General features: G+C 34.0%; 4 protein-coding genes across 4 annotated transcripts; all 4 read right to left on the reverse strand.

The window, feature by feature from the left end:
• Window positions 1–5022: 5022 nt before the first annotated feature.
• On the reverse strand, window positions 5023–10364 carry LOC132284668 (ABC transporter G family member 1-like). The gene is made up of 8 exons (XM_059786792.1): window positions 9423–10364; window positions 8311–8390; window positions 7200–7664; window positions 6767–6853; window positions 6538–6663; window positions 6224–6418; window positions 6026–6112; window positions 5023–5929 (listed from the first exon to the last, which is right to left on the reverse strand). Exons 1-8 carry the CDS (start codon window positions 10075–10077, stop codon window positions 5264–5266), a joined length of 2361 nt encoding a protein of 786 aa, XP_059642775.1. The 5' UTR covers window positions 10078–10364; the 3' UTR covers window positions 5023–5263.
• A 7036-nt stretch (window positions 10365–17400) lies between these two features.
• LOC132282008 (uncharacterized) lies at window positions 17401–18423 on the reverse strand. Its single transcript, XM_059783650.1, has 3 exons — window positions 18226–18423; window positions 18028–18100; window positions 17401–17768 (listed from the first exon to the last, which is right to left on the reverse strand). The coding sequence occupies exons 1-3, from the start codon at window positions 18421–18423 to the stop codon at window positions 17401–17403; spliced, it is 639 nt and encodes a 212-aa protein (XP_059639633.1).
• A 791-nt stretch (window positions 18424–19214) lies between these two features.
• Window positions 19215–20193, reverse strand: LOC132282009 (L10-interacting MYB domain-containing protein-like). The gene is made up of 3 exons (XM_059783651.1): window positions 20107–20193; window positions 19863–19961; window positions 19215–19775 (listed from the first exon to the last, which is right to left on the reverse strand). The coding sequence occupies exons 1-3, from the start codon at window positions 20191–20193 to the stop codon at window positions 19215–19217; spliced, it is 747 nt and encodes a 248-aa protein (XP_059639634.1).
• Window positions 20194–54284: 34091 nt separating this feature from the next.
• Window positions 54285–59559, reverse strand: LOC132285471 (ABC transporter G family member 1-like). The gene is made up of 8 exons (XM_059787663.1): window positions 58487–59559; window positions 57373–57452; window positions 56257–56721; window positions 55894–55980; window positions 55665–55790; window positions 55354–55548; window positions 55154–55240; window positions 54285–55061 (listed from the first exon to the last, which is right to left on the reverse strand). The coding sequence occupies exons 1-8, from the start codon at window positions 59223–59225 to the stop codon at window positions 54396–54398; spliced, it is 2445 nt and encodes an 814-aa protein (XP_059643646.1). The 5' UTR covers window positions 59226–59559; the 3' UTR covers window positions 54285–54395.
• Window positions 59560–67432: the final 7873 nt, after the last annotated feature.

Genomic DNA, 67432 nt, shown 5'->3' on the forward strand with positions numbered 1-67432 from the left:
CAAGAAAGAAAAATACCACTCAAGGTAGTGCTTCCACAAGCCGTTCCCTTCAATCTTCCACGAGACGGCCCACTCTTGGAGATACCATAGATGAGAGGTGGCATGAGCGCAAACTTAATTATGAAGTGGGTTTTGACATCGAATTTCTTAATGCATGCGTTCCAGAAACTCAGTTGCCCATTGCAGATTTACGACGCCGGCAAGCTGAATGCCTTTTTGAGCCGGCTGGTAAACTCATGTATCCCAGACTAGTCAAGGTGTTTTACCAAAATCTTCATTCCAATCCAGAAGAACAGGGAGCACTAGTGTCATTTGTTGATGGTACTATAATTCGCATTACTCCTTCGATGATTGCCATGGCTTTGGGATGTCCACATCAATGCCCGGCTGATTTGGAGTTAATTTTCCCTCCGATGCCTGAAGTTCCCACTAGATTGATGATTAGTTGCCTTGCTACTAGTTGTTTCTCAGGCTCCAAATATAATTCTACTGCCAAATCGTCTCTGCCATTACACCTATGGTTCGTCGATGCCATAGTTTTGCATAATATGTGCCCTCTTAGTCATCAATCTGAGCGTCATCAAGATTTTCTGCGTGCTTTATATGCCATCCATGGGCAGCCTAGAAAATTTTATGATTTGGTGATCAAGCAAACACCGGAAAAAGAAAAAGATTGGGAGTTTCCTTTGCCACTCTTTGTTATTCGACTGCTAACTTCTCAGGGCTATACTATTGCTACAGATGAGTTCTTTTCTAAGCACAATGATCGCTATGGTAAGGTTAAATGGAATCGTAGCCAATCTCACATGAAATTAAAGGTGGTTGCTGCACCTGGAGAAACGGCTCGCAAAATTATGGAGGGTGAACAAGTCTTGCCTGTTTATCTAAGTCAATTGGCTACTAGACAGGTCGTAGAAGATGAGTCTGCTGATGAACCCCATGATGAGCCTATGACAGAGGCAGCCAGTGATGACGAGGATGACGTTGATGATCATCCCTATGACTATTTGGTGGGTGAAGTGACCCACCAAATAGTCATAGGGATGATCCCGATGCTCCACTGCCTCCATTTTAGCTATCCTGTTAAGTGCTTTCGTTCTTTGTTTTTATTTTCTTTTTAGTTATTATTTTTCTTGCTTTTGATTTTTTCCCAGTGAGGACACTGTCCAATTCAAGTTTAGGGGCATAGAGTCTACTCTAGTTGTTAAAAAAAAAAAAATCAATTCTTTTTCTTTGGCATATTGACTTTAATTCAAGTATTTGAGAATTGTTGGGAGGAATAAGACACTTAAGTACTTTTTTTAAAATTCTTTTATGAGATCGTCTTGAATCCCTAATTTAATTTCATGCTTTATTTTACGTGGGTTCCACTATCTAGTATGATAGGAATTTTAGTAATTGTCGGTCCCTGATAGATTTCACATACACACTAGAATTTTATCTATGTGTATTTGTATTTTTTGTTGAATTCGGATGACTATGGATGTATATGAATTGGTGAACTTTGAAGGTTATTACTATGGTATAAATATATATATATATATATATTCGCAACCTTTTCATAGAGTAATCGGGACTCATGTCTCATATGCATAGAGTGTCGCATGAAGAAGTGGGGCTAAAAAAAAAAAAAAAAAAAATAATATTTTGCTATAGAAAAAAACTTGAGAAGGGATTTAAGGAATTGAAGTTATAGAAGTTGGGTTCAATTGAAAAGACATTACTATATAGGTAACTTGCTAGTTCACAAATTTCACAACATTGGGGAATGATTTTGCTATTTTTCTTGTTATATAAGTGTGTGGGAAATATTGGGATGAAGTATGAAATTAGGGACAAAGGAGTATAGCCAGATGACAAATTTTAAAGTACTTTTTTGTAGTTTTCCCCTTGATTATTGTGATGATATAAGAATAAGTTGATTGCCAAATGATTGAATTGTGTTGTATGTTTGTGGGTATCATCTCTGAAAACCCGCACGAGACTTCACTCGTCCACTAAGGGTAACCTAGGGGTTTAAAATACTTGTTGCATACGCTAAATGCAATAGTGATTCTCACGAAAGTGGCATTTATGTTTTCTTTAATTTTATTGCTATGAGACTAGCAATATGTAAGTTTGGGGGTGTGTTAAGCGCTGAATGCTATACATTTTAACCCATTTACTTGCATGTTTTATTCTCTTAATAATAGTTTATTTGTGATTTTACATTGTTTTATTGTTTCTATTTATTTCAGGGCTTTAATTGTAAAATTAGCCAAGACCGGTGATTCTGAGCTTTAAAAGATGACATTCCGTGGGACCGAGCAATGTTGAAGATTCAAGTCTAATTATATTTAGAAAATAGTCCAAAAGAAGCCACAAGTTGATGAGAATGGAAAGAAGAAAAGGAAAAATCTTTCTCCAAAAAGGAAGCTTTCGCCAAAGTTGGTAACTTGAACCCGTTTTGGTAATCTGGCTGTATCTCTCTCCTCGAGGGTTAAAACAGCTAAATTCCCGCAATAATTGAAAAGAAATTTGAAGAGTTACAATTTTTTATTTCACAAGGATTCCCTAAAACAGCTATTTACCTTGTCAAAATTAGGCTAGAAGTCTGTACGAATTTTGGAGTCCTTATTTGACAGAATTTCTATGTATGTCTTCTATATGGAAAAGGGAACTTTAGGGTGATCTTTTATTATTTAAAGGGAGTCATCTACAGCATTAAATCATCATACAGAGGAGCTTGAGGCTAAAATCAGAGAGGAGCATTCAGAAGAAAGAAGAGATCGATCCATGGCGGTGAAGATGTCTTCCTCAACCATGATGAATTCCACCCCAGTCATGCTTAGTTAAACACTTTGCTAGGGTTGTGATGTAGCCCTAACTTAGCACACTGGTTTGATTGTATTTAATTATTGGAGAACAATTTTTATCATGCATGATTGTGTAATCTATAGGGTTTTTAATTGAATTTTCAATAAGAATCGGTTTTAAAGTTTCAATTCAATTACAAATATTTTTCTATCTTGTCTTAGATATTTTAATCTTATGATTGAACATAACTCATTCACTTCTTGTAATTGTGAATGAGATGATTACACAATGGTATTTATCTGAATATAATGTTAGAGATTTGATGGATTATGCCTAGAAAAGATTGACCATGCTATACCCTAGAGTAAAGTAGATAGGTAGATGGTTTATACCAATCGAAGGTAGTCCGTACTTAGCTGTAAATTATATTATTTTCTAACTGAATTAATATGTGTTTGTAACCATGATTAATTCCCTGTGCATGTTATATGAAATAACTCCAATAAATTGATACAAGTAACTGGTGGTGCAACGTTGGTGGTGAAGTTATTCCCCTAAATCTCTCTCTATATTTTCTATATCCTATTTAATCATTGTTCTTTAGTTTATTTTATTTTTTTTCGACTTAGTTAATTTAGAATTAATCATCACAATTCGATTATCCTACTTTCAAGTTAATTTAGAATTTAAGAAATCTGTTGGCAAACTTATTTTACACAAGTCCATTGGGTACGACACCCTTACAAGTAAACCCTATCTGCAAAGATTCGTACACTTGCGAGTGGTACATATAAATCTCACAACAAGTTTTTGGCACCATTGCTGGGGACTTATTTTAGTTCTTGACAGATAATATTAAATTCTACAATTAATTTCAACTAGGATCTAAGTTTAGGATTTTAATTTTATTTAATTAATTAATTAATTATTTATTTTGATACTGTTTTATTTTATTTTATTTCATTCTATTCACAATTTCAGGTGGAAGACGTTCTTTGTCACTCCCTCAACTTCCGTTAGACCCAGAAATCGAAAGAACTCTCAGAAACTTGGAGAAAGATTTTGGAGGCCTTAAAAAGGAAAAATATGGTGGATGATCCACCAGCTGCGGAAGCAGTTCACTATTTAAAGGATCACTACGAACCAGGTGCATACAACTCTTCGATCATCTGCAGTTTGGTATCCTTAAGTGAGGGCCCCTCACTACGAAATTAAGGCCAGTATTCTTCAGTTACTACCTTCTTTTTATGACCTATCAAAAGAGGATCCATACCGGCACTTGGATGACTTTGCAGAGGTGTGCAGAACAATAAAGATCCAGAGTTTTGATGATGATGTGCTCAAGCTGCACCTTTTCTCCTTTTCATTGAAGGATAAGGCGAAGGATTGGTCTAATTCAATGCCAGCAGACTCCATCACTATATGGGCTGAATTGCAACAAAAGTTTTTGAACAAGTACTTCCCCATGGTGAGAACTCCATCCCTGCTTGATTTGTCACTCGAAAAATAATTTTTTATTTTCAGACTGAAAATCAGAACATTGTACAAAAACTTCAATTTTATGAAAAACTCAATTACAAAAAATATAGCAAAAAAAATGTTTTCAAATAACTCTTTTTTTATAATTATTTGAAAATAACTTTTTTTTTAAAAAAATTATTGAGAATTGTTTTCTAAGCGACAAGCCTAACAGGCCTTTTAAATTGGATAATGGGTTCGCAAGAATTATTTGTTTACACAATGAAATCACGAGTAGGCCGAAAAAACCCTTCACTATCATTTTACATTCCTCTAATAAAGAAAACACTTTACGTTGGAATCCATCTAAACTAATATTCACATACTGGTGTGGTATGTTCTCGACTATTTGTGAGTATCAATTTGAGCAGATTTTAGCTCAAACAATAAAACTCCATCAATAAAGTCTTGACTTGAGTGATATGTTCTCCACCTCTCTGAAAACTAGAATCTCCAGTTTTAAAAAACAAGTACGAGTTTACTTGCCATGAGAATGTAAAATGCATTAGAAAGACTCTTTGGAATTATTAGACAGTGGTCAAGGTTGAAATTTGAAGTGAAAATTTGTCTATTACAAGGAAATTGTAATGCTGTTGAACTTGTGGCATCTCTTGAGGGAAAAACCTAGGGAATATATTGATAAAGTTCATTGAGGGAATATAATGAAAAAAAAGGATTCATTTTCACTTAACCATATAGTCGAAGAAATTGAAACTCAACATCAAATACTTTTCATTCTGGAACTCTAATCACTCCTAATTATTTCACAAACAATTCCATATATCTCACACCAGTAGACCAACAAGTCATTGGTCTTCATCACCAACCTTGGTTACACTTGAACCAAAAAAAAAAAAAATGGACCTTGGTTACACTTGGAAGTAACACTTTACACTGCAAACTTACAAAAAAAATTAATTGGAAAGGCATTCTTGATTCTTGATTCATGTCAAGGTGATGAAGTGGGATCTTCCATGTGAGTTGAGTTCTTAGGAGAAGGGGTCATAAGAGCTCTGATCATTGGCTTAACCTTCTCAACAGTCTTCAAAATTGCCACAAACATGAACCTATAAAGGAGGACCATTCCTATCAATATGGCAAAATCTACCCACTTAGAGTAACCCATCTCGACTTGCCAAACGTTTCTCAATATTTGGTCCCCTGTAATGGTGGATGGCCCTCCTATGTGCTCGTTAGGGAATGACAGTCCTATGAACTCATTCTTGTAGAACCCTTGATTCGCGTACTTGTGGAAGGCGACGTAGTACATTGGGTACCTCCAGAATGGCTTGGGGAGATCATCTGGCAGTCGGAAAAAGCCTCCATTCAACATCATCACGCCTTGGATTCCTGCCCCGGTGATGATGCCCATGAGAAAATCTGGCACGATACTAGCCACGATCATCATGAGGCTTTCGACCAGCATCATGCAGCCGAAGAGCAGCAGAGCAAAGAAGATAAAATGGTCAATTCCCTTTTGAAGCCCAACAAGGTAATAAGCCATTGCTCCAGGTACCACGGAGATCAATAGCAAATAAGGAATGGAAGAAAATGTGTTCCCCACAACAAATGGAACCACTCCATAGTGCCCATTTAATCTTTCCCGCGTAAAAATCTGATTTTCAATCATAAGAAACACACATGTATCAGACACAGTTTACACAAAGTTGTAATTATAGCAAAATTAATTATGGTTGCTTATAGAGTATACCTTCATGTCCTCCACAAAAGAAGGAAATCCACCAATGGCCATAAAAGTCAAGAATGCTCCAACAAACATGAGCATTGAGCCTCTAGCCTGTAAATTTACATGTGAAATGTGTGTTTAGTTATATATATATATATATATAGCTGATATATATAAAACAATCATATTATACTGGTTTAGTCATATAGTATTCAAAGTTACCTGAATTGAACCATAAGTTGATCCAATGTCATAGAAAATAGTCCCCACACACAAGCACAAGGCCATGTAAATTGCAAGACGAAGCCAATAATAGCCAAGATCGCGATACATATTCACGAAAGATCTCCTAGTAAGAACAAGGCATTGATTGATGAAGCCGGCTTGGCTTCCCTTCTTCTCCAATGTTCCTCCATTCTACAGATGAATCAAAAAGCTGTTTCAGTAACTTCATTTCGCGTACATGGGACATTTAGATATATTATTCTAAATTCTATGTTAAGATTGCAAATAACTTTAATGACTTGATTAGTTACCTGTTGGCATATCTGGTGTACTCGGTGTTGAACTTGCTGGCAAGCTTCTGATAACTTGTATGACTTGACAAGAATGTTTATAGCTTCCACTGTGCTTGTTTTCCCGCCAAATCCTTGTTCAATGTCCTAAGATAATTAAAATGGCAACAATTAATTTCACAAATCTATCAAGAGCAAGTAATTTAATGATTTATCAATAACAAAGAGTGATGATGAAATAAGTGCTTACAGCATCAAAGTCCTTGTTGACTGTTCTGAGGTAGTGATCAGATGGATTCCTCATAGATGGACATGGGAAGCCATTTATAGCAAAAAACTGCACCAAAATCACAAAAAAATAATTCAATAAAATCTTCACTAAAATTAGATTTTTTTTGACAACCATCTAGGTTACTCGAATAGATTGGTATAAAACCATTAATTCAATCCCAAGTCCAACTCGACAATTCTAACCCGAGTTAGTTCTTTTGAATTCGAGTTAAGTTTGTCAGTCGAGTTGGGTTATGAGTGATCGCATAAAGTTTCAATTAGTCATGTTAATTAGGTTATCTGATGCAGTGCTGTACTGCATCGGAAGGCCCACAAGCATGCCACGTCATAACTTGTGAGCATTTCATTGCGGTACTGCAAAGGTTCTGGACTCTCGGATTAGTAATAATTACCTCATTTGCTGCTGAAGTGGAACCAAAATAGACAGTCCTGCCAGAGGAGAGAAGGCAGAGATTGTGGAAGAGTTCAAAGACTTCACTGCTAGGCTGATGGATAGAAGCAATGACTGTCCTTCCGTCTTGTTTGGCAAGTTTGATAATACGGTTCATGACGTGGAAAGAGGCTGCACTGTCTAGCCCACTGGTGGGCTCATCCAGGAAGAGGAGCTTTGGGCGGGTCAAGATTTCAATGCAAATGCTGACTCTTCGCTTTTGTCCACCACTCAGACCCTTTTTCGTCCACCCTCCAATTCTTGTGTTCATGGAATCTTGCAGGCCCATGTCTCTTATTGTGGCCTCTGCTCTTTCCTTCTTCTCTGATCTTGACATGGTGTCTGGAAGTTGAAGCTGAGCTGAGTAATACACTGCTTCTTTTACTGTTAATGTCGTCATTAATGTATCATCTTGTGTCACATAGGCCTAAATAAATAAAATAAATAATTTATTGGTTAGAAAATGAAAATAATTGTGGTCATAAAGTGAACAGTCATTGAGCATGTAAAATCAAGGAACAAAAATAATTAACATATTAAATTATTAATAGAATTGAGCCACAAACTGAAAAAGAATGATTATTAAAAAAAAATAAAAAATCACTTTCAATCTAGAGATATATAAGATTATAAAAATCATTTTTATAGACATGAATTATTCTTGGTGATCCTGTATTACATAAATCACTACAACATTCATTTTTTTAAATAATAAAAAAAAAAAAAATCAAAGAAATGAGCTGCAAAAAATGCCAAAATAAGCTCACATGCCTAATCATTTTTTTCCAAGTTAGGAGTCCCCTCAAGTATTTTCATTTGAAATAAATGTATACTTGTTTTGGGTATGCATATAATAAATTTAAAGTCTTTCTACCGTGGGTCAGATTTTAAGTTATATAATTAATATAAATGTTGTACGATAATGAACGATTGAGATGGTTCACACAAAAATATGTGATTTCAGTGACCTATAGAATTCCAACTCTTCTACAATTATTATATATATATTATATATATACACACACACAGTGGATTTAGCTAGGGTCCAAGTGTAATTTTCAATTTTTTCTTACCGAAGTGCCAAAGGCAAGCGATTGTTTACGACCGTTGATCAAGATTTCTCCAGTCTGCCTCATATTGGAACCTAATCTCCCTGAAAAAAAGTCAATGATTGATTAAAGATTATTTGTATACTCAAAACACGTCATGATTCGAGTATATGTTAGATTGTGCTAATGTCAAGATAGACAGCCGCATTCAAGACTTGAGAGATATATAGAGAATATTAATTTCTTTGTACACATGCCATTGATCCTTAATTTTATGTCAAGTGGAAGTCAAAGTCAAATATATATATATATATATATATATATTTGCGTTACCGTATGGAATACTAGTTACAAGGAAAACAAACAAAAACATTGTTTTCATTTCACTGTTAGGTAAGCGGTTAAGAATAAAGTAAAATATTTAAAATATATCTTGATTTATAAACTATTATTATTCAAAGCATCAATTCAGGAAGCTTAGTCCACATTAGATAAATTACTGGGTTGATTATTAATTTTTCTCGGGGTATTAATGTCACAATAACATTAAACAAGTCCCAACTAGGCCACCGTCATTAGGTGACGCTAATTTTATTCCATTGATGAATTGATTAATAAGAGTTAATTAGTTATTTGTGTCTTGATAAATGATAAAGATGTTGTGTATTCAAACAATTTATTTTCTTTGTTTAATTGTTTGTTTATTCATTTTTTAGGCAGTTAAAACAAGCATATACTCTCTCTCTCTCTCTCTCTCTCTCTCTATATATATATATATAATTAACAACTCCTAATTTAGTTCTATTGTTTGGAATAAAAGTCAACTCGTTTAAGTCTTGATAGTCTGATTACATGCTAGTATTTCAATTACCCAGTTGTATTAGCATTTAATCTATTAAATTAGGATTAACGACTGACCACGAGACTTTAATTTTTTATATATTTCTATTAATATATATCAAATGAAAAATCATTTTTTTTTATTTACCAAAAAAAAAACCGTTTTTTTAAATAAAAAAAAAAAACTTAAATACTAGTTTTTCATTTCATACATGAAAAAAATCTAATAACGAAAAACAGAAACACGCAATTAAAATGTGAACATAAATGATCAGCCTAGAAGCTGAGAATATTACCTGCCAATGTATCAAGAAGGGTAGACTTGCCACAACCAGAAGGTCCCATGATGGCCAAAGCCTCACCGGGTTCCACGTACCCGGTAAGCCCCTGCAAGATAGGGCGGCGACTGCCTTTCTTGTCCGGCACCGTCACCCACAAATCCGTCCATGTCATGTAAACACCACTACCCCTTGAAAATTTCAAAGGAACATCATCAAACCTAATCACTTTCTCTTCCGCCCTCCTAACCGGCGCCACCGTGACGCGTTGTTCCACCTCCAGCGGCCGTTTGATATCGGAATCATCAACCCTCAGAGACGGCGCTTCGAAATGGGTGACTACAACCGGTGGCGGACTAGTAGAAGCACTAGTGTTAGGAACAAAACGAGGACGGGGTAGTACTACAGGCGGTGGAGGACTAGTGGATCGGCCATTATTAGTATTAGGACCAACATATTGATGATGTGGCGGAGGACTGGTAGTACTAGAATGGGGAGTGCTGCTGAATGGGAAGCTTGTAACTCCGCTGTCAAATGACATGTCTGCTTCCTCTGAAGCCAAGCTTTCTGTGTCAATACTCTCAACACTGTCACTTCTTATGGGCTCCTTTAAAAGGGTTCTTGTTGGGCTAGGACTTGGTGTCCATCTAGGCACATTAACAGCAGGATCCATGGAGAGAGAGATCAGAGTTTTTTTTTTTCAGAAATTTAGAGAGAGAGAGAGAGTTGTGGTTGCTATGTTATGCTATGACAATGAGAAAGTAGGTGTTGGGTTGTTGTTGTAACGATAGGCGATGAGATATATAGACGTTGTAGTAGAGAAAGTTCTGTGGAATTTAAAAAAAAAAAAAAGAATTAATCAAAGATGGGCGCTTTTTGGAAAAACAAAACGAGTTCGCACAACACGACTGACTGACTGGTTAAAGAGTTGACTATTCAAATTATGAGCCAATGAGAAAATTACTCTCACACGGTTCTAATATGGCGCACCTTCCTCTTTGTTTCTACATTTTGGCTCTTTCTTTTAATTTTTCATATGGAAAATGGTACTCATGGTGGATTTTATTACTATTATTTTTAGTATTATACATGTTATAAATGTTTTTAATAATACACAATTTAAGTTTATCTTTCAAATATGGTGCACCTTCCTCATCGTTTCTATATATTTTTTTTTGGCTCTTTCTTAATTTTGATATGGAAAATGGTACTCATGGTCGAATTTATTATTATTATTACTCTGCACTACTATATTATACATGTTATAAAAGTTTTTTAAAGACACAATTTAAGTTTATCTTTCGATAATACATTAATTTAAAGTGATTGACCATTTCATCTATGTACTTAAATTGTCATGGAATATAGTGAACCACCTAGGATTTGAATCCCTTGAATCAAATGAAATTTGACTTAATCTTAATTTATATTATTTTAAGTTTAAATTAAAGTAAACGTCTCTTTTTGAGAATCTTTCAGTTTAAGATGATGAGTTTTAATATTTTTTTATTATATTAGTAGTGAATGAATTATCAAATATATTTATTGTGGATATACAAGATATATTAATGGTTTAATTTTTATAAGTTAGATGTAAGAAGGTTAAATTGATAATATTATAAAAAAAAATAGTACTTTAAGTTTTTAAATAGGATATTCAAAAATGAAAATGTGAACATTTAATTAAGGATGGGAGAGAGTAAATATTCTATCAATCTACAAATTTTATGAGGTGTGATAATTAAGTTGAAATGAGATTAATTCCAATTTTTGTGATAAATTTTCAAAAAACAAATTTCATAATATCCAGCAATACTCATAAATATCAAAAGAAAGCATCCAAATCACGTTTGATATCACACAAAATTGATGAAATCTCCACTTGGAATATTTGAAGTATCATGAAGAGCCTCGACCACAATTTTGGCATCACATTCAAACCACACCTCCCTGAAGTATAACGTTTTAGCCCACCCCACCGCTAAGGGAATTGTGTTGCTCATGTTTTAGCCTCTCGTTCAAGTACTGTACATATATATATATATATATCAGTACCTGATTTGAGAACTACCTGATTTGATATTTGCTCAAATCACCCAAAAATTTTCATAGGAGATGGGATCGACAATATCGATGGAAATTTCATATGGCCTAATTTTGTCAGAGTAGTATTAATCTACACAATTATACGTGTTAGTACGTGATTAGCGAACGTAGGTTAACTGTTGGTCATCAACATTTCAACGTGATGTACTGATGTGTGCACTTGGGGGCTCAATTATTAGTGGTGGTAAAAAGGTATATAGATGTAATTTCAGTCATGCATTTTCTTAATGGTCATTGAAATGCTGGTCATGCTTTTGCTTATTCTTCAAAGTTGAAAGAAAAATTAGATCAAGTACCATAATTTAAATGATCAGCTAAATGGTCACGGTGTTATATTCCATTATTCTAAAGATTCGAATTTTAATAAATCAATATTGATTGGAAGGTTTATGGGTGTGAAAAAGAAATGCCTACCTATTTTCCGAGATATATATATATGCCTACCCTTCTTGTGTGGTTAAATGTCCCTTTTCAATAATTTAATTTATTTATTTTTTTTTTTTTGGCAGCAAAATGTTAGTATTCAATGGTGATAATATAACTCCATAGGTCCATCTCATTAAGATGATTGGGACAGACCAAAGCACCCTTCCTTATTGAGTTGGAGAGAATATTACAATGAATTCAATTTAAAACAATTGGACCACAATTTCATTAAATGGAGATGTTGATATTTTCACTAATTGGTCCATATATATATATACACACACACATATTAAGTAACATGTGTTAACAAAAAATAATTCTGAATAAATCTTCATATCCATCCTTGACTATATCTCACAATACTTTTTGACAAAACACTTACTCTCTTTCTAAAAATAAGGACATAGTCCAGGAATAGGAACAATATTATTGTGAGCTCGGAGGCATAATTCTCACTGAAATTACAAAAAGATCACTACATAAGTCTGACTGCTCTGACATAATTTTCTAAGTCCGAGTCATGATTGAGATATTCAAAGTGACTTGTTATTGTTATTCATTTATAACAGGGCTAGTTGATGATAGTGACGTGGCATGCCACATTTGAAGTATTCCTGATAACACACAGATCAATTATGGTTGAATAGTAAATGCACCTACTAAAATAAATATTTGAAAATTTTATATATAAGTGGTAGTAGCAAAGGTATATTATCCATACATGAACGTAGTTTGCATACTTACCCTAACATGAACTATTAATCAATGCATTTTATTTGAACCCTCTAGTAAGTTAGAATTATATTTTCACCCCTAAATTTTATTTTATACACAATTTACCTAAAGAACAACTTGTGCAAGTTCTAGAATTTTGTTAAACAGCGCTTAGGAACTGCTACATCGCACTAGAATTAGGAGACACAACACGCAACCTACAATGAAGAATAAAAGAATTTAGATCTAGAATTATATTAATACAAAATATTTTAGAAGTTAAACGGTAACGATTTTAGTTTATGAATAGAATAGACTTTAATAATTTAGATAACTCTATAAAACGACTAGGAGAAAATCTTGATTATATTAAAGAATAAGTAGTACAGAATTCTAACCCAAATAATTTAGATAATAAAATAATATTAGTCGCCATTAAAGATATAAATAACAATATTAAAAATATTTCTGAAAATCAAAAAATTATTATAGATTATTTAAAATCTCTTAAAACCAATATTCAAAAGTTATTACAATAGTTTTATGAGCACTAGTAATCTTAATTATCTAACCGCTTTAGCTGAACTTTATAAAATTGATAAGGAATTCGTAGGATTTACAAGCTTTAAAACAGACGTGCAATCAACTAATATACATATTAGACAAAATAATTTTTTAATTCAGTTATTACTCCAGTTATCTGAAAAAAAAGTCAATAAACTTGAGGAAAAATTAGAAGTAATACAAGAAAGTATTTCCAGAGAATCTTTTAAAGAATTATCTGAATTATTAGATAAAATAAATGATATAAAGTTGTCAACAAATAATTAGTCCTTTCCTGCAACAACCAAGCGTGTAAATTTATTACACCCTCGTAAGCAAATACCACAATGGCCATTATTCTTAGAAAAGCCAAAGAAATAATGAGAGTAGAAGATTTATATGACAATGAATATGATGCTAAAAAATATATAGAACAAAGAATAAAGAAGGTAAAAAATAAAGATACTCTTTATTCTAATAATTTACTAGATTCTCAAAACAAGATATATAATCATTTTAGCCAACGAAGAATAAGTGTACTTAACAATCACGTTATTTTAGACATTATAACACCCAAAGCCTGTCAAGAATTAAATAATTATCATATAGAACTTATGCACTTAGGAGTCATAATGATAGGGTTAGTAGGATTAACTAGAGCTGAAATAGGAACTAGAGCACTTGTTTATATTTATGATGATCGATGGAATAACCATCAACAAGCTCAAATAGTTAGCGCTGAAATAGATTTAGCAGATAACGCCACCATAGTAGGATGTACCCCCAATTTTGCGATGACTACTAGAGAATTCAGTAAACATATAAAAATTGCTATATCTACAAAAGGATATAATATGACAGGACAATTTGAAAATCTCTTAATCAATACTTTATTTATGGGAAAAGCGGTTAATTAATATAACTTAAAATTTAAAGCACAATTTAGTGAAATAGTTAATCCTTTTAGTAGCAACTATGTCCAGATAATAGAAGTTAGAAAAGTAAATAGTATTACCCATGAAGGAACAGAATGAAAATTACCAAATCTTACTACTACAACTAAAAAGATTCCTGAAAGTAATATGATATATGTCAAAAATAGTGGAGAAGCTAGTATACGATTTAGTAATTATAAAAGACAAGATAATTTAGACGATGATATCCAAGAAGAATTTTTAACCACACTCATAGAAATTGAATCTCCTGGAGAAATAAATGTAATTTATGATAGATTAGAAGATGAAATCTTAGATAAAATAATGCATAACTTTGACAATCTTGAATTAGAAGATTTGAAAGAGAAATATCCTAAGCCAAATTACCAACTCATAGAAAGCATCTATCTAGGTGAAGGAAATTATCATGATATTAAGAAAAATATATTTAAAGTAGGTTTTGAATCCTTCTACATGAAACATGAACTAAACACACTAAAAGAAGAATTAAATATAAATAAAGAACAAGTAGAGCATTAAGAAGGTAAACAACCAGAAGGATCTACATCCCAACCTATAGGATCTGTAGATCAAGAAATGCATAATGCAACTAGTAGTACCAATAATACAAATGATGAATATCTCACGGGATAAAGACTGCAACCTACACAAGAAACATATGTATAAAATAGAAACATTCCAGACATGTACACGTGGACATCACAGCGTAGACGCTATGATAATACTCCAGCACATGATACAGGAACCATTTTAGACATATCATGACACAATCCCCAAGATTGGTCAAGAGTAATCGACGATTGGGAACAAGACTGTATTAGAACAGCTATTCTAACCCGGTTTGATAATAGAACACAAGCATTAACTTATTGTGAAACTCTATTAAGAGGCGCAATTCAAAACTGGTGGCAATCTTATAAAGTTCATTATGTTAATGATTACAACATCTTAAAAAATAATTTAACAATTCAACAGTTTGCTAGTTTAATCAAACAAGTATTACTAGGTGAAGACCGATTATTAGAAGAAACCCAAATAAAGCAAAATGAAGCTTTACGTAATATAAAATTATTACAAATTTGTGATTTTCGATATATAAAAGATTACACTAATAAGTTTTTTGAATATTTTGCTGCTACAGGAAAAACCAGAGACCGAACTTTATCATATAGATATCTTCAGAAACTACCAGAAAGTGTAGGAACTAAGATTTGGGAAAAATGGTTAGAATCCTCGAAGGGATAGATTAACTATAGGAGATAGAGTTAACCATGTCTATGACATGTTAAAAAAGGAGTGCAGACAACGTAGAGAGTCTAAACAAATCAAGAAACAATTTTCTGATGTATGTAAATGATTAGACTTTCCGCCCCAATATGGTTGTATGCCACAAAAAACTTTCAAAAAAAATAAACCAAGAAAATATAAATTACGAAAAGTAGAACTTAAAAAAACTACAATAAAAAACCATATTTCAAGAATTTTAAAAGCCACCCCAAACCATTTAAGAAGCGCCCTTGGTATAAAAAATGAAAAATAATTAAAGATAAAAATGATAATAAGGATAATAAAGATAGCAAAGTGACTACATTGCCCACAAAAGAACAAAGTTGCAAATATTTTATTTGTGGAGATCCAGGTCAATATACTTGCCCTTATAGATATAAGCAAAACCCTATTAAACAAATACAAGAAAAAATTAATATACTTGAAGATATTGAGGAACAGATAGAGGAATTATATGAATTATAATTAGAAAGCTTTTATGATTCCGATGACGATAATGAAAACATATATAGTATAGAAAGTATTGATAGTGAAGTTGATAAAAATTTTGAACAAGGACTTCATTCTATGGAAGATTATATTTGCACTATATGCAATTCTTCATGTCATTATGAGTTAGTTAAATTTCATTTCTCATATTACAACTGTAAACAATATAGCTCTTCTATTAAAGAAGGATATTATTGTAAAGACCATTGTAAAAACCTATTATGTCTCGACTGTTATAATAAATATGAAAATAAGTTACAAAATACATTAGTTGAATCCATAAATTCAATATATAAACCATCTAGTCTAATCCAATTTCCTGTAACATTGGAATTTAAAGAGAAATTAGTCCAAACTTCAGCTATGTTAGATACTGGAACTTCTAAAAGTATAATAAAAAGACATTTTAGTACCAGATGAAGCATTAATAAAATTAAATTATAATGTTAATATTAGTAAATATAATAATGAAAAACTGCCAATAACTTATTGTGTCCAGAATGTTCCTATAATAATTAATAATGAGAAATTTGTTTTACTACAAACCTATGTAGTTAATAATAGTCCTAGTACTTACGATTTTATTTTAGAGTTAAATTTTATAAACTCACTCATCGGAGGATTCATGTATACTCCTACCGAATTACAGTTTTTTAAAAAAGGAACTTTTATTCCATCCAACTCTCTTTGTATTCCTCAGAAAGAAAAAGGAGTAATTATTTATATCAATACTTTACCTATTACCGAATTACCTATGACAAAAGAAAAAATAGAAAATTTATTTGATGTAACAGAATTTGTAGAAGATATTTCTGAAGCGTTAATGTTTCTTAGTGCTCGTTTGGCATAGCTTTTGCTTCTGCTTTTAAGCAGAAGAAAAAGAGAAGCAAAAACTATCACTTCTATTTAGCTTATCTATCACTGATTGGGAAGTATATTTTAGAAGAGCTTTTAAGCTAGAAGAGTTTTTAATGTATGTTTGGCAAATCATTTGCTGAAGCTCTTCTAATGCTAAAATAATTATTTTGCCCCTGAATTGAGTGTTTTTTGGACTGTTTGGTAACATAAAATAGTTAACGTTTTTTTATTTTTATTTTATTTTTATTTTTTATTTTTTATCTAACTCTTTTCTAAACACATATAAACAACCATTTCAGTATAATCAAATAATCGAATATAACATATACAAATAATTCATTCAATATAATCAAATAATTCATGCCGTATATAAAATATTACATTATATTAAGCATCAACTAACAAAATAACAACCCATTCAATATAATCAAATAATACAAAATGTCATAGCATCAACTAACAAAATATTTATCCAATCATGAGTTTCGTATCAATTCTATTCCGGATAACAGTCATCTCATCATTAATTTAACAATACCAAATATTCATCTAAGCATTAGCTCTGTAGCAATTCTATCCCGGATAACACCCATCTCTGTACTATCATCACTTCTGAATTAAATATCGGATTCGCCAATTTCCTCGTCAAGTACATAATCATCTTTTCCATATGTTTGAAATTCTATGTTAGCAATAGCCTCCCTCCTTATAAAATTATGGAGAGCCATCGAAGCACTAACAATAGCAACTTGCTTATCAAACTCAAAATTAGGCATATTTTGTAAGATTCTCCATTTTGCCTTCCACACACCAAAAGTTCGTTCTATAACACTTCGTAACGAGGAATGTGCTTGATTAAATATTTCTCGAGATCCTCTGGGCTGACTACCACGCTGAAATTCAGGAAGATGGTATCTTTCTCCTCTATATGGGGCTAATAAACCTTTCATGTTTAGATAGCCAGCATCAACCAAGTAGTACTTATCTACAAAATAAAAATTCACCAATAATGAGAAATTGTTATACATAAAAATTCTTATAATAATAGTAATAAAGTATTAGTAAAAACAAGAGATTGTAAAAATCATTTGGTGGTTTAAGAAATTTTATAGCTGGGTCTCGATAAGCTCTGAAAAATATTTTTATATCATGTGCAGTTCCCTCCCATCCCGGCCACACAAAGGTAAATAGCATGTCAAACCCGCATACAACCATTATATCTTGAGTAAGATATCCCTTCCTACCAATATAAGGGATTTGCTCATTTACTGGAAGTGATGCACGAATATGTGTCCCGTCTATGGCTCCAATGCAATCCTGTCAATATAATATATATGGATATATACACATGTATGATCAATAACCATTAACAAATATGAAATTTCCTAATAAGTAAATATATATATATATATATATATATATATATATATATGAATAATTACCTTAAAATATGGCCAGTATTTCGGGTTAGATCGTATATAATGTGAAACTTCATCATAATTTTCAAGTGGTTTAATCTCATCTAATGCCAAGACAGTCATTTTTTCTAGCATAAGACCAAATTGCCTACTCACTGTTTCACCAGAATGTTGGAACCGTTCTTGAATCATTCGATTTCCAACTCCATGTCCTAAAGTCATTAAGAACATGCCCACTGCTTCCTCTAATTGTATACCCCTTGTGGATTTTAATCCATAACTTTTTAATCTATCACATAATTTTAAAAAGACATGTTTTTCCATGCAAAACATTTCATGACAACGATTGTCGTGTCCATCAAGAATCTCCATTATAAACTTCCAGCCTGTATGAGGGGAGTCCCGGCATAGGTTTTTCATTAAAAAACTATTTTGATGATGCACTGCCACACATGATACTGTAACGATGATTTGATTGAGCTCTATATCATCTCTTTTAACACGTTCTAAAATCCCCTCATATATGTCGTTCTCAATATCATTATCATTCTCCATCACAAAACTGGAAAAAAAAAAATAAAAAAAAAATAAAAAAAAAACAAAATAAAAACAAAACAAAAATTAAATAATCAAAACATATAGTAAGAATATCATACAATAACATCACATAATCCATATCCAAACAAAGTAGTGCATAGCAAGAATATCATACATCAATATCACGTAATCCATGTCCAAAAAAACTTGATACATAATACATCAATATAACATAATCCATTTCCAAAAAAAACCTAGTACATAGCGCGATTATCATATATCAAAATCATACAATCCATGTTCAAAAAAAGTAGTACATAGCAATAATACTACGTATTAGTATCACATGACCCATGTCTCAAATTTTTAATACATAGCAAAAATATCATTTATCAATCCATATCCCAAATACCTAAAACACAACAACACAATATCATAATACCCAAAAACCATGTCCCACGGATAACACATTACTCTCAAATATCAGCATTGCTTGACTTTATATATTGAGCATTCAACCATGCAAGTTGGCTCTCCGGGTCCTCCAAAGCTACAAACACCTCACGATATGCTCGATTTACGAAGAAGTTGACCCCAAAATTGAAAAGTTGACTCCCCTTTTCACAACCTGGAAGTGTACTTAGTTTATTAAGAACCTCTTTAATAGAACATTCAGGTGGACCAATTCGTATGTAGGAATCCCTGTTTTTAACAGCTTCATAAAGTTTATCAAGTTGCCTTGATAACTTTTTAGACGTAGACAGTTGCTTCTTTCTCTTGTTGAGTACTTTTTTATTTTGATTTAAGGCTCTCCCATCATTTTTACATTTTGTCTCCTCATGTTCACTTTCTTCAGGATGTTCTCCCTCATCAACATTATCATCCATGGTAGGTGGTTGATTATACAAAAGAGGCATGGTTCCAGAAGTAAGTGCCCAAGAGTTAGCTCCAGTGGCGGTCACATCTTGAAACAACTCATCTAGCTTAAGTGAGTGCTCTAGACCCTTCACACGAAATTTGGCCGCATCTGGAAACTTCTGAACTTTTTAATTTAGAAGTTAGAAAATAAAAATTACCATTAAATTTACTATTAAAAAATGAAAAATATATACACCTATACGTACTTGTAACTTTGTCTCCCACCAATCACTTGAAGCATCTATAGTCTGTCTTTCAGTATCCCACCCAATTCCAGTCTCTCCTCTTAATAATGCCTCCCAGAGCTGCCAATCTTTTCTTACATTATCCCAATGATTTTTTTAGTTGCTTCATTTCATAGTTTTTGTTGGTGGCCTTATTAAAATTCTCAATAAAATTCTTCCAACCCTCTTTGTTCAAGTGTGTTCCATTTCTATTACTAGTTCTCACTTGTTGTACAGCAAGATCAACAAAAATCGCATGTGTGGTTAAATCCCATTCTGCTTTTGTTTTTCCTTTTTCTCTCTCAGCCTCCATCTAATTTAGAAATGGAATAGAAATTAATAAAGAATGAAAGGTGATTACTCACATATTAGCATTGGGCTAGATACTTTAATTATTATTAAAGTTTTCTCCAATATCTCAAACCCAATATAAAAAGTATACTAATAACAATATATCAAACATAGTATAAAAAACATAGGTATAACAAATGTTATAATGTTGTATATGCATCCATATATCATGGGAAAATGGTTGTTCATACAAAAATAGTTGTTCATACAAAAATGATTGTTTAAGTGTTCATACATATATGTATGTATATGTATTCATACAACAATATTCATACATGAATGATGCACGTGATTGATTAGGGAATAAATAAATAAATAAATAGGTTAAAAAAAACAGTATGATTAATTAATTCAAAATTTTGGTCATTTCAAACTTCACACCATATATTTAATCCAACATTCATATACAAAATAGAATCAATCATTCATATACAATAAAGTAAAAGATTACAATTATTCTTATTAGAGTTTTCTCCAATATCTCAATCACAAACACTCATAACAATATGTCAAACACAGTATAAAAAGCATAGTTATAACAAATGTTATAATGTTGTATATATATATATGTATCCATATATCATGGAAAAATGGTTGTTCATACAAATATGGTTATTTAATGATGCAACATATCGATTAGAGGCCTAAATAAAAAATGGGTTAAGAAAAACGGTACGATTAATTAGTTCAAAATTTTGGTAACTCCAAACATCACACCATATATTCAATCCAACATTCATATACAAAGTAGAGTCAATCATTCATATACAACAAAGTAAAAGAATACAGTACTCGATACTTTTAATTATTATTAAAGTTTTTTCCAATATTTCAATCACAGTATAACCAGCATACTTATAATAATATGTCAAATACAGTATAAAAAACATATTTATAACAAATGTTATAATGTTATATATGTATATGCATCCATATATCATGGAAAAATGGTTGTTAATACAAAAATGGAGGTTTAATAATGCAACATTCACTTAATCGATTAGGGCAAAAATAAAAAAATTGGTTAAGAAAAACAGTACGATTAATTAGTTCAAAATTTTGGTCACTCCAAACTTCACACCATACATTCAATCCAACATTCACATACAAAATATAATCAATCATTCATATACAACAAAGTAAAAGATGTCGTATCTTTGCCTGAAACGAAAGAGATCCTTAAAGTGAGAAGTTGTCGTTTGAGTTGTCCTTAGGGTTTGGAAGGAAAGTGACGATCTTCCTCGTTTGAGTTGTCCTTAGGGTCTAGAAGGAAAGTAACGATCTTCCTCGTTTGAGTTGTCCTTAGGGTTTAAAAATAATACGATATCTTTTATAATGACAGACGTTGTAATTTTATTTTCTCAATGCCTAAAAGAAAAGGGTACGCTTTCAATAAACCCTTTAGTGGCTTCCCGTGTGTATCTAGAAGAGTGTTTTGCCAAAGCTGGGGGTCCCCTGCTTCTCCAAAACACTCTTCTAAGAGCTAAATGCTCTTCTATAAAATTATCCAAACACCCTTCATAATAGCTTCTAAGCCTAGAAAGCCAAAAGCAACGTTTGAAAAGCCAATCCAAACAGGGCCTTAGTCATTTAGATGAACCTAAGATTTTACTTAATAATAAGTTTTATTAAAAAATTCCAAATTAAACATTGATGATCTTATAAGATTAGTTGAAACCACTGAAATCTTAGGAGATGATCCCCAGAAACACTGGTTTAAAAATAAAATCGAAGCCATATTAAATATAATAAATCCTTTTATCACTATAAAAACACAAGATAATCCTCATACCTTAGATGATTAGGAAGAATTCCAAAAACAAATTAAAGAACTTTTATCGCTAAAAGTAATAAAAAAAAGCAATAGTATATATAGGAGTCCAGTATTTATGGTTAGAAATCATGCCGAAATAAAAGGAGGAAAAACTCGTATGGTTATAAATTATAAAAGATTAAATGATGATACCTACGATGACAGTTACAAAATTCCTAATAAAGATGTTTTAATAAATTGAATACAAGATAGAAAATGGTTTTTTAAATTTGACTGTAAGTCAGGATTTTGGCAAATCTGTATGGCTGACGAATCTATTGAATGTACTGTATTTGCATGTCCTGGGTGACATTATGAGTGGTTTGTTATGCCTTTTGGATTAAAAAATGCACCACTGGAGTTCCAAAGAAAAATGGATACTATATTCAATAAACATTCAAAATTTTATTGTGTTTACATAGACGATATTCTAGTCTTCAGTCAAACTAAAGAAGAGCATAAAAAATATCTTGAACTTATATTCAACAAATTTATAACATCAGGACTCATATAAGTAGTAAAAAGATGATATTAAAAAAACAAGACATTGAATTTTTAGACTTGTACATTAAGGATGGAAAAGTAGAACTACAATCACATATTGTTAAGAAGATTTTAGAATTTTCAGATAAATTAGAAGAAACTAAATTACTAAAAGCATTTTTAGGATTATTATATTATGGTCGCAATTTTATTTCTAAATTAGGACAGTTAGTAGGACCCTTGTATTCAAAATTTGGTAAACATGGACAAAAATATTTTAATACTCAAGACATAGAATTAGTAAAGAAAATTAAATATTTGGTCACTCAGCCAGTTACTTTACAACTCCCACTTGAAAATAGTTATAAAATAATCCAGACAAATGCATCAGGTCAAGGATGGGTAGGTTTTCTTCTTCAAAGACCTACAAAAGAATCTTCTCGAGATGAAGAACAAATTTATCGCCATGATGGCGGAACTTTTAATAAAGCACAATCTACTTTACCTTCAACAGATCTAGAAATTCTAGGAGTAACCAATTCTATAGAAAAATTCCAGATATTCCTTGATAAAAAATTTCTTATAAGAACAGATTGTGATAATATAATTAAATTTGCAAACAATGCAAAACAATAGTGGATGTCTACAAAAAGATGGATTTCTTTTATTGATTGTATTACTGGAAGAGGTTTTAAACCCATATTTGAACATGTCAAAGAAAAAGACAAATATTTAGCAGATATTCTATCTCATTTACTAATTGATTGTTAATTTTTGCAGGAATGGAAACAAAGAGCAACAACAGTTATAGCCTTATACCAGACACTTCTAATCCTCTTTTGATTATCCAAAACCCAGCTCAATAGTTCCATGCTAGACATAATCTTTTTTCTGACCAAAAACTTATTTTAGATAATATTTGGTTTTCTAGAAACAACCCCGATAGAACCTTCGTCAGAAATCTAAATATTTTAAGTGAATATTTTGTATCATCTAATAAAGCATATAAGAATTTACAGCAAGAACATGAGACGCTTATATCTCATTATAAAAAGTTGAATCTGGCATATCAAAAAATGACAGAAAACCTCACACAACTAATTATTTCTGAGCAAAGGATTGATGAAGATGAAAATCTTCAGAAAGTTCAATTTCTGTATATATAAACCAAGTATGCCAAGTTATTACCCCTTTTCTCTCCAACCTACAGAGAAATCCTGAGACAACAAGTTGAACTTTTTCTTGATGATCTCAAAGATCTTATCCTTGAAGAAGGCAAGTGTGATGGTTTCAAGGAATGGGTTGATATCCAAAACTATCTTAGAAATAATAGCCCACCTAAAGGAACCCGTTATAACTATTTTTTCTTATGATTTATACAAACAGGCAACCTCATACCTATGGCCATTATCTTGTTAAACGTAGACATTATTTTCTTCTATCCTTTTGAAATAACCAGAAAAATCATTTTCTCTACAAAAACTACCATCTGCTACTTAAGCAAGCTGTTAGAATTAGGAATGATCTACAACATCACCATACCAAAAGACATACCACCCAACCGTTTAAATCAAGCCATTGCCTTTGAACAAAAGCTAACCCAAAATTTCATGCCAGAAAGTCCAATTCCTCTTCAAATCCACAGTACTTCCCCAGAATGTGTAAAATATGGAGTAACAATTCTAGGACAACATCGAATTTACATTCATTCTGATCCCACAGAAGTCAAAGTTCTTACCCAACATATTGATTTTGTAAATAACTTTTGTAATGAGATAGAACCAGTTACCTTTAACCATTTGTTATACTATAAAGCCTATCTTCAAGTTAACCCAAGCTATAATCCTGGTTTCAAACTCTACGATCATAATATCAACATGGAAATTTTTGTCAAAGCAAGAATTCCTCATGTTATTAAGTCTCCTCCAAAGATTGAGATATCTCCAGAAGTTGAAGAAATAATAAATGAAGAAAAGATGTTGTTGGAACAGGTTGATCTTGCCTACAGAAATGAATAAACTAGCTCACCAGACAGCACTGATGCATATTTGGCCCGCATGCATGAAAGAGAAAGAAATGACAGCCCAACAGATAGCACTACCGACAGAAATTTATCCAATATATAAGAATTCTAAAAGTATCTAAGGAAAAGAAAATTCGCCACAGTGTATAGATAATGGCAGCTTCAGCATCCAAGAAAAGTAGATTCGCAACAGTTCACAAATAAAAGCAAATCCACCAAAAGCAGATTCTCAATAGTAAAAGTAGATAAAATTCCACAGAAGTCGACATCAATAGTTCAGCAATAATTCAAGCCATCTTATCTCTAAAGTATCTTAAATCTCAACGATCTATGCAGCATCTTCAAGCTTAGCTGAAGACTCATCCCTCTCCTCTTCTATAAAATGAGCCTTTCTACTCAAGCAAAGATCATCAAGTTTTAGAGCCAAGAGTCATCAAGTATTTCAGTTCTCTGCCATAAGATTTTAGTGTGCTTTCTTTTGTGATTTCTTTCAGTACATAATCTCTTTGTAAAATAAAGTGTGAGAGTGTATCCATGTATAAACAGTGTGTATCTATATATATATTTTCCATGAAATAAATCATCCAGTTTGCTCCTGTTCAAAAATTTCTTTATCCCTATTTAATATTTTAAATACTTTCGGGCAAAAGACTTATGTCAACAAAAAGATCAAATATATAGATTTTATTTAGCCAGACAGTGTAGATCCTAGAATTTTCTTGAATCCAACCAGTATAAACAGCCTTAGTAATAAATTAGCAATTTCTTCTGTGAGTTGACTCGAACTGTTGACTTGTTGGCCCGTTCTTGCCAGTGTTCAGGAGTTTTGACAGGGCGTTATCAGAGCGTTATCAGGTTCGGTAGTCATTTATGTGATTTAATTGTTAAATTTATTCTATATTATTTTGCATGCTTCTATCTGGTCAGATCCAACTCAATATTGGTATCAGAGCCTATACTATTTCGTTAAATTTAATTTGTATATAAGATTTTTAGTCTAAAGAAGTCTATAAGTCCATATTAATCTACTGTGAAATTTTAATTTACTATTAAAGAAAAGAAAAATATTAAATAGTTTGGTCAAGGATCCTTCCGTAAGCTTATTTCATGTTTTAAAACTTTTATGCTATAATAACATATTTTGTTGGGTCAAAGTAACAATATAAATTATTGTGTGGTCTAAAATAGAAAATCAGTCCATTTTAGAGAAATAATTGCGTGGTCTTTCATTTATAAACAAAAAGTTGTGTGGTCCCCTCATTTTCTTGATAAATTAATAAGTTAACCTCATCTTATAGTATTATTTGGGCCTTAAGTCCCTGTATTGATAAAAATCCCTAAATATTTTCCATTTCTAGTCAAACAGGTTTCAATCTGCATTAATGCCACGAATTACACACACTAAATGCACCTACTAAAACACACACGCATTTTACGCGTCCAAGAAAATATAGTCTATTATTAGCATACTTATTTTGAACAGGATCAGATTACTTATTTTAGCTAACATACTTATTTCGACCATATAATAAAAAAAATTAGTCTTCATTCAACTATTCACACTTTTAAAAATTGTCAAAACAATGTGAACAAGAAAGAAAGCATAATTATTTTATCAGATTTGGGTTTCATAAAAATTTATACCATGCCTCCCTGAAATTTCACAAATGACCTCCCACTATATAAGTTTCCAAAATATTATTTTATTACCTACAATTTTACTTTTTCACACTTTGGTTCTCTCATATCTGCCTCCTGCGCAAACATATATAGACAATACAGCTTCAGCCTTCAGGCCTTCTGCCTTCGGCAGTTCTATCCATCATCGCCAGCCCCTACCTCCATCTGGCAATCCATGTCTCTCTCTCACATACACGACACCCACAAACACAGTACCCACTATAATATATATATATAAGTCTAAGCGGTTTCGTTAATTATGCAATTTTTATATTTAAGTGTAGTTACGAGGTATTTTAGCATGGGGGATTAGACTCCTGATTTTATTAATATATTATTAAAATTATTATTGTTTGGAACATTAATTAATATGGATAATCTAAGTTGCAAGCAAATTAAGGTTAGATCCAAAGCTGACTACTATGTAAAGTGGTTAGAAGGTTGATTGTTATATAGTTCCATTGATGGTATGGGCATTGACTTAGTGGTATGAGTGAATTAATCAAACATTAAGAGACAAAATGATGCTACAATGTTGACTAGTTCCAATTTACTGGGCTTCAATTGTAGAATATTAGGCTTTGGGTTAAACATGTTATATTAATTCCTTTGTTTTTTCACTGTTCTGATTTTATTTACCACTAGAAACAAATTAACCAATTCATGTGCAGAGCACAACAAAAGGTCGTTGCTGCTGAAGAATATTTTGAAATTTTTGTGGTGAAGGTGACACAGTTCAGTTTGATACAAATCATTTAGGCTCAGTTTGTTTGGATGTAAATTAAATTTTTTAATTTTTAATTGTCAAAAAATATTTACGAAGAAAAAAATACTAAAATCTAATCAAAATAATTTACTCATCAATTTTCAGCAAGTTATTTTACACATTTGTTGGTTGAGTAGTTATTACATAATTGACCTTTAAAGAAGAAGAATCTCATATTAGATAATTGACCTTCAAAGAGGAAGAATCTCATAACTCCTCGTACAGTCATTGAACATATACAATAAATATGATAGATATAGACCATCACCTCTAGTGGTTGAGTAGTTATTAGATAATTTTTCGTGCAGTACTAAACATGTATGATAGATATGATCTCTGGTAACTGGTTTGACCAGATGTCTATTATAGGTGCAGAAATTTGTTTAACTAAAAAAGCTAAAAGAATAAATACAACTCACTCAAAGTAGAAGAACAATTAACAAGAATAATTCAATGAAAAGCTTGTATTACTCTCTCCCTTTATTGGAGGTTTATGCCTCTATTTATAAACAAAAAGATGATGGAATTATGGTATGATTCACTTTGCTTGTCCTCCAATTTATTCTACATACAATTCTTTACTAATAAGGACTTTATTTCTGTAATTCCTTCCATGTAAGACTTTTCCCCATGCAGAACCTCCTTGTATGAAGGATCCTCAAATAAAAGGACTTTGATTAATTTGTACTGGACTTGGATTAGGATGAAGGTAGGCCGGATGATCTTTTCTCAGGCTAAGAAATTAATATCATCCATCTCAGGCCGACTGTGACCTTAATTGGGCTTGGTCATTATTGGGCTCTGATGGGTTATAAGGTTGTATCTTTTCTTTTAAATGATGTGGACGATTCTTATTGGAGGAAGATTTTTCTCTCCACACTTTGCCCCAAATTCCCTCCTAAATTGTACTGCGGCTCCTAATAAGAAGGGAATTGATTTTGCACGGTTGCCAATTTTTTGCAAGAGACAGCTCAAGAAGTGACCATTGACATTTTGACTAAAGGACTTCTTCAAAACTTACTCTTGCCTTTATTGTGTTTACTATGTTCATTGCTTCATTACGATACCAGGTTAGTTCTTCATCTATCTTTTTGATTTCGTATTATGAACACTTCACCCACCCATGACCATATAGAGATTATGGATTCCGAATCCACTCCTTCGTCATCTCCCGTTTTACTTAGAACCCCTCCTTTTAGGGTTTCTAACCCTCGCAAATCTACAAATGATTCTGCTGTGTGAAAGGATGATTATGCATCACAGGTAGAAGTATCCACTTTCGGATTGGACAGTATTTTTACAAAAAAGGAAATGAAAATGAATTTGTCTGTCCAGCGTATCAAGTTCTCCGTTGAATCCATAATGGAAGAATTTGAAATCCCTGAACGGGTATAAATTGTTGAGTATCCAAAAAAAGGCTGACTTCAGTTCAGGTGAGGGTGTTAGAGAGGATGAATTACTTTTATCTGTTAGGCACCTTCATACTCTTTGTTTTCCGGTCACCCCTTTTATCATTTAGTTTTCAATAAGTTAGGTATATCCCCTCTCCAGGTAAATCCTAACTTTTTCCGAGTTGTGTCAGTTCTTCTTGTTCTCCGAAGGTTGGAGAGTCTTGATTTGACTCTCGACGACTTATTGATCACGTATACTATCTCCATACATTAGACTGAACTCGGTCATTATTATCTTACTTCTTCTTTTCAACGAAGGATATGCACAGACCACCCCACTTCTGAGAAGAAATGGAAAGAGAGGATGATTATGTTAAGGGGAATTGGTCTGTATCTCAATCAAACCAACTCCCTATTCCCCCTAAGTTTGGGATATTACATATAGAGGATTAACCTCCTCTTCATAAAAAATGCTCTGGCTGTTTTCTATGTGAAGTTTTACTTTTTTGTCATACTTATGAATTTCTTAGTATTTTTTCAGCATCATTCCCCTCTTCTGCAGCTAAAAATAGGCTTGCTTTCCTCGAGGAACAAGTTTGGAATGATCTCCCTTCTGTAGAAGGCCTTTTTTCTTCTTCCAACCAAAAAAAACTTGTTTCTAGTGCCTCAGCTGATGATCTAATGGATTTGTCATTCCCCTCATTCGATTCTTTTCCTTTGACTGAGGAGGAAAAGAACAGGGCTGAAGCTCTCAAGAGAAAAGCAGCGAAAGATCAACCCCTTGTGGTTATTCGCTCAAATGAACATGAAAAAGAGGTTGCAGAGCCTCATTTGAAGAAAAAACCTAAAACAACTTCTTCTTTAACGAGCAAGAGTAAGGGCATTAACCTTGCAAAAGATAAAGGAAAAAAGACTAATGAAGCTGATCCTGAGAAAGAGGTCAGGGATTTCATCCTGGCAGAAGCAGGAGAACCTTGGAAGCCCACCTTCTCCAGGGCTGACAAATCAGTTCTCCATTCTGGAGACTCTGTAGTCACCGACCCTTCAGCTACATTGGCAGTTGCTCGTGGGATGTAGCTACCCAAAGATGAGGAAATAATAGGCAACATGGGATTAGAGCAGCTGCTTCTTTCTGCCCCCGTTCGTGCCATGGAAGTTTATCATTTTTCTTTCTTCATTATTCTCTTGTCTTCCCTTTCACTTTTCTTATACCATTATTGATTATGTAGAGTCTATACCATATAATGGCCTTGTGTGCCACTGCTGAAGCTCAATCAATTTCTATCTGAAAATTGGAAAAGGACCTAGCTTCTACTGAAAAGATAATTGCTAACAGGCTTATGGATGTTAAGATAGCCTCTGATGCAAGAGATGTTTACAATAATCGTCTTTCAGTTTCTGAAGCTAGGGTGAAGGAATTGGAAGGTGAAAATCTACGCTGGAGGGACGCAGTCAATACTTGCATAGTTGCTGGAAAGTAGATGCAGGAGCGATATTCCTCCTTAGTGCGTTTGTCTAGTGCCAAAGCATTCTGGTTCGGCTTTGCAAGGTTCAGGCGATAAACTGAATGACCCGGACGCTTTTGATGCAGACATGGAGGTGTGCTTTCCTTATGATAAAGGTCCGAAGACCCAAGAAGCTGAGGTTTTATTTGCTGAGATGGTGAAGTCTCACTAAGAAGATCCTTCAGCTTCAAGTTCCTTAACTCCTCCAGCTTCTAGCCCAAATGTGGTTGATGCTTTTGATTCTGCTTCTTTTGATCTGAAAAGGAAGTAAATTTATGTAATATTTGTCTTGAACTTGTGTATTTTGGCTTATGAACAATGACTGCTATAATTTTCATATTTATGATAGAGAATTTCCATATCTTGGAACATTTCAGAATTGCATATTTTTCCTGATCAATTTTCCATGCTTTTGAGAAGAATTTGATTTTCTGAGGATTTCGGATTCTTCATGGTCCGAAGCAAAAGTAGGGAAGACTATAAGAAGAGAACTCCCACGATAGTTTGATCACTAAATGGAAGTTACGTTACCACTTGGTGATCTAACCGTCAAAGGAATCCCTCTTGCCATTAATTTATGTGGGGTGAGTATATCAACACTCGTTTTTCTTGTATTTTTTCAATGTGGGATAGATTACTTAATTGACTTAGTAATCGCCTTGATCAAATACATTGGGCTTGAGAATAGGATGCCAAGAAAACAGATTTTTATTTCCATTCAAACTATAACTCATTTGGGTCTGACCCTTTTGTATGTATTTAGATTCTCAGTATCCGAAGCTTGAGACTCCTCGGCTATGATATATGCCTTAGAGGAAATTATTTAATATCTTCGGATTCTTAAGATCTGAGGTTAGAAGTTCCCTGACGATAGTATACGCCTTGGAAGAATATTTTAATAACTCCGGACTCTTGGGATCTGAAACAAGGAGTTCCTCGGCAATAACATGTGCCTTAGAGGATTATTTTGATGACTTCGGACTCTTGAGGTCCGAAGCAAGAAGTTCCTTGGCAATAACGTACGCCTTAGAAGATTATTTTGATGACTTTGGACTCTTGAGGTCTGAAACAAGAAGTTCCTCGGCAATAGCGTATGCCTTAGAGGATTATTCTGATGACACTCTTGAGGCCCGAAGCTTCCAAAAGAGGAAGAAGCCATGAAAAAGAGTTACCGAGACTGTGTAACTCTCAATACTTATAACTGGGAGGCTATTTATCTCGGAGACTTGTTTTATGGCATTTATTTACAATATGATACAGTTATATTAACTATGCACTCCTTTCATTTTTAGTCGATGTGGGACAAAAATAGAGTTTAGATTTTAGACTAAGAATTCTGAGCTTAAAAAAAAAGAGTCATTGTAAAGAATGCCCGCTGGTACTAAGGCTTTAAACACAATTCGTGTTGGGCCGTCTTTGTTACCAGTGGGCCCACTTTGCAATACACTCAAATACTTTAATTTTTCCTTATATATAGGAATGTTTAAAGTTATTTTTTATCGATGTGGGAAAAAAAATAGAATTAACATTTTGCTTAAAAACTAATTAAAAGTAGTTTTGTAAATGCATATTAAAAATTGTTTCCAAAAAAGAACAATTGTTTGTCTTTCTTTTCGTAATATCTATACATCTTAGGGTACTAGTTTTGCCCCCTTTTACGAAAAGAAAGAAAAATTACAAAAACATGTAAGTGAAATAGTATCCCCCACCGAATATTAACATATGTGTAAAAAGTGACCACAAATATCAATGCACTCATGGAAATTGATTACTTGTAAATGCAAAGAAGATCATTGGATTTACGGGACCATTGATCACTCGTGTACCCAATGCTCACAATCACTCAGAACATCACATACTTATAAAAAAGGATGTAGTAGTCAATAAGAAATTTTATTATATGGGCAATAGGCAACCTTATTTGCATATTATAGAAAAGTATACGGAGTTTCCTAATGATAGTACCTTTTAAGGTGTATGGCATTCCATGGGCGTGCAAACACTCGTCCATCAGCTTCAACAAGTCGGTAAACTCTTTTCCCCACTACTTCTGTGACTTTGTAGGGTCCGATCCAGATGGGTTGCAACTTCTTTACATGTGTCATTTCCTGCTTCAGTATCCAATCTCCTATTGCAAAAATCCTGAACGTGACTCTCTTATTGTAACTGTTTCGCAACTGTTGTTGATATGAAGCAAGTCTAATTGCTGCAACATCCCTCTTTTCTTCCAAGAGGTCGAGGCCATGTTCGAGTTGTTGATTATTGCCTCCCTCGAGTAACAAGTGTGTTTGAAGAGTTGGGACTACCGATTCTGTGGGGATGATAGCTTCGGACCCATAAGCCATTGCAAAAAGACTCTCTCCTGTTGGTCTTCGTGGGGGTGGTTCGATATGCCCATAGTACTTTGGGCAGATTCTCGTACCACTTTGATTTGAACTGCTCCAGCTTTTTATTCAGACAATTAAAGATAGTTCGGTTGGTTATTTCAGCCTACCCGTTCCCTTATGGATAACTAGCCGCGGCCAATTTCTGCCTAATCCATGTTCTGCAAAAAACTTCTTTGTGCTTCTATTGTCTAAGTTCTTGTCGTTGTCCATCATGATGACCTTCGGCACTCCGAATTGGTAAATTATATTGTTTCATAAAAAAACTCTTCACTTGCTCATGAGTCACACTTGAATAAGTTTCTACTTCTACCCATTTTGTGAAGTAATCCGTGGCTAGTAACACGTATTCCTTTTACTCCACAACCTTGGGTAAAGGTCCAATAATATCAATTCCCCACTGTGCAAATGGCCATGGGTTTGCCATTGCATGTAAATCTTTGGTTAGCTGATGCTTCATGGGGCCGTATCGTTGACACTTGTCGCATCTTCTAGTAGATTCCTCAGCATTTCGAGCCAGGTATGGCCAAAAGTAACCTTGAGTTAAGACTTTATGTGCAAGGGATTTTCCGCCAGAGTGGTTGCAACAATCTCAATCATGAACTTGCTTTAATATTTCGAAGGCCTCAGTGGGGATTAAGCACTTCAAGTAAGGACCTGAGAATGACTTTCTATATAACTGGTTATTAATAATAGAATACTTGGCTGCAGTAAACCTTATTTTTCTAGCCTCTGCTTTCTGATTTGAAAGAGCTCTGTGCTTGAGGTAACTTTCGAACGGGTCCATCCAACATGGTTCTAGTGGAATATCTGGGATCACCATTATCTGCAGCTAAGGATTCAAGCTAGGTTCGTCCAAAGTGTCAATGGGCATTATCTGGACTAAATTTTCGTCCGAGGAAGATGCCGCTATAGCCAGTTTGTTTGCTTCAGAGTTCTCTTCTCTTGGTACTTGGTGAAATTCGACTTGATCGAACCCACGCATAGCACTCTCTACAACCTCCTTGTATGATTCATCCTTTCTTTTTCGGGCCGATTTTTTCTTGTTACCTGATTCACAATGAGTTGTGAATCGCTAAAAACTTTTACACATTTTACCTGGAATTGATTTACCAACCGGAGTCCATCGAGCAAAGCCTCGTACTCAGCTTCATTGTTGGTGGCAGGGAAATTCAATCAGATTAACTGCTACAGCTTAGTTCCTTCTGGTGTTGCAATAATGATCCCGGCTCCTGCACTGGCTAGGTTTGAGGAACCATCTACCCGAAGCTCCCATTGTGGTTCAAGAAGCTCTAGCTCTTCAGGTTTATCTTCATACTCTAAGAGGAAATCGGCCAATACGTGTCCTTTGTGTGACACCTTTGGTTCGTAAACTATATCGAAAGAGCTAAATTCGATTGCCTGCTTGGTGATTCTTCCTGATATGTCTGGCTTGGAAAGAATAGCTCGCATAGGGTAATTTGTGAGTACCAAAATGTGATGAGACTCGAAATAGTGCCGAAGTTTTTCTCTTCGCATTCACTAATGCTAGTATGATCTTCTCTGCTTTGCAATACCGTGTTTTAGCATCTGTCATTGTCTTACTTGCGTAAAAGACTTGATATTGATTTTTTCCTTCCTCTCGGATTAGGACGGCACTTGTGACTATGCCGGAGATTGCTGAATACATGATGAAGGTTTCACTAGGCTTCGGAGCAGACAAAATTGGGGGTTTAGTCATGTAATACTTTAATTGAGTAACGGATTCCTGTTACTGAGGACCCCATATATCTTTATTTTTTGACTTTATAGCATCAAAGAACAGTTTGCACTTATCGGACAACCGAGATATGAAGCGGCTGAGAGCTTCAATTCGACCGGTTAGAAGCTATACTTCTCTTCGAGTTTTTGGTTCCTGATTCTGTACAAGGGCCTAAACTTGAGCCGGGCTTGCTTCTATTCCCCTCTTGTTGACGATGTGGCCGAGGAATTGTCCCGAAGAGACTGCAAAAGAACACTTAGAAGGGTTCAATCTTATATTATACTTCCTTAAAGTGTCAAAGACTTTTTGAAGGTGGCCGGGATGATCTTCCTTCTTCACACTTTTAACTACCATATCGTCGATATAAGTTTCGACTGTTTTTCCCAACATTTTATTGAAGATCTTGTTAATTAGACATTGGTAAGTAGCCCCAGCGTTTTTAAGACTGAAGGGCATGACTTTATAACAAAAAGTTCCCTTCTCTGTGATGAATGATGTTTTTTCTTTATCCTCTGGATTCATAGGAATCTGATAATACCCAGAGTATACATCGAGGAATGTAAGTCTCTCATACCCTGTGGTTGCATCAACCATCTGATCTATCTTTGGTAGTGGGAAACTATCCTTGGGACATGCCTTATTGAGATTGGTAAAATCTATACAAACTCTCCACTTTTCATTCTTCTTTTGGACCACTACTACGTTCGAGAGCCATTGAGGGTAATTTACTTCGTGGATGAAACCTGTTTAAAGCATCTTGCCTACTTCTTCAGCAATGATTCGATTTCTTTTAGGTGCGAACCTTCTGTGTCTTTGTTTGACTGGTCTGAATGAAGGATCCACCCTCAGGTTATGGCATGAGATCAAAGGGTTAATCCTTGGCATGTTTCGAATGGATCCAGGCAAATGTGTCCGCATCCCTTCGTATGACATCTATTAGTACTTCCTTCTCTTTAGCTGTTGGGGAAAAGCCAATATAAGTGATTTTTTGGGGATCACCGAAGATGACTTCAATGGCTTCAAGAAATTCTTCAGTGGGCTTTGTAGCTTCATTTTCTGCCTCTGCTTCCAAATACTTTGGCAGAGAACTCTGTAATTGCTATTTGGAAATACCTTCAGGAGTCGTAGCTAGTTTGGGCGACTTAATCCCCTTTTTTGCCTCGTTTAATGTCAGCCTGTAGCACTCTTTGGCTGCAACTTGATCTCCCTACAGATTAATGACCTCTTTTCCGTCTGGAAATAAGCATCGCATTACTTGATAAAGAGTAGACGGGGCTCCATTCATTCGATAGATCCAACCTCTTCTTATAATGAGATTGTAGAAAAGATGAATATCTGTCAGAACAAAATTTTCTTTTAGTGTCCTCTTTGCTGCAGTGACTGATAAATAAACTACCCCAATAGGGTCCAACTTTGTTCCATCAAACCCCATCAAATGATTGGAGGTGGCTCGAATTAATGATAATGGGATTTCCAACTACTTGAAGACTGTTTTTGTTATAATATTGGCGCTGCTACCTGGGTCTACCGAGACTCTTTTAATCATGCAATCTACTACAAAAAGACTAATGACAAGTGGATATTCATGGGGAAGCTGCACTCTTAATAAATCACCATCTCCAAAGCCGATACTAATGTTGCTCGAAGTGATGGTGTTGACCGTGGATAACTTCCTTAGCTTATGGACTGTCCTCAATCTAGAGTGGTACACCTCCTCTGATTCTTGGTCTTCCTCCGACTTCCCATGTATTGCATGAATGACCTTTACTTGATTTCCTTCTACCTTCCGAAGATTAACTTCCCTCGGCCTCGGCTACTCCTTTGGTACGAGATAATTTGCTAAGTCTCCTCTGGCTATCATATTTTCCACCTATCACCTGAGGGACCTGCAATCATTGGTTGTATGCCCATAATCCCTGTAGTAGGCGCAGTGTTTATTCTTGTCCCTCTGTTCTAGGGGTTGTCGCATTGGTTGAGGATCAGTGAATTTAACTTTGTTCTCCTGGAATAGTCGGGCTAATGTGGTGTGCAGGGGTGTTAACTTCTCCTCGGTCTTCTGCCTTTTCTCTGGTATCTAGATGACTAGTGCTGAGGCATACTGGTTCCTTTGACTTTTTGAACTTGAGGCTTTTTCCGGATGCTTATTTTCTACTGTGATGAGGGTGGCATGTTGTGCTCGGTAGGCTATATTCTCTTCAAGTCGAATGTAAATTTGTGCCCTAGCATTGAGAGTTTGCATGTCTGGAGGGTAATATTTAATTAGGGAGGTATGGAACTTGGTTCCTCTAATACCCTTAGTTTTCAAAAGGATAGAATTGGAAATTTAATTTAATTTTTCATTGATTTCTTGTTTTAGTTATGTGACTTGTTGTTTTGTTTTTTTAAGTGATTAATTGTGTTTGCCTAATTGATTTAATTAATTTCTGTATGTATTTATTTTACATGTTAATTATGATTGTTTTAATTATATTATTTGAATTTATTTAAATTAATTGCCTTAGTAATATGTAACTTGGATTCATTACCTGTTTAATTACTATACTTATTTAATTATTTTATTTAGTTAATGTAATGTGTATTTTTTTTCTGTATGGTAACTTAGGGTTACAGTTATAATTTTTGGCTTATAATTCACGCATAGGTGAGCCGCCGTAGATTAGAACTGAGATAATTCTTGGGCCGATTAGGATAGGGATTAGGGCTTAGTCTCTGATTATTCGTGGACTAGGGTATTCATATACACCTATAAATATAAAGCAAGACATGGTTTAGGGTTTGAAGAACAGAATAAACTACATTCTGTAAACCACAAACAGAGCCCTAAATTGGTAGTGAAAACCAGAGAGATAGAGGGAGAACCGGAGTGGGAAGTTGAGTGGTTCACAAAACAAAATCACAGAGGGAAGTTTGGTGTGTGTTACTGGACTGCAATAGGAGCAGTAAGGGTGGTTTAACACTCAGAGACGTGGAATTAGCTTTGCAAGTTTGAGCTTCAAAGGCAAGTTTCTGATCTTCTCTTTCCCAGGAATTTGTGTTCTGTGCATGCTTAGATAGCCTCCAGGGATTAAATTAAGTCTTAATTACATCTGTTATGCATGTTTAATTTGTATTTAAATTCATGAAATAAATCTGTTCTTAGTTTGCTTTACAATGTTAACTTGAAACCTTGCTGCTGTTGTGTAACAACTTGTGTTTAAATTCAAGTTTTGGTTGTATGTTCTTGTTCTGTGACCAATATGGAATCTGGGTGGACTTTAAAACATGTATTAAAAACTACTATAGAGGACTGGTGATCATCAAAATTGGAGACGAGGAAGATGAAACGAACAGAGGCTGCTAAGAGGAGGGAGAGAGGGCTCCCAAACTTCTTAGAGCCGGCTCCCAAAGGGGAGAGCCAGCTCTTGGTGTTCTTGGAGCCGGCTCTAAGAGCCTAGAGCCGGCTCTAAGAGCCTAGAGCCTGCTCTAAGAGCCTAGAGCCGGCTTTAGATGAAAAGTAGAGCAGGCTCCCAATTTTGAGAGCCTGCTCCTTCTTAAAACAAACAGGAACGAGTTTTAGGGACTGTTTGGGTTGTACAGACTTTTCTTAAATGGTTTAATTGATTTTCTTGGATGTAATTAATTACTAGGAACTTATAAAACTATTGGAAAACATTGGTACAGTATGGTATTAGGAGATGGAGTAGCATTCAGTTTAAGAAACCTTGTAGTATTGCAACTGTTTTGCTAGGTTTATATACTGGAACTTATCAAAGCTTTGAAATATGATTTAAGTATAGATATAATCATGTTTTCCATAGTGTTATAAGTATGGTGAATTAATTGAATCAACTATACTTAGTATAGATTTAATTGGTACTTCAATTTTATTAAACAATAGGGAAACATCAATTCATAATTGGACTAAGGAATTGAGTAGGTTGAATTTGGGGGAAAACCTGTAGGTGGTGCACTGTTGTGGTTAAGAAACCTATTTACTGTACGTGGAGATTGTTTTATTTATGATTTGATACTGTAAATCATATTTAGGTGGAGTTATAAGTATAGAGATTTACCTGAAATTATCTATGCTTGGTTTGGATTAAAAATTGATATATGTTTGTTATTTAACTGCATCAATTTATGGGCTAGTTGGAGAATGTAAATGCTTATATTATTTTAGCAGTTTATATTATTGGAATGTTATTTTTAGGCCCTATAGTGAATGCCTAATATTCATATATATATATTAAATTATATTGATGCATATTTTGGAGAATGGTTGTTAAATGCATAGTGTTATTTTATAAACTGTGCTCTTGGGAAGATTGTATGCACCAGTATGGGACGGTGGCATACTAGAGATGGATTAGTTAAAATACTAACTCCTACCTATTTTGGAATAAGTTAGATTAACTATAAAAGTTAAGTCCTACTTATATGGATGTATATGCACCGGTATGGGACGGTAGCATATTAGGGATAGCTTAGTTCAAACACTAAGACCTACCTACTCTGAAATAAGATGGATTAACTACAAAAGTTAAGTCCTACTTATAACTATGTGTCAGGTCAACAAACTTTTTGAATGACACACCTTGAACGGATTTTATATATTTATGTTATGGTGCCATGGTATGAGCTTGAGTCTCAGGACCATGGTTAGGGTGCGTATATCGCCTTAGATAGATAACTGGATAGTGGTTTTGTTCCCTGGTAGGTCTAGATACACATGACCACATTACGTGAGATTTGCATGGTATCTCTACTCAGGCTAAGACATACCTATTGGACTAGTGAGCGTCCTATAGTGTGTAATATATACATATATGGACTACTCTAGATATTGTTGAGTCTATCTAAGATGTATCTGCGTATCGGATTCCTGTTTGGATCGTAGTAGATCAGGACTTGCATGTGGGCCTGACCCACTTTATTATTTTTCAGGTGGTTGACAGTACCAGGCTTAGAGCGTGATCGTGTTGATGTAGATACAGACACTCACTCTTCTGATTACATAGGATTTCCTTTCCATTTTAATGTTCGATTTTAATTCTGTAAATTTATTCAAGGATTTGGGATTAGGGGTCCACTAGGTGGATTCCCGAGTTATACGGTTTTAAATTATACTTAATTTATTATTTCAAGTTTGAGGATTCTTATTTTAGATTTCTTTCAGCGTATTATTAATTTATTCTTAAATTCAGTTTTTAATTTCTGCTTGTTTACATATTGATTGTCTGATATCCCTCGGATCTGTGCTCGGACTTGATCACCCGTGGTTCTAAAATCGAGGGGTATCACAGTTCCCTGGATCAGACTGATCTTGAACGTTTCTATAGCAGTCTCAGGATGACAATCTGCTATCTTCGAAGCCTCCATGTTGAACCTAGACAGGAAATCTTGTAACGTTTCTCCTCTCTTTTGTCTTATAGTGAAGAAACTAGCAATAGTCTTCTTCTGCTTCATATTTCCACAATATTGTGATAGCAACATGGCACACAGAGTTCGGAATGGAATTGTGCGGCTTATTCTTGAACCATTCCAATGCGGCTCCCATTAGACAAGTTGGGAAGACTTGACACATGAATACATCATTGTGATTGTTTAGAGCCATCTTCTGCGAGTAGTGACAGAGGTGACGGGAAGGATCTCCCGTGCCATCAAACTGAGTGAAGGAAGGCATAGTAAATTTCTTAGGTCTGTTAACATGGTATATATGATCAGTGAATAGAGTCTTCACCAAAGAAGCCTTATACTCCATGGCCATCTCGGAAAGTGTCTGAATCCTCAGGAGCATTTTTTCGTCAAAAGCCTCTTGGACACCATCTTGAATGCCATTTTCCATACTGTGAGTTTGCGACTAGATTCGGCCTATTCGTCTTATGCGCGATGAGGGTGATTGTCCGAAGCAACTACCTCGGTTCTCATCCTCTACTCCTGCTGAATCTCATTGGGCCGAACCTCATTAGTCTGAGGTTTGTTAATAAGAGGAATATTGTGATTGGGAGGAGCTCCCGGTGCATCGCCTAGCGGTGGTTGTGGCGCTATCTGCGCCATAACTGCCTGGAGAGCATTGTTCCTTTGCTGTAACAAAGTAATCTGAGCCTTGCTATCCTCGTTTGCTTGAGAAATAATATCGAATTGCTGCAAGGACTCTTCTCGCATCTTTTGCATTAGTTCCATCTACTGGTCAGCTGCGATTGTGGCTCCTCCGATTGACATCCCAGATCGTAGTAACATAAAAGGTTTGAATCACTCGTGGGAGTATATTTCTATAAGTTTCCTAAAGACGGCACCAAAGTGTAGGTGCAGAAATTCGTTTAACTAAAAAAGCTAAAAGAATAAATACAACTCACTCAAAGTAGAAGAACAATTAACAAGAATAATTCGGTGAAAAACTTGTATTGCTCTCTCCCTTTATTGAAGGTCTATGCCTCTATTTATAAACAAAAAGATGATGGAATTATGGTAGGATTCGCTTTGCTTGTCCTTCAATTTATTTCACATACAATTCTTTACTAATAAGGACTTTCTTTCTGTAATTCATTCCATGTAAGACTTTTCCCCATGCAGAACTTCCTTGTATGAAGGATCCTCAAATAAAAGAACTTTGATTAATTTGTACTGGACTTGAATTAGGATGAAGGTGGGCCGGATGATCTTTTCTCGGGCTAAGAAATTAATATCATCCATCTTGCGCCGACTGTGACCTTATTTGGGCTTGGTCATAATTGGGCTCTGATGGGTTATAAGGTTGTATCTTTTCTTTTAAATGATGTGGACAATTCTTATTGGAGGAGGATTTTTCCCTCCACACCTACATTGTTCTAGAAATGATGCTTTACCGTGTTAGTACATAAATTTTTTTTAATTTTTTTTTTTTATGAAACTAATTACATTAATGTAGTAGGTCATTGGTGTTTTCTAATCTACTTATGCACAATGTTTTGATATCTTATACACATGACACACTAACATAAGACCTAAAACAATCCTAATGAGTCAAGTTCTAATGAATGCAAGAGTCAAAAGGTCCAATGTATGTGTGATATATATGTCTTCCACATCATTTGACCAACCAAACTAAATACTGGAGAGGGTTGTGGTTGCATCCCCTTCTTTCATTCTGGTTCTTCATCTTTGGTCATAGCACTATTTGTCCTATCAACTTGGTACCAGAGCGTTCTTGTCCAATCTATACTACATCAATTGCCTCTAGCCCTCTGATCTAAACAAAAATCTGAGCAACTATCTCTCGAACCCCTTACAGTATGAAATTGCCTACCTCCCAGAGAATAATCTAGTCTAAATAGAGAAACCGCACCTTCTTGTATCTTCAGATCCTCAATTTTCACTTAATAGGATATTGAGTCGTGTGTCAAAGTCATGAATTGTTCATCTAAAACAAAAAAAGATGATGGAAATAAAGAACACCGAATAACACAAGACAGGTCTATCAAGACTCAACCACATATCTAGGGTAAAGATAATGAGATCATAGAGACTTTACTTGACCTACATCTGATTTTTAATTGGCTCAAAATAATATTTTGAACTTCTTGTCTCCTCAATGATTTTTAAAAATTGATATTTTTTTAATAAAAGAGTGAACAATTGAAATGTCAATCGATCGAGGGAACCCTAGAATGTCTCAATTGAAGAGTAGGACAACCGACACATTCCGAAGAAAAAAATCTTTCAAAAACTAGTAAGTTTCAATCGATGGTTTTAACATTCGAAGTTAGTGCAGTGGGTGTCAATTAAAATATGACAGAACAAACGCGAACAATTTAAGAATTAAATAACGGCTTGGGAAGAGGTTATTACATGATGATTTTAAAAAATTAAAAATAGTAGGTGAATTGACATGTAATAGAAAAGTTTGGAGAGAGAGAATTTATGTAACCGACCACATTTATTGGGATTAAGACAAGGATGATAATAATTAATTAAATAACTGCATAAAATTCACTGCAGCCTTCTGCCTATCCATATATATTACAAATACTTCACCATAAACTTCTCATGTAGTCCTCCAAACCATTATCTCACAAGTCACATTTATTGGAAGAAGAAATATGTGTGCGTGCAAGCAACTCTTCTTACAGAACTACCATCATCAACTCGCATGTCAGGCTTTTAACATAAAAAATCAGAAAGTTAAAACAAAATATTTTTTAATCACGATGAACGCAGAACTTTGCTCACATCAATAATATTCATGGCATGGTCTAAAGTTGAAATCTAAATAATTATTTTTCAACTTTTCCTACTAAATGAAAAACAATATCTGAAGCAAATCCAAATAGCCTGGGCAAGGCTTGGATAAATTGAGTTGGGAATTTATCCAACTGAATATATTGCACTATGCAAAGAATTCACAACACATCACTTATGGATGGTAATGACAGCCGGTATCTTCTGTTGAACAATTTTTTTATATTACATGCAAAGAATAAGGCCACAGGCAAGGAGTGATTGAGAACCTCACCACATCCGGCTTAACAACTAGACATATCTGAAACTTCAACATCCACTTTGGCAAGCATCAATCAAGCTCAGCAACTAAGATTGCATGGCAACGATTCACCTTCGCTCTTCAAAAGACATTGACCTGCCCTCTTGCATGATTGTATTGAACTTGAAGGATCTTAATTCATATGCATAATTTTTTCATTCCACCATCCCTTGAAATGTCATCTTCCAACAAAGGTACAAATCTCTATTTCATTCGAAAAAATAAAAAATACAAAATAAAATAGCGTATGTTGGCTATTTCACATATTTCATGTATGCTTTTCATCACTCCCTTTTTTGTTTTTTATTTTCCTTTCTTTATTTTCTTTTCTTTTTCTTTCTTTTTCCTCTTTTCATTCTTTCTTTCTTTCTTGTTCCTTTTTTTCTCTCTCCCTCTCTTCTTTTTTTCTTTCTATTTTTCCAACCAAATGTTCATTTGATCCTTTTCTTTTTTGTTTCTTTTTTTTCTTTTTCTTTCAGGGACGTTTTTCCCCTTCGATTTTCAATTGTTTTTTTCTTCTTTAATTTCTAACACTCAGATTTCAAAAATGCAGGTACAGTTTTTCTTGCATCCAAATCAAGCTTATGAGGAACCAGTATAAATTGCTTCTATCATCAAAATAAAGGATCAAGCCTATTTGGAACCAGCATAAATTCCTTCCATCATCAAAATAAAGGATAATAATTCCAGCAGTATTCAATAATAAGAATGACCCTGCGACCATAGGAAGACATAAAGTCAAACCATGACTCTAAAGATGGGATGTATCCATATCCACATCCGAGCCAGCATTAAAAAGAATGATAGAGAGATATATATAATTTTATTATTATTATTATAGAAAACTATTTAACAAAAGGAGCAGAGCAGATGCGAATGCGACTGGAATTTTCTTAGGCAACGAATGAAAAGCACAGAATCCCCACAAAAGGCAAAGCATCAAAGCAGATGAAACCACTCTTTTTCTCACATTGCCAACAAATATTGATCGTGAATCGACCTCCTCTCTGCTTGCCTGAGAAGCAGCTGCACTAGCAGGATCAGTGTAAATTATAAAACAAATTAGTAGAGAAAATCGGAAGGTAAAAACAGGAGGGAAGAAATTTGGAGAATGACTTATCACTTATGTGTTGCATTTTAAATCACTTGAAGAAGTAGCATACAAGGAATGCGTTAGAATAGCCATATGACCATATAGAAATGTGCCTACACTAGGTGAATAAGTTGAAAAAGAAAGTTTTATTAATTATATTGTGTGGAACCAACAAAATAGGCCAACTGTTTTTGCTCCTGCTCACCCTCCCTTTAAGGTCAGTCAATATTCACAGTAGAAGTACAGACTTCAGATTTGAATAGCCTTCTTCAGAAGTGCATTGTAAGAAGGAATACAAAACAAGTGCAATGTGATCAAATGCTTGCCAACTAACATGTCCATGTTCAAACATTTTCGAACCCAGCTGACAGACTTCCGCAATCCTCAAAAGGCCCTAAGAGACCTTCAAATCTCACTCCTCAATAAAAAAAGTTTAATAAAGTTTTCAGATAGTAGGAATGTTGGGTTTATTTCCTTCTATATGGAGGAAAGCTCAAGTGGGTTTTATTAAAAGCCCAAAGCCCAGCCTTTAGGGAAAAGAAAACCCTAAGGAAGTTAGGATAAAAAGAGAGAGAGGTTAGCCGCAAGTGAAAGAACAAAGAGAAGAAAAACGCAGGTTTTTCCATTCTGCCCAGGTTTTGATCAAATGGCCGATCCCGCTTCGTCCGTGGTCCGATCAAGCTGAAATTTGGAGGAGAGGTTCATGACTCAGTGACGCACAATATGAATGGTGCAGATCAAATTTTGAGCTCGGGAACAGTGAGTCGTGCCCTTGAACAGTAACCGGGTTTTGGTAGAAAAACGCAGGTTTTTCTATTCTGCCCAGATTTCATCAAACGTCCGATCCCGCTTCGTCCATGGTCCGATCGTGCTGAAATTTGGAGAAGAGGTTCACGACTCAATGACTTAAAATCTAAACGGTGAAGATCGGATTTTTTGAGCTCGGGAACAGTGATTCGTGCCCATGAACAGTAACGGGTTTTAGTATTTTTCTCTCCAATTCTCTTTGTTTTTTGCCAAGATTGTTACTATCTTGATGAGATGTTTTGTAGCCTCTAATTGCGATTAGAGAAGACTTTGTGTACCCATTATTTAATTGATAGTGGAGATTTTAACTGGACTAGGTCCAGTGGTTTTTCTTCCTCACACTAGGGAAGTTTTCCACGTAAAAAATTGCTTGTGTTCTTGTGGCTTGGTGTGATCAATTTGTTCTCTATTATTTTCAGCACATATAAAAATAGAGATATACTATATTTGTTTACATATAGGGAGAAGAATTATTCCGCTGTGTTTGTTTATTGTCATCTCTCCCAACAAAGTGGTATCAGAGCACTACGTTGACAGATTGCCAGGTTGGCAGTTTGAGTTATGGAAGCAAATACGAGTAGAATGATTAATCTCAATGGTTCAAATTATCACATATGGAAAGGAAAAATGGAGGATCTTATTTATGTAAAAGATTATTACCTATCGGTGTTTAGTGCTGAAAAGCCAGAAAACAAGACTGCTGTGGAATGGATTTTGTTACATCGACAGGTGTGTGGGTATATCAGGTAGTAGGTAGATGATAATATTTTGAACCATATTAGTGGAGAGACACATGCACGTTCTCTATGGAGTAAGCTTGAACAACTATATGCTAGACGGACTGGAAATAATAAATTGTTTCTGATTAAGCAGATGATGGCTTTGAGATACCAGGACGGGACTCCTTTATCTGATCACCTGAATACATTCCAAGGAATTATTAATTAGCTGGCTGGAATGGGTATTAAGTTTGATGATGAGATACAAGAGTTATGGTTGTTTGGTTCATTACCGGACTCGTGGGAGACGCTCAGAACTTCATTGTTTAACTCCGCTCCAGAAGGTGTAATCACAATGGATATAGCCAAAAGTTGTTTGCTAAATGAAGAGATGAGAAGAAAAACACAGGGATCCTCTTCACAGTCAGAGATCTTGGTTACAGAAAAAGAGGGAGAGAAGTAAGAGTAGAGGTCCGAAGAACGGAGATAACAACAGAAGCAAGTCCAACAAGTTTACGATGTTGAGTGTTATCATTGCGGGAAAAAGGGACACATCAAGAAATATTGCAGGCAATTGAAGAAAGAAAACAAGAATGAAAAAGGGAAGGGAACGAAGAATGGAGATGACAAAGATGATGATGACAGAGTTGCTACCACCACTCCTGCAGACTTCCTCATTGTTTATAATGATGAGACAATAAATGTTGCATACAATGAGACCAATTGGGTGATTGACAGTGGTGCCTCCATTCATGCTACATCTCGGAAGGATTTCTTTACATCTTATAAATCTGGTGATTTTGAAACAGTAAAGATGGGCAACGATGGCTTGGTTAAAGTCATTGGAATTGGGGATGTGTATCTGAAGATGAATAATGGCACGAGGTTAGTTCTCAGAGATGTGAAGCATATTCCTGACATTCGCTTGAATTTAATTTCTGCAGGTAAACTTGATGATGAAGGGTATTGCAACACTTTCAGTAATGGTCAGTGTAAGCTCACTAGGGGTGCTATGGTTGTGGCTCGAGGCATAAAGCACTCTGCATTGTACGTTCTGCAAGCAAAGATCTCCAACGACATTGTTAATGCAATGGAGGATAATGATACAACAGAATTGTGGCACAAGAGACTGGCTCAGATAAGTGAGAAAGGATTAGCTCTACTAGGGAAGAAAAGTCTACTATGTGGACTGAAAAGTACACTTCTGAAAAGGTGTACTCATTGTTTGTCAGGGAAGCAGAGCAGAGTCTCCTTCAAGAATTCCTCTCATTCGAGAAAGTCAGAGATACTGGATTTGGTACATTTAGATGTGTGTGGCCTTATGAAGAAGAGAACACTTGGTGGGTCTAGATACTTTGTGACCTTCATAGATGACTATTCAAGGAAGTTGTGGGTATATACCTTGAATTCAAAAGACCAAGTGTTGGCAGTGTTCAAGCAATTCCAAGCCCTAGTTGAGAGACGACTGGGAAGAAACTGAGATGCATTCGTATTGATAACGGCGGAGAATATTCTGGTCCTTTTAATGAGTATTATAGACAACAGGGTATCCGGCATCAAAAGACAACTCCAAAAACTCCTCAGTTGAATGGTGTAGCAGAAAGGATAAACATGACACTGGTTGAGAGAGTGAGATGTTTGCTTTCATAAGCCCAATTGCCAAAATCTTTTTGGGGGGAGGCATTGAGCACAGTTGTTCATGTGTTGAATCTTACACCCTGTGTTCCTCTACAGTTTGATGTGCCAGACCGAGTTTAGACAGGTAAGGATGTATCCTATAATCATCTGCGGGTTTTTGGGTGTAAAGTATTTGTGCATATTCCAAAAGATGAAAGGTCCAAACTTGATGTGAAAACGCGACAGTGTATATTCCTTGGTTATGGCCAAGATGAGTTTGGGTACAAGCTTTATGATCCAGTTGAGAAGAAAATTGTGAGAAGTAGAGATGTCGTGTTTGTAGAAGATCAGACGATTCAAGATATTGAGAAAGCAGGGAAATCTATGTCTCAACAAGGTGATATCTTGACTGATATGTATCCAGCTCCTCTGAAGAATCTGCCATCTCATGTTAAGAATGATGGTCAGGATGACCACCAGTGTACAGGTGATGTGGATGTTCCCTTACAGATTCAGGGAGATGTTAAGACTGATGAGCAGTTGACAGCGCCAGAGATTCCACCAATGATTCCATCCAGGAAGTCTGCCAGAGACCGACGTCCTTCCACTTGATATTCAGCAGAGCAGTATGTGTTATTGACTGACGGGGGAGAGCCCCAGTGTTTTGCAGAAGCCATAGAAGATGAACAAAAGACAGAGTGGGTTGAGGCCATGCAAGATAAGATGCAGTCATTGTATGATAACCACACCTTTGAGTTCGTAAAGCTACCTAAAGGAAAAAGAGCTTTGGAAAACAAGTGGATTTACAGGAAGAAGCCAAATGGGTTCTCTTCACAGCCACGGTATAAAGCTAGATTGGTAGTCAAAGGGTTCGGTCAGAGAAAAGGTATTGACTTTGATGAGATCTTCTCTCCAGTCGTAAAGATGTCATCAATCCGTATAGCACTCGGCCTAGCAGCTAGTCTTGACTTAGAAGTTGAGCAGACGGATGTGAAAACTGCCTTTCTTCATGGTGATTTGGAGGAAGAGATTTATATGAAGCAGCAAGAGGGTTTCAAAGTAAAAAAGAAAGAGGATTATATGTGCAAGCTGAAGAAAAGCCTATATGGTTTGAAACAAGCACCGAGACAGTGGTATAAGAAGTTTGAGTCTGTTATGGGGGAGCAAGGCTACAAGAAAACAACTTCTGATCACTGTGTATTTGTTAAAAAATTCTCTGATGATGATTTTATTATTCTACTGCTTTATGTGGATGACATATTGATTGTTGGCAGGAATGCTTCAAGGATTGACCAATTGAAGAAGCAATTTAGTAAGTCATTTGCTAGGAAGGATTTGGGGCTAGCAAAGAAAACTCTTAGCATAAGAATCAATCGTGATAGGAGTGCCAAGAAGTTATATTTGTCATAGGAGGAGTACATTGAAAAAGTGCTTCAGAGATTCAATATGGACAACACTAAAGTGGTTAGCTCTCCTCTTGCTACCCACTTCAGACTGAGTACAAAGCAATGTCCTTCTACAGATAAGGAAAATGAAGACATGGAAAGAGTTCCTTACGCCTCAGCAGTAGGAAGTTTGATGTATGCAATGATTTGCACAAGACCAGATATAGCCCATGCAGTTGGTGTAGTTAGCCGATTCTTGTCAAATCCGGGAAGAGAGCATTGGAATGCAGTGAAGTGGATCATGAGATATCTTCGAGGCACTTCCAGTTTGAGACTTGGTTTGGGAAACGGACAACTATTGTTAGTTGGCTACACAGATGCAGATATGGCAGGGGATGTGGATACTCGTAGGTCTACTTCAAGTTATTTGATCACTTTTGCAGGTGGGGCTGTAGGTTGGCAATCGAGACTTCAGAAGTGTATTGCTCTTTCTACGAAAGAGGCAGAGTTTATTACAGCAGTGGAAGCGACTAAAGAGTTCCTATGGGCAAAGAAGTTCTTGAAAAAACTTGGTTTCAAGCAGCAAAGGTATGTGTTGTTTTGTGATAGCCAGAGTGCTATTCATCTTGCTAAAAATTCCAGTTTCCATGCAAGATCTAAGCACATTGATGTACGATACCATTGGATCAGGATGCGTTGAACAATAAGTTACTTGAACTTGAGAAGGTTCACACTGATGATAATGGCTCTGATATGTTGACAAAGACATTACCAAGAGAGAAGCTTAAAGTTTGTTGTTCGATCGCCGGGACGGCGATTCCCTCCACATAGTCGGAAAGGGGGAGATTTGTTGGATTTATTTCCTTCTATATGGAGGAAAGCCCAAGTGGGTTTTATTAAAAGCCCAAAGCCCAGCCTTTAGGGAAAAGAAAACCCTAAGGAAGTTAGTATAAAAAGAGAGAGAGGTTAGCCGCAAGTGAAAGAACAAAGAGAAGAAAAACGCAGGTTTTTTTATTCTGCCCTGGTTTGATCAAACGTCCGATTCTGCTTCGTCCGTGGTCCAATCAAGCTGAAATTTGGAGAAGAGGTTCATGACTCAGTGACGCACAATCTGAACAGTGGAGATCAGATTTTGAGCTCGGGAACAGTGAGTCGTGCCCGTGAACAGTAACCTGGTTTTGGGAGAAAAAAGCAGGTTTTTCTATTCTGCCCAGATTTCATCAAACGTCCGATCCTGCTTCGTCCGTGGTCCGATCGAGCTGAAATTTGGAGGAGAGGTTCATGACTCAATGATTTAAAATCTGAACGGTGAAGATCGAATTTTGAGTTCGGGAACAGTGATTCGTGCCCATGAACAGTAACCGGGTTTTGGTATTTTTCTCTCCAATTCTCTTTGTTTTTTGTCAAGATTGTTGCTATCTTGATGAGATGTTTTGTAGCCTCTACTTGCGATTAGAGAAGACTTTGTGTACCCATTATTTGGTTGATAGTGGAGATTTTAACTGGACTAGGTCCCGTGGTTTTTCTTCCTCACACTGAGGAAGTTTTCTACGTAAAAAATTGATTGTGTTCTTATAGCTTGGTGTGATTGATTTGTCCTCTATTATTTTCAGCACATATAAAAGTAGAGATATACTATATTTGCTTGCATATAGGGAGAAGAATTATTTCGCTGTGTTTGTTTATTGTCATCTCTCCCAACAAAGATACCATATCTCCACCTTGGCTCAAATTCCATTACGTCAATCATCGCTTCTTATGACAATTGAATCTGAACAATTCTTTGCAACTTTAATCTTCGAGATCTTATTGTAGAACTCGGATTATCTTCACTATATGTTGCTCAATCAGTCAAAACCCCAAGGCTCCACCTTGACTTCTCAAGCTCTATGCCATGTAATCAAACCGATTGACTCCACCTACAACTAAAGCCCGTTATAGCACATGTTGAGACTTCTTGTGTTTTCTGGATCTCCTTCACCTTTGGCTCTGATACCAGTTGTTGGGGAACAGCGGAAGCAAAAGAAAGAAAGAAAACAATAATTCAAACCACAACACAAAATATATACGTGGTTCACCCAAAATCAGGGTTACATCCACGAATGAGAAGAGATTTATTGTATATGTAGAGATATTACAATAGTAGAGAATTTCAACACCGGACCATGCACACAAACTCTTGACCGAGATCTCCGTGTACGCCACGAGACTCCCTCTCACCATCAGTATTCACTCTACCAAACCCGTAACTCACCCCTACCATCAACGTACTCCCTCATGAGGTTATATCTCTCTGAACTCATAACTCTCAACAATAGCCTAAGTGTCTATTTATAGAGTCACATACCTAATTCCTTTGTGGATAAGGATTACAATTTCTTATAGCCCAATTCATATTTCTATAAGAAATTACCATAAAATTATACTCTAAAATAGAAACTAATAATAATGGGAATTTGAGACATAATTCTTAACAAGAAAATATTCAGCAACATGGAAAGTGGCAAATGACAAATATCTTTTTTTATGAGAATCTAAAGATAACAAAAATCGTATTTTTCATGGCCATACCAATGAGGTCATCAAGCTTATATGACTAAATCAGGATCTAAAGTGGTGAAATCAATCATATCAGTTACCACACAACAATATTCCTTTAATCGCATTTTCCCTATTAGCAAAACCAAAAAGAGTAAATTATACATCAATTTTCAAGACCATTGTTACTCTATGTCTATATATTTATATATATTTATTTATATATATTTGCCCTAAGGACGATTTAGAAATTGCTAAAACCGTGCTCCACAATGCCAGGACTATTAAGAGCTAGCTTACTAAAGTTGCAACCAACAAACACAAAGAAGTCATATACTAGATTAAAAAAAATTGAAGATGTGAAGGCTTAGAAAGAAAAAAAAAAAGAAAAAAAAGAAAAAAAGAAGAAGACATAAAATAACGTTGAACAGCGCCCATTTCCTTCTCGACTTTGGCCTGCATTTGACGAATAGCGGCGGCTTCATCTTCCATCTCCTTTAATCGTTTCTTCATCTCATCTAGCTCCTGCAAACCCAACATTCAGATCCAATCAATTGCGCGATCCAATCAATTAGGTTTTCACAAATACATGTATATTAATACATTTTTGTAGAATCACTTTTTCAATTGAACAATTAAACTGTTCCACCAATTATTAATAATTCAAAACTATCTAATAATTTTTCAATTTTACCCGTTGAGACTTGTTGGATCTTTATGCTTATTGGCAAAAATTCTCAAATGCATAACTTATCCATTAATTGGCGGAAAAAACTCATTTTAGATTTATGGCATGTCACAATGAATAACAATATGTTATAGTAGGTGATTGTGATATGAGTTCTAAATTATGGTTCAAATTATTGAACTCCCGATAAAAGATAGGCCAAGTAGGGTATTTGCCCTAATTAATTGAGGTGAATTCTGCAAAATTCATACTAACCTGAATATTGGATGCAGATGAATCAAGTGACATGCCAATCAAACTACATGTTTTTATAATTTTCTTTTTTTACCTTAAGGGTGTGTTCGGCTGCATGAAATTAGAGTTTTGGAATTGGAATTGGAATTGGAATTGGAATTTGAGAAAATTTTGATTTAATTTTCTTAGTTATTTTTTTTCCAATTTCACCAATTTCAATTCAAAGACTTCAATTTCAAGCACCTGAACACACCTAAATTTCATTCATAAACATGAATAAGTCAATCAGAAAGGAAGTCCTCCATATTTGGAGCTATGGTTTATCGGTACACTTCCATTGCATGTAAATGAATGAGTCCAGATATATCCTCCAACTATAACTTAATGTCCAAACTTTATGGTATATATAACCGTATAAAACCAGCTCTATTTGCTTTAACACTTTTTACTTTAGTTAAAGAAAATGACAAACACCTCCCAGTGTCAAAATTTAATTATTGTGTTTATCATGGATGCTTTTATTGAAAGATGCCCTAGCAATTGCCTAAAAATTTATCACAACAATTGCGGTTCATCGTAGTTGTTGTGATCCACCAATCACACAGGTCACGGAAGGCTACTTATTTGAATAGATAAACAGTAAGATATGGTTCAGTAGAGGCAATGTGGCTCAGTTAAAAGACATGATTTGGTTCAAAGGACCTGTCCCTGGACATTGCCCTGTTCTTTGGATGTCTCTTGAGCAAAAAATTATATGCGACGGCATATGTGGGTGGACGTTAATAGGCATTGAAAGCGCTACAAGTTGCACAGTTTTACATTTTTTGGGTATAAAAAATGTAACGCGTTTATATGTGGTGATGCTATCTTTAATTGCATTAAATCTTTGGAGACAAAATTTAAAAACAAAACTGTGTTACCTTAAGTTCAAAATAGACAATATCATGACTAAATTTGGAATTGCTTGCACTGTTGTTAACTGTGTTATAAAATCATCGAAAAGTAGGCTTTTTTTTTTTTTTCTTTATTTTTTTTTTCCTTGCTAGTTTTTCAAAAAATAACCACCAAGATTATCTTCTTTAAAAAAACAAAAAACTATTCTTAAAACTTTGAACCAAATAAGTAACATATTACATTTAGTACTAGTAGTTGTTTGGCTCCCGGCTGAAATACAGGTCAAGATCTACGATTCTACATGTATGGTGGGAATGAATTGTCAAGTTTGAAGACGTAAATAAATCAACTGTCGCATTCTAAATTTTTGTATGAGACCTGTGTCAAAGTATGAGAGTCTAGAAGCTAAACAAGATTAGCGCCTACGGCTAGAATTAACAAAGTCACACACACACACACACACACACATATATATATATATTGTCCAAACCTAGAATTTAACAGAGTATCCTAATTGACAAGTCATGGTAGTAAATTAAGCAGTCAATATTATATATATATATATATTTGTCCAAGCCTAGAATTTAACAGAGTCTCCTAATTGACAAGTCATGGTAGGAAAACGGCAGTCAATTTCTAGCCTATGTTCTAGTTGTGCTTGGAAAATTTGCTCATTAGGAAAATAAAGTTGGATTAAGAAGATCTGACCACCTCTTCCTTTATTTGACTGGAAAATTTCGAACAAAGAACCATTCACATGTTTCTATAATTCTGGATATTTGCATGTTTTTCATGTTGTTGAGAAAAAGTAGCAAAAAAAATAATTAAATTACAGAGTAGTTTTGGGTCAACAATAAAATTTATTATTAACTTGAAATTATGGTATAAATTTTGGGACGGCTTGATTTGTCACTGTAAAAATAATTTTTATTTTCAGACTGAAAATCAAAGCACTGTACAAAAACTTCAGTTTTATGAAAAACTAAGTTACAAAAAATATAGAAGGAAGAAAAAAAAAAAAAAAAAAAAAACAAACATGTTTTCAAATAACTCTTTTTTTATAATTATTTGAAAATAACTTTTTTTTTTTTTAATTCTTAAGAATTGTTTTCTAAACGACAAGCTTAACAAGCCTTTTAAATTGAGAATGGGTTTGCAAGAATTGTTTGTTTATACAATGAAAATCACTGGAGTAGGCCGAAAAAACCCTTCACTATCATTTTGCATTCCTTTAATAAAGAAAACGCTCTACTTTGAAATCGGCCTAAACTAATATTCACATACTGGTGTGGTATATATGTTCCCGACTATTTGTGCATATCAATTTGAGCAGATTTTAGCTCAAATAGTAAAACTCTATCAATAAATCTTGACTTGAGTGATATGTTCTCCACCTCTCAAAGGAAAAGTAGAATCTCCAAGTTTAAAAAGCAAGTACGAGTTTACTTGCCATGAAAACGTAAAATGCATTAGAAAGACTCTTCTTTGAATTATTAAACAGTAATCAAGGTTGAAATTTGAAGTGAAAATTTGTCGAATTTGTGGCATCTCGAGTGAAAAACCTAGGGAATGTATTGATAAAGTTCATTGAGGGAATGTAACAAAAAAAAAAAAAAAAAAAGGCTTCATTTTCTCTTAACCATAGAGTAGAAGAAATTGAAACTCAACATCAAATACTATTCATTCCGGAACTCTGATTACTTCTATTTATTTCACAAACAATTCAATATATCTCACACTAGTAGACCAACAAGTCATTGGTCTTCATCACCAACCTTTGTTACACTTTAACCAGAAAAAAAAAAAGAAAAGAAAAAAAAAAGACATTGATTACACTTGAAGTAACACTTTAATTACACTGCAAACTTACAAATAAAATTAATTGAAAAGGCATTCTTGATTCATGTCAAGGTGATGAAGTGGGATCTTCCATTTGAGTTGAGTTCTTAGGAGAAGGGGCGAGAAGAGCTCTGATCATGGGCTTAACCTTCTCAACAGTCTTCAAAATTGCCACAAACATGAACCTATAAAGGACCACCATTCCTATCAATATGGCAAAATCTACCCACTTAGAGTAACCCATCTCGACTTGCCAAAAGTTTCTCAGTATTTGGTCCCCTGTAATGGTGGTTGGCCCTCCTACCTGCTCGTTAGGGAATGACAGTCCTATGAACTCATTCTTGTAGAACCCTTGATTCGCGTACTTGTGGAAGGCGACGTAGTACATTGGGTACCTCCAGAATGGCTTGGGGAGATCATCTGGCAGTCGGAAAAAGCCTCCATTCAACATCATCACGCCTTGGATTCCTGCCCCGGTGATGATGCCCATCAGAAAATCTGGCACGATACTAGCCACGATCATCATGAGGCTTTCCACCAGCATCATGCAGCCGAAGAGCAGCAGAGCAAAGAAGATAAAATGGTCAATTCCCTTTTGAAGCCCAACAAGGTAATAAGCCATTGCTCCAGGTACCACGGAGATCAATAGCAAATAAGGAATGGAAGAAAATGTGTTCCCCACAACAAATGGAACCACTCCATAGTGCCCATTTAATCTTTCCCGCGTAAAAATCTGATTTTCATAAGAAACACACATGTATCAGACACAGTTTACACAAAGTTGTAATTATAGCAAAATTAATTATGGTTGCTTATAGATTATACCTTCATGTCCTCCACAAAAGAAGGAAATCCACCAATGGCCATAAAAGTCAAGAATGCTCCAACAAACATGAGCATTGAGCCTCTAGCCTGTAAATTTACATGTGAAATGTGTGTTTAGTTATATATATATATATATATATAGCTGATACATATAAAACAATCATATTATACTGGTTTAGTCGTATAGTATTCAAAGTTACCTGAATTGAACCATAAGTTGATCCAATGTCATAGAAAATAGTCCCCACACACAAGCACAAGGCCATGTAAATTGCAAGACGAAGCCAATAATAGCCAAGATCGCGATACATATTCACGAAAGATCTCCTAGTAAGAACAAGGCATTGATTGATGAAGCCGGCTTGGCTTCCCTTCTTCTCCAATGTTCCTCCATTCTACAGATGAATCAAAAAGCTGTTTCAGTAACTTCATTTCGCATACATGGGACATTTAGATTAATTCTAAATTCTATGTTAAGATTGCAATTAACTTTAATGACTTGATTAATTACCTGTTGGCATATCTGGTCTACTCGGTGTTGAACTTGCTGGCAAGCTTCTGATGACTTGTATGACTTGACAAGAATGTTTATAGCTTCCACTGTGCTTGTTTTCCCGCCAAATCCTTGTTCAATGTCCTAAGATAAATAAAATGGCAATAATTAATTTCACAAATCTATCATGATCAAGTAATTTAATGATTTATCAATAACGAAGAGTGATGATGAAATAAGTGCTTACAGTATCAAAGTCCTTGTTGACTGTTCTGAGGTAGTGATCAGATGGATTCCTCATAGATGGACATGGGAAGCCATTTATAGCAAAAAACTGCAACAAAATCACAACAAACAATTCAATAAAATCTTCACTAAAATTAGATTTTTTTTGACAACCATCTAGGTTACTCAAATGGATTGGTATAAAACCATTAATTCAGTCCCAAGCCCAACTCGACAATTCTAACCCGAGTCAGTCATGTTAATTAGGTTATCTGATGCAGTGTTGTACTGCATCGGAAGGCCCACAAGCATGATACGTCACAACTTGTGAGCATTTCAATGTAGTACTGCAAAGGATTTGGACTCTCGAATTAGTAGTAATTACCTCATTTGCGGCTGAAGTGGAACCAAAATAGACAGTCCTGCCAGAGGAGAGCAGGCAGAGATTGTGGAAGAGTTCAAAGACTTCACTGCTAGGTTGATGGATAGAAGCAATGACTGTCCTTCCGTCCTGTTTGGCAAGTTTGATAATACGGTTCATGACGTGGAAAGAGGCTGCACTGTCTAGCCCACTGGTGGGCTCATCCAGGAAGAGGAGCTTTGGGCGGGTCAAGATTTCAATGCAAATGCTGACTCTTCGCTTTTGTCCACCACTCAGACCCTTTTTCGTCCACCCTCCAATTCTTGTGTTCATGGAATCTTGCAGGCCCATGTCTCTTATTGTGGCCTCTGCTCTTTCCTTCTTCTCTGATCTTGACATGGTGTCTGGAAGTTGAAGCTGAGCTGAGTAATACACTGCTTCTTTTACTGTTAATGTCGTCATTAATGTATCATCTTGTGTCACATAGGCCTAAATAAATAAAATAAATAATTTATTGGTTAGAAAATGAAAATAATTGTGGTTATAAAGTGGACAGTCATTGAGCGCATGTATAATCAAGGAGCAAAAATAATTAACATATTAAATTATTAATAGAATTGAGCCACAAACTGAAAAGGAATGATTATTAACATAAAATAAAAAATCACTTTCAATCTAGAGATATATAAGATTATAAAAATCATTTTTATAGATATGAATTATTCTTGCTGATCCTGCATCACATAAATCACTATCAACATTTATTTATTTATTTTTTTTTTTTTAAAATAAAAAAATCAAAGAAATGAGCTGCAAAAAATGCCAAAATAGGCTCACATGCATAACCATTTTTTTCCGGGTTAGGAGTCCCCTCAAGTATTTTCATTTGAAATAAATGTATACTTGTCTTGCATGTATGTATAACAAATCTAAAATCTTTCTACGGTGAGTCAGATTTTAAATTATACAATTAATATGAGTGTTATACAATAGTGAACGATTGAAATGGCTCACACAAAAATATATTATTTCAGTGGCCAATGGAATTCCAACTCTTCTACAATTATTATATATTATATATATATATACACACACAGTGTAATTAGCTAGGTCCAAGTAAAATTTTCAATTTTTTCTTACCGAAGTGCCAAAGGCAAGCGATTGTTTACGACCGTTGATGAAGATTTCTCCAGTCTGCATCGTGTTGGAACCTAATCTTCCTGAAAAATAGTCAATGATTGATTAAAGATCATTTGTATACTCAAAACACGTCATGATTCGAATATATGTTAGATTGTGTTAATGTCAAGCTAGACAGACGCATTCAAGTCTTGAGAGACATACAAAGAATATTAATTTCTTTGTACACGTGCCATTGATCCTTAATTTTATGTCAAGTGGAAGTCAAAGTTTTAATCTACAAGTATACAAAAATATTAATATATTAATATATATATTTGCGTTACCCTATGGAATACTAGCTACAAGGAAAACCAACAAAAATATTGTTTTCATTTCACTGTTAGGTAAGCGATTAAGAATAAAATAAAATATTTAAAATATATTTTGATTTATAAACTATTATTATTCAAAGCATCAATTCAGGAAGCTTAGTCAAATAAAATATTTAAAATATATCTTGATTTATAAACTATTATTATTCAAAGCATCAATTCAGGAGGCTTAGTCCGCATTAGATAAATTACTGTATTAATTTTTCTAGGGGTATTAATGTCACGATAACATTAAACCGTCATTAGGTGACGCTAATTTTATTCCATTGATGAATTGATTAATAAGAGTTAATTTGTTATTTGTGTCTTGATAAATGATAAGAATGTTTAAATGTTTTTTTATTCTTTTTTTAGGCAGTTAAAACAAGCATATACTCTATATATATATATAATTAACAACTCCCTACAGTCTTCTTCCTAATTTAGTTCTATTGTTTGGAAGAAAAGTGAACTCGTTCAAGTCTTGATAGTCTGATTACATATATGCTAGTTTTTCAATTACCCAGTTGTATTAGCATTTAATCTATTATATTAGGATTAACGGCCGACCACTAGACTTTAATTTTTTATACATTTCTATTAACATATCAAATGAAAAATCATGTTTTTTTTTTTGCAAAAAAAAATTTTTTCTTAAAAAACTAGTTTTTCATTTAATAGAAAAAAATCTAATAACGAAAAACAGAAACATGCAATTAAAATGTGAACATAATGATCAGCCTAGAAGCTGAGAATATTACCTGCCAACGTATCAAGAAGGGTAGACTTGCCACAACCAGAAGGTCCCATGATGGCCAAAGCCTCACCGGGTTCAACGTACCCGGTGAGCCCCTGCAAGATAGGGCGGCGACGGCCTTTCTTGTCCGGCACCGTCACCCACAAATCCTTCCATGTCATGTAAATACCACTACCCCTTGATGATTTCAAAGGAGCATCATCATCAAACCGGATCACTTTCTCTTCCGCCCTCCTAACCGGTGCCACCGTGACAGGTTGTTCCACCTCCAACGACCGTTTGATCTCAGAATCATCAACCCTCAGAGATGGCGCTTTGAAATGGGGCAGTACAACCGGCGCCACAGCTACTCGTTGGTCCACCTCCAACGACCGTTTGATATCGGAATCATCAACCCTCAGCGACAGCGCTTGTGGCGGACTAGTAGAAACACTAGTATTAGGAACAAAACGAGGACGAGGTGGTACTACAGGCGGTGGAGGACTAGTGGATCGGCCATTATTAGTAATATTAGGACCAACATATTGATGATGTGGCGGAAGACTGGTAGTACTATTAGAATGGGAAGTGGTGCTGAATGGGAAGCTTGAAATTCCGGTGTCGAATGACATGTCATCTTCCTCTGAAGCAAAGCTTTCTGTGCCAACACTCTCAACACTGTCCTTTCTTATGGGCTCCTTTAGATGGGTTCTTGTTGGGCTAGGACTTGGTGTCCATCTAGGCACATTAACAGGAGGATCCATGGAGAGAGAGAGAGATATCAGAGTTTTTTTTTTCAGAAATCTAGAGAGAGAGAGAGAGAGAGAGAGAGAGAGAGTTGTGGCTGCTAAGTTATGCTATGAGAATGAGAAAGTAGGTGTTGGGTGGTTGTAACAATAGGCGATGAAAAATGAAGGGCACATGTAAGTGATATTTATAGAGCTGGATAGATGTTTGTAGTAGAGAAAGTTCTGTGGAATTTTAAAATAAAAAAAAAAAAGAATTAATCAAAGATGGGCGCTATTTGGAAAAACAAAACTGAGTTCGCGCAACACGACTGACTGACTCGTAAAAGAATTGACCGTTCAAATTATGAGGCAATGAGAAAATTACACTCACACGGTTCAAATATGGTGCACCTTCCTCTTTGTTTCTATATTTTGGCTCTTTCTTTTATTTTCATATGGAAAATGGTACTCATGGTGGATTTTATTACTTTTTTTTCAGTATTATTACACCCTACTATACTATACTATACCAGTATTATACATGTTATAACAGTTTTTAATATGACACAATTTAAGTTTATCTTTCAAATATGGTGCACCTTCCTCGTCGTGTTTTTTTTCTTTTTTTTTTTTCTTTTTTTTTTTTTTTTTTTGACTCTTTCCTAATTTTGATATGAAAAATGGTACTCATGGTCGAATTTATTATTAGAATTAGTATTATTACTCCGTACTACTATATTATACATGCTACAAAAGTTTTTAAAGACACAATTTAAGTTTATCTTTCGATAATACATTAATTTAAAGCGCTTGATCAGGGGGATTTACGTTATAACAAGAAGGGTTAGAAGTTAGATTAGTAAGTACAAAGAGTCGAAACCTAGAGCTTTCAAAATTCACCGAAAGCACTAACCACTGGGTTATCGAGTTATCTACACGTAATCTTAATTTATACAACCTTAATTCTATAAGTCTCTTTTTGTGAATCTAATATTTTAAGGGAATGAGTTTTAATATTTTTTTATTATATTAATAGTGAATAAATTATCAAATATATCTATTGTGGATACACAAGATATGATGGTTTAATTTTTATAAGTTAAATGTAAGAAGGTTAAATTAGTAATGTTATAAAAAAAATAAATAAATAAAAAAATAGTACTTTAAATTTTTAAATGGGACATTCAAAAATGAAAAATGTGAACATTTAATTAAGGATGGGAGGGAGTAAATATTCTATCAATCTACAAAATTTATGAGGTGTGATAATTAAGTTGAAATGTGATTAATTCCAATTATTGTGATAAATATTTCGAAAAACAAATTTCATAATATCGAGCAATACTCATAAATATCATAAGAAAGCCTCCAAATCACGTTTGATGTCACACAAAATTGATGAAATCTCCACTTTAGACAATTTTGGCGTCACATTCAAACCACACCTCCCTAAAGCATAACGTTTTAGCCAACCCCACCGCTAGGAGAATTGTGTTGCTCATGTTTTAACCTCGAGTTTTGATGTGGACGGTTTTATCATACTTAGTAATTCTTAATATTTAGATTTTTTAATTTTTTAATTTATATTTTTTATAGGAAGTATTGTTTTATTAAATTTCTTTGAGCCATTGTTTTCCTTTTGCTATTACGTTTTCTTTTATGTTTTATTTTTCCTCTAGAGGTAAGTTTTCTATAATTATAAATACGTATACTGCAAAGTGCATAATTAACCTTTTATTCATTTAATTATTAAATAATATATCACATTTCTCTGAATTCTCTTTTTGTTTTGTGGATTTAAGGAAACTTGTTTGTCGTGAACAAATTTATGACTTCGGCTTACGTCACATTCAAGCATATATATATATATATAGTCCTGATCTCTTTTTCACCCGTGAGTAAGAGAATTTATCCACACTTACTTTTTATTTGGACACTTAAATTAAATCTAGCGGTCACATTCCAAATCAATTAGTTTTCTTTCTTAGAAAACCACCTTCTACCTATTTTAATTTCCAAATTTAAGGTTCTCAATACCATCCAATTTAATAATTAAGGCAATTTTCTTTCCTTTTTTTTTATGCAATCCCAGCATATTACTGAACACATGTAAAAGAATTCCATACCATAATTAAAAAATTGATTTTTCAGAGAGAACGAAAATGAAAAAAATGAAAAGATGAATAGATTAACAAATAATTTCATATAAGAGAGATAACAAAGTAATAATGGTATCAAAATAATAAGGGTGTTATTAAATCAACAAAGCAAGGAACAATGAAAAAATATATATATATATAGAAGAAGAAGAAGAAGAAAAAAATAATTAATGTAAGAATTCCATCTTATGGACATGGCCGTATGAGATTTCAAGCTAGTATTGACTTTTATTCCAAGAGACGTGAGAGTATAATTTTTAATTTTTAATTTTTGAGAGAGACAGACATGTGAGCAAAAGACGTGAAGAGAGCAGAGTACTTTCTATTTTGACAATACGGGTGTTTTTTTATTTTATTTCTTAAATTTGGTTGGTATTGATTTTTATTTTAAAAATTCTGGGACTAGATCAGATATGAATGAAAAGAATTTCTTTGTTTGAGAGAGGAGCAAGAGATATGACGAGAAATATAAAATATATATATTTTTTTGTAATTACCTTAACTATTAAATTAGGTGGTATTAATAATCTTAAATTTGAAAATTAAAATAAACAGATGGTGGTTTTCTGGTAAAAGGAAAAAACATATAGTGCTGTAAGATTTAATTTAACGGTCCACATACAAAGCGTGGATAACTACCTAATATAATATTTGCTCAAATCACCCAAAAATTTTCAAAGGATATGGGACAATATCGAAATTTCATATGGCCTAATTTTTTCAAAGTGCGAACTAAAGGTCAAAAAAGGAAAATGACATTTTTCATGATAAATTTTCGTGAAAAATAACTAAGATGGTTACTGATGGCATTAGTCAATAATATGAATTGACAACCAAACTAATCTGCACAATTATACTACGTATTAGTACGTGATTAGCCAACGTAGGTTAACCGTTGGTCATCAACATTTCAACGTGATGTACTGATGTGTGCAGTCAATTCTAAGTGGTGGTAAAATAGTAAATAAGATCCAATATCAGTAATGCATTTTCTTATTCTTCAAAGTTGAAAGAAAAATCAGATCAAGTACCATAATTAAAATGATCAGCTGAATGGTCACCGTGTTATATTCCATTATTCTAAAGATTCGATTTATCTAATAAACCAATATTGATTGGAAGGTTTATGGGTGTGAAAAAGAAATGCCTTCTTGTGTGGCACATTCCAATGGATAAATTAAAAAAAAAAATTAAATAGAAAAACTAATTATTAAATTCCAAATTAAATGTCCGTTTTCAATAATTTAATTTTTTTTCTCTTTTTTGGCAGCAAAATGTTAGTATTCAATCGGTGATAATATAAGTGCAACCGTAATGACACTCTATAGTTCCATCTCATTGAGATGATTGGGTTTGAGTTGGGGAGGATATTACAATGAATTCAATTTCATACAATTGGACCATAATTTCATTAAATGGAGACATTGATATTTTCACTAATTGGTCCAAATATATATATATATAAAGTAATATGTGTTAAAAAATAATAATTCCCAATAATACTCTTTATATTCATTCTTGATTATATGTCACAATACGTTTGACGAAACACCTACTCTCTTTCTAAAAATAAGGACATAGTCTAGAAATAGGGATGATTTTATTGCGAGTTCAGCGGAGACATAATTCTCATTGAAATTTCAAAAAATAAAAATATAAATATAAATCACTAAGATATTTGCAAAGTCCGCCAAGCATGGTTAAGATATTCAAAGTCTGACTTCTATAGCAAGGCTAGTTGATGATAGTGACGTGGCATGCCACATTCGAAGTAAATGCACCTAGCTAAAAACAAATATTTTCCATTTCTAGCCAAACAAGTCTCAATCTGCAGTAATGCCACCAATTACACACTCTAAATGCACCTACTAGAACACACACACACGGACATTTTACGTGTCCAAGAAAATGTAGTCTATTATTACAATACTTATTTTGAGCAGGATCAAATTACTTATTTTGAACAGGATCAGATTACTTATTTTAGCTAACATACTCATTTCGACCATATAATACAAAAATTAGTCTTCATTAAACTGTTCACACTTCTAAAAATTGTCAAAACAACGTGTACAAGAAAAGAAAGCAGAATTATTTTATCAAATTTGGATTTCATATTAATTTTTTTAGTACTACAAGGAGTTTACAATAAATAACTCCCCCACATGAAACACAATCCACTTGTGTAGAGGGTGACAAATAATTAATAATATATATAAATATATAAAGAGTCTACGCGATTTCGTTAATTATGCAATTTTTATATTTATGCAATTTTTATATTTAAGTGTAGTTACGAGGTATTTTAGTATGGGAGGATTAGACTCCTAATTTTATTAATATATTATTAATATTATTATTATTTGGAACATTAATTAATTTGGATAATCTAAGTTGTCAACAAATTAAGGTTTGAATAGATCCAAAACTGACTACCATATAAAGTGGTTAGAAGGTTGATTATTATATAGTTCCGTTGATGGTACTGGAATTGGACTTAGCGGTTTGGGTGAATTAATCAAACATTAAGAGACAAAATGATGCTACAACGTTGACTAGTTCCAATTTACTGGGCTTCAATTGTACTAGTAGAATATTAGGCTTTGGGTTAAACATGGTAAATTAATTCTTTTATTTTTTCACCGTTCTGATTTTTAAAAAAAATTACCTGAAAAAAAAATCAATATAAAATTTTTTAAAAAAAAATTACCCCGAAACAAACAAAGCTTTGATCTGATATTTTGCTACTAACATAGACCAAGCAAGATTTTTGTTGGTCAATTTTTTTTTTGGATAAAAAATTTTGTTGGTTGTGCAATTTTTTTCTTTTTTCAACTGTGCAACTAATACCCGCACCCATATATCGGACGTAAAATTGTGGATTTGAATTCTCGACTTTTCACTTTAAAAAATGAAAAGTATGACTAAGTTACATCGTTACAGACTTTACTTAAGCATCATGACAGAAAGGATTGCACGTGTTTGTTGATTTCGGTTTAATACATGCATCAAGTATAATTATATGTTTGACGAAGAGAGGTTTGAGTTTAAACTCTAACATCACAATTTATGCAAAAATTTTAATTGTTACATATTGTTAGCATAATTATTTATATCCTTGTACGAAACTAATTGCATTTATATTCTCAGTAGTCGTGTAACACACCAACAATTGAAACAAACTGTAGGAGTCAAGTTCAAATTAATGCAAGTCTCATGATGCCACTTTATTTGTGGGATGCCTCCCACACCATTGACCAAACTTTGCATCTTCTGGCTGGAAAGGCTGCTGGCATGGGTTGCCAAATTTCGTTCCAATACATGCATCAGCTATAACTTCATGAATCACGGTAATGTTTGAACTTAAAATTTTAAAAATATGTTTAATTTGTAATTTTGAAAATTATTTTTAAAAATTTTAAAAACAGAAAATAACTTTCGGAGAGTTATGAAAATAATTTTCAAAAAATTAACCCAATTAAATAAAGTTTTTGTACTGTTTTATGTTTTCTGAGAATTGAAAACATAAATTATTTTCAGAATTACATTCTCCATTTATTATCTACACTGAAAATTTAAACTATTAGACAGAATGTATTAACGTCTAATATTTAAGGAAATCAATATTCAACCTTATATTAATTAATAAGAAAAACGTAATAAGAAATAGAAATGGTCAATGAAGCGCTTTCGTGCGGTGTTTTTTGTTGGATTAAATTTAAAGAAAACAACTTTCAACATTTGAATGTTTAGGTTCTTACTTTAAGTTATGTTGTAAAGAATTTGGTTAAAATCAATTTTTGCTTTTAGACTCTATTTGTTTTCACGATTGAAAAATATTTTACTCTTTTAGGTAAAATATATTTTTTATTTTTATTTTTCGTATTTAGCAAAGACGAGTTTATCAGATGAGATGTGTAAAATAACTTGTCTTTTTGTTAAATTTTAATATATCATTAATATTTTACGACAACCTAACATTAAAAAATAAAAATATATATTTTACATCCAAATAAAATAAGACATTAAATTCTTTTTTTTGTGACACTGATAATTTTAACCCCAAACAACCATAATTTGCGAAGTTATATATATTGAATGGAATATGAATTGAGTTTGGATTTATGACTTCCGCCTTGTGATTCTTCCTCTGACCTGCCAGATCATTACGATGGGTACAATCGGAAGCAACCCAACTATTGCAGATGGACTGCGTTTTTCCGATTTGTCCTTATCTTTTAATTCCTCCTCACAGTACATGTTCATTTAATTTGTGTCACCTGAAACCCTAGTCATTAATTGTACTAGTCTACTAGATTCGTACTGCTTACAAGTTACACCCACCTCCTGTTCAAGCCATTTATGGTCCAGTCCACTGTTGGAAGAGACCAGACAGGTGACCAAGTCCCACAAATAAAAAATATATATATATTTTTATTCCCGAAAGATAAGCAAATTGTATAAATATAAAAAGTGTATAAATGCAATATAATTTTTGCTCACCATTTCAGTATCACTCATTAATTCAAATTTTGATTGATTGAAAAAATGGGAAAGCATCCACTCAAATAATCTAATTAGATAAGGAATATAACCATCATGCATTGGAATATAAATTTTTCAGTCTCCATTTTTCTTTTACTATTTTATCATGACGTGTGATAATTTGGTGTTATTATGATAAAACGGAAGTAAGATAATTTGGTGTGGATGTGAGAAATTATTTTATTCTAATAGTGGACTTCATTACGTAGGGATCATAAACACCTAAATAAATAAATAAAAAATAATTTGTCTCAAGAATGTGACGACTGCATAAAGTAACGGATCCATGTACAAGTTAACGAGTGTAATTATTATTATTATTATTATTTAAGTAATATACCCTACTATTTTATTTATTTTGATATATATGCTTATAAAATTACACTACCGCCCCTACTAAAATTTTAAAAAAATTACACTATTACCTCCACTCACACAATTTCTTGACTTCATCCCTCACTGCATGGAATTTTTTTTTTTGGACACAATTTAATATTCATTTTATTCATTTATTTGTGTCTTACTCTTCTATGCAAGTTGGTAAGGAGAATAGTCATGACTAATGACTAGGTTGGGAGTTTGAACTTGCCCATTTGAGGAGGTGCATGCATTGACTATTTATTCTTTTTCTTTAATACATTGCTTAATCTTTCAAAAAAAGACAAAAAAAAAAGGGTGAGGTTCCATTGCACTTGGTCCACTTTGAATAGAACATGCTGCTACTTATTTTTAGAGTAACGCGAAATCACAATTTCACTCCAAAAATTAAAATTAAAATTAAAATTAAAATTAGAATTATGAGTGGCTAATTATGTTTACAAAATAAAAAGATTACACTACCATAGTTGTAGATATAGCTAAACAGCTAAACCTAATTAAGCTATGAATGAATTAATAATACTCTATTCAATTTTGTTGAAAACTCTATTAGTGATCTTTACAAGTAGTCCATGTAGGACAAGTTGTGACCATCACATTTGGTGGTTGAGTGGTTATTACATAATTGACCTTCAAACAAGAAGAATCTCATATTAGATAATTGACCTTCAAACAAGAAGTATCTCATAACTCCTCCCACAGTTAATAAACATATACAACAAATATCATCTCCATTATTAACTGGTCTATATCTAACTTCGTCACCATTCCTTATTCAATATAGACCATCACATCCAGTGAGTAATTATTAGATAATTTTTCGTGCAGTATTAAACACATATGATAAATATAATTTCTAATAACTGATTTGACCAGAGATATCTACATTATTCTAGAAATGATACTTTACCATGTTAGTACATAAATTTTTTTTAAATTTTTTTTTGTGAAACTAATTACATTGTAGTAGGTCATTGGTGTTTTCTAATCTACTTATGCACAATGTTTTGATATCTTATACTATCATTAGTCACATGACACACACACTAACATAGGACCTAAAACAATGCTAATGAGTCTAAGTTCAAATGAATGCAAGAGTCAAAAGGTCCAATGTATGTGTGATATATATGTGTTCCACATCATTTGACCAACCAAACT

Source organism: Cornus florida, unplaced genomic scaffold, assembly GCF_030987335.1.
Source record: "Cornus florida cultivar Cherokee Brave unplaced genomic scaffold, ASM3098733v1 CherokeeBrave_3.0.0_Hap2_Chr11, whole genome shotgun sequence".
NCBI lineage: Eukaryota > Viridiplantae > Streptophyta > Magnoliopsida > Cornales > Cornaceae > Cornus > Cornus florida.

What these genes read in the sequence shown, in the direction of transcription:
- LOC132284668 (XM_059786792.1), bottom strand. Translation starts at nt 10,077, where the DNA reads ATGGATCCTGCTGTTAATGTGCCTAGATGGACACCAAGTCCTAGCCCA. An exon ending in CCACTTCAGCAGCAAATGAG is followed by an intron (nt 6,854 to 7,199) that starts GTAATTATTACT and finishes ATTTTGGTGCAG; the next exon opens with TTTTTTGCTATAAATGGCTT. An exon ending in TACACCAGATATGCCAACAG is followed by an intron (nt 6,419 to 6,537) that starts GTAACTAATCAA and finishes ATTCATCTGTAG; the next exon opens with AATGGAGGAACATTGGAGAA.
- LOC132282008 (XM_059783650.1), bottom strand. Translation starts at nt 18,423, where the DNA reads ATGACTTTAGGACATGGAGTTGGAAATCGAATGATTCAAGAACGGTTC. An exon ending in AATACTGGCCATATTTTAAG is followed by an intron (nt 18,101 to 18,225) that starts GTAATTATTCAT and finishes TTATATTGACAG; the next exon opens with GATTGCATTGGAGCCATAGA. An exon ending in TGAGCAAATCCCTTATATTG is followed by an intron (nt 17,769 to 18,027) that starts GTAGGAAGGGAT and finishes TTTATTTTGTAG; the next exon opens with ATAAGTACTACTTGGTTGAT.
- LOC132282009 (XM_059783651.1), bottom strand. Translation starts at nt 20,193, where the DNA reads ATGGAGGCTGAGAGAGAAAAAGGAAAAACAAAAGCAGAATGGGATTTA. An exon ending in TTGATCTTGCTGTACAACAA is followed by an intron (nt 19,962 to 20,106) that starts GTGAGAACTAGT and finishes AAAGATTGGCAG; the next exon opens with CTCTGGGAGGCATTATTAAG. An exon ending in GGTGGGAGACAAAGTTACAA is followed by an intron (nt 19,776 to 19,862) that starts GTACGTATAGGT and finishes TAAAAAGTTCAG; the next exon opens with AAGTTTCCAGATGCGGCCAA.
- LOC132285471 (XM_059787663.1), bottom strand. Translation starts at nt 59,225, where the DNA reads ATGGATCCTCCTGTTAATGTGCCTAGATGGACACCAAGTCCTAGCCCA. An exon ending in CCTTCTTGATACGTTGGCAG is followed by an intron (nt 57,453 to 58,486) that starts GTAATATTCTCA and finishes ACTATTTTTCAG; the next exon opens with GAAGATTAGGTTCCAACACG. An exon ending in TCAACAAGGACTTTGATACT is followed by an intron (nt 55,791 to 55,893) that starts GTAAGCACTTAT and finishes TATTTATCTTAG; the next exon opens with GACATTGAACAAGGATTTGG.